Here is a 72,089-nt window from a genome sequence, read left to right as displayed (position 1 = left end):
CTACATGGATACTCTGCAAATCACATTTAAATGCCTGACAGAGGTTTCATCGAACCACCTTCACAATTCTCTATTATTCTAATCTTGTATAGTGCGCGGAACGAACGAACACCTATATCTTTCCGTACGAGTTCTCATTTCCCATATTTTATCGTGGTGATCGTTTCTCCCTATGTAGGTCGGTGTCAACAAAATATTTTCGCATTAGGAGGAGAAAGTTGGTGATTGGAATCTCGTGAGAATATTCCGTCGCAACGAAAAACGCCTTTCTTTTAATCACAACTTCCCAGTCTGTGTCTGCAATTACTTCCATACCAAAATGTAAACGCTTTGAACCACTAGCAGTTAAATTACAGACTGAAGTGAACAGTAGCAGTGCACATCCTCACTTTGTCCGTACTGTATCACTAGGATATTTTACAATGGCGCGTATGATGGGGTCCAGTACCGACTGTGTCATGCTGATTAGGACCCCCGGAGCACTTCAGCGAGTCAAGGGCTGCCTAGGTGTCTTCAACCGACAATAACTGCTGATTCTCCTGCTACATCAAGCTGACCCGGTGTGCGACAGGATCCCAGGATGCTGCCTGCTGCTGCCGCGGGTGCCGACGGGCTGGCACACGTCACTGTTGCAGACCCCGACAGGCTGGATGAGCAAAGAACAAAAACCATTACAAGCTACAATAGCAGCACAAAGGCTTCTCATGCGACAGTAAACACACACATTAAACAAGGCGTACTTACTTGTCCTATTCTGCTGCTGCTGCGACTGGGCAACACTGGACGATCTTGGTTTGCGCTTCATGCTGACTACAACTGAGGCTGCAGAGCTGCGGGGCCCGCCCTACATCAACGATGTGATACGATGGTGCGGTCCTATTGGCTACTGCCAATTTCAGGTGCCACTGGTTGCATAATTTTAAACTAAACCAATTTCTTGGCCCTCTGGGCAGACATCTTTGTGAGGTGGAAAACTGACTGTGAATTTCAAAAATGGCAAGCAGTTATAACAACAGCGTTGGACTGCCTTAGTTGCAGAATGTATCTTGATACCATTCTGCCACCTAGTCAGCATCTGCTGGACAGTATTCCTCTTTTTCTTCAGGCGCTCATCCGAAATAACTTCTTTCCATTCTGCACGTAGGAGGCTATGGGCGCAGTCCTCGGCTGTATGCTTACAGCCGACACAGTTGTTAAGCTCCTCTCATTCAGAGACCAACATCTCTGCGGCAGAACACATTCCACACAGCAGCGAGGATGGGTTGGTGGAGGGGATGCTCGATGAGGATCAGAAGTTTAAGCTCTTCAGTGGTATTTATCACGTATCAGAATTAGTGTCAACTGCCCGCCTCTTCTGTTTTGGAAGAGTGAATGCTTCATGAGGAATATCTCGGCAGTTTTCACATGCGCATGAGCATGTATCGGTTGCGACATGCATCTCGGCTCCATCCTGCTGCGTTGTCACAATCTGCTGAACCGAATTCTTCTGCTTCCTTCTCCTACTCTCTTCCATTACCATAGTCTTCCATCCCCGTATAGTGAACTGTAGCTACAATGCGTCCATCTAATACAGCTTTTGAAAGCTGCTCTATCCTTCACAATCATCTCATTGATCGAACACATCGCCATGCCTCCACAACGACAGGTCAGCATAGACTGAACCTCTCCCACCAGTTCTGATCACGTGAGCAGAGAAATAAAATTCTCACCCAAATTTGAATTTACCGCCAATTTCTGTGGGAGGGAGTGGGTATGGAACGTCGACACAGCCCTGGTACAAAGAAATTACCACTATAATTCGAAATTCCCTCCAAACTTCTAAATTGCGCCAAAATTCGAAATTCCCACCAAAACCCAAAATTCCTGCCAACAGCGTAGGTAGAGGAGACGGAGGGCTGGGGAGGGAGAGGGAGCGGGAGTGGGAAAGCTACGTGCAGGCTGAGAAAAATACATGACGTCGTCTGGGGGTGGGGGTGGGGGGATGAGATTGGGGGTTAATTAATTGATCAGTTTAATTAATTTGTATATCAATTTGATATCAAAATTGCATCCCCAGGTCCCAGAACTACTTCACTACAGTTCGGATTTGAGTTAAAAATTTATGTTAATCTTTAAAATATGTGTGCATAATGGACATACACATTTCAGAGGTGAGACCGACCAAAACTGACACGTTTAAAAGATTTAAGAAAGTCTGTTTTGACGATAGACCCTAATTTAAGATCTTGCACTGACAGAGGTTTTTATCGTAAATTTTTCTGTAAACTCCACAAATGACCAAGATCTTTTTTTTCAGTTTTTCCTGAGTTTCATCTCATACTGTACACTACATGTCATACAGCATTTGACGGGCGGATCCTGACCTGTAGGATATACAGTAATAAAATAATAGATGACATGTTACTTTACCTACACCGACTTCTTGGGAAACGTAAAGTGAAACATCTCTTCCTTGGTGTCTATTCATTTATTACCAACAACAATGCGTGTTTAAGTTCTCAAAGTGTAAAACACAGATTTTGTGCATTGTGCTACGACAAAAATTAAGACTTCTGGTAGTTCTAAATACACTAGCGGACACATGACTTGTAACGTTTTCCGTCTGATAGACAAATAATCTACTGTCAAGCATGACAGCACATGAATATTAACATAATAGTGTTCAAGAGTGTCAAGCGTATCTGTCCGTTGCCACGACCGTGTCTGTAATTGGTCAGCTGTTTTCAATAAGCGCAGTTTGTTCCTTTTCAAACAACGATGCACAGCCGCCTTGACCTGTGTTGGAAGGTGGAAATGTTGGTCGCAAGGCAGAAAGTTGGGTGCTTCTTAGTTGCTGTCATCGTGAAATCGTCTTTTCCTCTTGTCTTTTTCGTCGTCACAACAAATATTGATTTTCTTCTTTATTTATCTTAATTGCAGAAATAATACTTACAATTCACGAGTGATAGATGGTAGCAAATAAAGTTAAAAACTTAACGTATTTACAGTGTAACCTAGAATCAAACTCACTTCGGTTACAGTTGTCATTAAAGCCAGAATTTCGAAGCAAATGTATGTTTTTAACTATATCTGTTACACTTCTCAAGCTCTGGTATTATTCATTTTATGACTTAATAATACCAAATACCCAAAGTTTTTCCATGTACATTTACATATTTTGAACCTACAGGAAGTAAGAAGGGCGTTTAGCAAGTAATGCAACACATTGTTTTCTCAAAGCAGGTTGGATTTTGTTGAGGATTCCAATATGTCATATTATTTCCCCCCCCCCCCCCCCCCTCTTTGTGCCATATAATCATATTATTCCCCCTTCTTTGTGCTACATATCCCTATTTTTCAACATAATCTGCGTTCAATGCGACGTCCTTATGTCACCCTACTGAGCGGGTCCACATGGTACCATTCTAACAGTCGACGTCGGAGCCAAAGTCTTCCTGTATAAATAATCTGCCCATTATTCACGTACAGCTTCGTGCAGAGTGCATTCTTCATTGGATCAAACAGATAGAGGTCACAAGGGCTGTAGGGTGAATGAGGAATAACAGCCTCCTCTAGGGGGGGCAGGCGTGTGTGAGGCCTTGCGTTGTCATGGAGACGGAGTTCGTTTTATTTTTGTGGCGATGAACACGCTAAAGTCGTTTCTTTAATTTCCTGAGAGTAGCAAAATACACTTCCGAGTTGTTCATTGCACTATGAGGGAGGACATCAAACACCATTCAGAGTCCCACAAGACAGTTGCCATGGCTGAGGATGCGGCTCTGAACTTTTTTCTCGGAGGAGAGGTAGTGTCGCGCCACTCCATGGATTGCCGTTTTATTTCCGGTCCGAAGTGATCAGCCCATGTTTTCATCGCCTGTGACAATATTCGACAAAAAATTGTCACGATCGGCCTCGTAAAGCGCAAGCAGTTCCGCACAGACGGTCCTTCCGTGCTCCTTACGTTCTTCTCTTAGGCGACGAGGAACCCGCAGGGCACAAACCTTTGAGTTCTCCAACTGGTGGACAAGTGTGTCAGCACTACCAACAGAGACGTCCAGTTACGCAGAGAAGTGTTTCACTGTGATCCCTCAGTCGCTTCTAATGAGTGTCCACACGTTCCAACATTGCAGGAGTCACACCTGTGTGCGGCCGGCCGGCACGCGGGAGATGGGACAGGTTTCGGTGACTTTGCTGTGATGATGACAAACGCCTCGCCCAATGACTTACTTTTTGTTTTCTGGCAGGTCTCCGAGGACATTCTGCAAGAGCCTATGAATATCTAAGATGCTCTGGTCTTCCACCAAAATAAACTCAGTGACAACTCTCTACTTGTACGCACCTCCGTTGTCGACAACATTTTGAAGGCTACGTATCGGAACTTTATGACGCCATAGGGGTAAAGCTGGAATATTCCACCATGTCCCACAACAAATTCAGCATTTTTTCAACCGAATTTGCCCGAGAGAAAAAAATGTGTTGCATTAGTTATTGAACGCCATTCGTAAATCCATGCATAGGGCATGTTCCAATTTTTTATACTTAATACGAAATATTTTACGCTTTAATATTACATATTTACCACCTTTTTCTGACTTTGGTGCACAAAAAAACAACCGAGCCCAAGTAAGGTCAATAACGAGCAGTAGTTGGTCTCGGCTAAAGTAGGGATGGGTGGTAGCCGATAGTGCCGTCGCTGTATCAGTAGTTTATATCGATCGAAGGCCTCGTTCACTACAGAGAGTGCACATATGTTTTTCTTTAGATGATTTAAAATCAAAATATATTTCAGTTTCGCTACACGGCAACTAGGTCGTGTGTAATTTCATTTAGTGACTGGGGGGTTCGGAACCCCCCCTTCCCCCTCCCGGTCACCGCTTTGACCATGTCTTTCCCTTTAAACAGTGCTTTCAAAGGCTGTAGTACGTCAAAGTCGGTACTTCGTTTCTTCTTTAGAAGCACGTCGGCTTGTCAACAGATTCTTTACCACTGCCAGGTGTCTTCTAGCTTTCCCTCGCTAGAACTGAATCGGCGGTGATCAAAACTTACTTTCGATGGCACTGTTGCTGGTACTGAAAATAGAAGCAGATTGTTGCGTGGAGTCCGACTTTCGTTTAAGATCCATTCGCACATTCCGGAGGCATTCCACTGCCTCGTATGAGAGTTTGATTCCAAGATATGTGGCCTTCAACACTGTTTCCTAGCACCTGTACCATCATGGCTACGGATAGCAGTTTTCATAAAGGCAACTTCTTATCAACGTCAGCAATAACTGAGAACGATATAGTAAACCAGATGAGGAAGCTCAGGACTTACTGGACCTTATTTTCTCAGTTGATAGTGCCATTTTAACAATAACGATGAGACGGACAAGAGCATCCTATACAGCATCGTCAATCCAATTTCGTTTATGTGGACTAAAGGTCAACGTGGAAAAGGCACGCCACAACTTACAAAGGAATAGTCCTGTCCAATATGGAGAAACCTGTCCTAATATTTTTTATACAAGAAGAATACACCGGAAGAAAGACAATGTCAAAATTTTGTCTTCTGACATACACTGCAAATATTTTTAAAAAAATGTTGAAAATTGCGAAATTCATAGTACGTCAGGCGGCTGGTGAAATGTACATGGCTACCGTAGCTGTAGCAGACAGTGCATGCGCAACGTCGCAGGCGATTAGCCTTGGTTGATGGCACATGGTGAACAGATGATGTGGCACAAAGCGATCATAATTTATAGAGCGAATTTCAGTTTCAGTTGATAGTTCCTCTGACACAATTTTTCAGTTACTATTCGCTCGAATTCGCAAGTAATTTAATATCTAAGACAATTAACAATTGCCTTTGCGGTATCGTTAAGTGTTAAAAGTGGAGATAAAACTGATTTAATCCCACACTGCATGGAGTTGCCCTTTAGCAAAACTAATTTTCGTTACGTTTTACGCTGATGCTTATTGTTTCCATATGGAAACACTACGCATCTAGTATACAGTGAAATCTTTCATGAAATTTTATTTGAAAGTTTCCTACACAGGTGGCAATACAGTGATTATTTGAGCAGAAATATAACGAAGGGCGTGCTAGTGGATTTTACTCCCTGTTGAGCATTAAATTTCATATGTACTTACATGTTGACAGTTAAAAAAGTATTATAGTGTTACAGATGTCTAATAGGAACAGAAAACAAAGTAGATATTAATATGAAGTAGATATTAATATGTTCCTTGTAAGTAACTTTCTGTGTACATAAAACTTCTGTTGCCGTTTTGCAACATAATGCATTCACTCATAATATTGTCGTGCACTTGTATAAATAGCTGGCACTCATCACTCATGAATATGGTGCGATTTCAATGACATTATGCTGTTTCTGTAATCAAATAAGGCTACATGAGCACCAAAAACACTTATTTTGCGGATGATGATGGACATTTAAAATAGCTGTAGACTAAATTCGGTTCTCAGTACCGAGCTGAGTGAAAGTGAAGTGAAATTGGCGATGAAGATGAAATTTGTGACAGTGGCAATAACTTCGTGAAAGAACAGAGAGAAAACATTAATCTTATTGTTCCTGAAGTCAATGATTCTCATCTAGGTGCAACTTCAAATTAATCTGATTGTGCCTGGCAGTCAGTGAATGGAGATACTTCGGTAGTTACAGTAAAAACTTCAGTTATAAGTACAAGTGGAGGCTCTCCTGGAATATTTGTGCAACGTAACACATTAAATACAATACAGTCTCACATAAGAAAATTACGCAATGTATTATGGAAAAATTGAGATATGAAGTTATAGTGCAAACCTTTCCTTGGAAGAGCAGTTTTACCAGTTGAGATAAGATTCTATATGACTTCTTTTTACATTTATTTACTAAAGATGTTTTGGAGTTAATTTCACGTGAATCTATATTTTATAGTACTCAGATGAATCTGTGCGAGCTCTGCAATTGTACTGTAGAAGATATTCGAAAGTCTTTAGGTTTCTCTATTCTTTCTTCTATTGTAACGTTGAGGAAAGTGAAAACGTATTGGAATGATGTTGTGGGCACATCAACTGTACCAGGCAGTGCTATTATCAACCAAATTTGAGCAAATCAGGGGCTTTTTGGGCTTTCAAGACGATCTATTAAATGCTAATGCACAAGACAAGCTGAAAAAAATAACATCTATTTTTACGTATCTGAATGAAAGACTTGATTGAATTCCAATGGAGGAGTCATTCATTGTAGATGAACAGATACATACTACATAAGCCACACACCATCTGAATATGTTTATGTCAGATAAACCACATAAGTAGGGCTATAAATTGTTTTTACTGTGTAGTGGGAGTATCTGGGCACGCCTATGTAATAGAAATGTTTACAGGACATGGACATGAATGGGACAAGAATGATGAAGAGACAGAGCTTGGAGCCAGCAGAAATGTGGTTGTTAAATTGTCCTGGAATGTACCTGAGAATGTGAAATACCAAGCTTACTTTGATAATTATTATACATCAGTACCGCTGCTATATTATTTGAGGGGAGCTGTGCTTTAACAAAAACAATAACAGTTGCACTAAATATAATGATGAGTAACTTTAGATCTTCAGGTTTATTTCACTATTTCAAACCATTATGTAGCTTGTCAGTAATACCAAATTCAAATTAAAGACTAAATGTCTCACAAAATATTTCATTCATAAAATGTATTTGTTCAAAGATTTTATTATTTGAATTCATCTTTTAAAAGCGTTGTTTGTCAAGGGGTGAGTTATGTCTTAATGCATGACGTTACCAAACAGCATCAGGAAATAAATAATGAATTTCACACAGTTAAATGAGTGCATATTTTTTAAAAAGTTTTTCTGTTTTATTGGTGAGCTGTTGTACTACATATATTTTTTGGAGGTAAAATTAAAATTCATACAGTGAAGTGTTAATCTTCGTCGTGTATTCTTGCTAATACCTTGTTTTTTTTGCAGGTTCCACAGTATTACAATAACTTGGAACCCAACTAATGCTGTAAATCCTGCAAAGATCAAATAGGAGGATGTGATATGCAATCTAAATCACCTACTATTCCTGATGACTTATATATGTGTTAATCTTTAGCTAATTTCTTGGATGTTCATTCGAATTATGACATTTCTTTAAAAATTGTGAAAACATGAGAATAAACAGAAAATAGCTCTGACAAGTCCATGAATTCTGACTCGATTGACGCTGCATTAAGTTCAGAACAAAAATACAGTACCTTCCTATCCCAAGGGAAACATTTACAGTAATAGCTTTCCGTAACAAAATGCTGTGAATTTGTCGGTTAAATGAAGGATGGAGAAAACACTTGCAGTTAAGCATGGAGAAAACACTTGCAGTTTAGCAGTGTACAGAACTAATTTTGTTTTTGTAAAAGCTGAACGTCATTTGTATAAATAGAAGAAATAGTTACATAAAGTACGAAATATATGCCAACATGAAGCTAGCAAAAGTGTGAAAGAAAAACTATTCGAAAGATTTAGAACTGTTCATGAGAATCAGTGCACCATTACGAACGGAGATCTATGAGACAGGACCGACTCAACTGCAAGTGAGATGAATGTTACTGGTTTACAGGTTTCTTCCACCGGGTTAAACAAATTCACGAAATTATACGGAAGTGGCGAAATTACGAAGTTTGAAGCTACGAAGGAGACGTCATTAATACACTCCTGGAAATTGAAATAAGAACACCGTGAATTCATTGTCCCAGGAAGGGGAAACTTTATTGACACATTCCTGGGGTCAGATACATCACATGATCACACTGACAGAACCACAGGCACATAGACACAGGCAACAGAGCATGCACAATGTCGGCACTAGTACAGTGTATATCCACCTTTCGCAGCAATGCAGGCTGCTATTCTCCCATGGAGACGATCGTAGAGATGCTGGATGTAGTCCTGTGGAACGGCTTCCCATGCCATTTCCACCTGGCGCCTCAGTTGGACCAGCGTTCGTGCTGGACGTGCAGACCGCGTGAGACGACGCTTCATCCAGTCCCAAACATGCTCAATGGGGGACAGATCCGGAGATCTTGCTGGCCAGTGTAGTTGACTTACACCTTCTAGAGCACGTTGGGTGGCACGGGATACATGCGGACGTGCATTGTCCTGTTGGAACAGCAAGTTCCCTTGCCGGTCTAGGAATGGTAGAACGATGGGTTCGATGACGGTTTGGATGTACCGTGCACTATTCAGTGTCCCCTCGACGATCACCAGTGGTGTACGGCCAGTGTAGGAGATCGCTCCCCACACCATGATGCCGGGTGTTGGCCCTGTGTGCCTCGGTCGTATGCAGTCCTGATTGTGGCGCTCACCTGCACGGCGCCAAACACGCATACGACCATCATTGACACCAAGGCAGAAGCGACTCTCATCGCTGAAGACGACACGTCTCCATTCGTCCCTCCATTCACGCCTGTCGCGACACCACTGGAGGCGGGCTGCACGATGTTGGGGCGTGAGCGCAAGACGGCCTAACGGTGTGCGGGACCGTAGTCCAGCTTCATGGAGACGGTTGCGCATGGTCCTCGCCGATACCCCAGGAGCAACAGTGTCCCTAATTTGCAGGGAAGTGGCGGTACGGTCCCCTACGGCACTGCGTAGGATCCTTCGGTCTTGGCGTGCATCCGTGCGTCGCTGCGGTCCGGTCCCAGGTCGACGGGCACGTGCACCTTCCGCCGACCACTGGCGACAACATCGATGTACTGTGGAGACCTCACGCCCCACGTGTTGAGCAATTCGGCGGTACGTCCACCCGGCCTCCCGCATGCCCACTATACGCCCTCTCTCAAAGTCCGTCAACTGCACATACGGTTCACGTCCACGCTGTCGCGGCATGCTACCAGTGTTAAAGACTGCGATGGAGCTCCGTATGCCACGGCAAACTGGCTGACACTGACGGCGGCGGTGCACAAATGCTGCGCAGCTAGCGCCATTCGACGGCCAACACCGCGGTTCCTGGTGTGTCCGCTGTGCCGTGCGTGTGATCATTGCTTGTACAGCCCTCTCGCAGTGTCCGGAGCAAGTATGGTGGGTCTGACACACCGGTGTCAATGTGTTCTTTTTTCCATTTCCAGGAGTGTAGTTAATACTATAGAGCAATTCGTAGCTGATGTGAATACAAAGCTGCCTGTTATCCCTGGAACTACTGTGTGTAAAGTCAACCTGACAGCTTTCGTGTAAGAAAACTGTATGCAAACTGCGCTTCATCATTTCGAGCGAAAAAAAATACATTGGCGTTTGTGCAGCCGATGAATGCGATTGCACATCCGTAAACAACGAATGCAGTGATCTGTATCAGTAAACTACTATTTCAGCAGCTTTATATCTATCTTTAGGATCCTCAAGGTCCTTCCCCGGTAGCTGAGTGGTCAGCGCCACAGAATGTCAAACGTAAGGGCCCGGGTTCCAGTCCCGGCTGGGTCGGAGATTTAATCCGCTCAGAGACCGGGTGTTGTGTTGTCCTAATCACCATCATTTCATCCCCATCGACGCGCAAGTCGCCGAAGTGGCGTCAAATCAAAAGCCTTGCACCCGGCGACCGGTCTACCCGACGGGAGGCCCTAGTCACACGGCATTTACATTAAAAAAACGACTATTTAGTTCCAAATATCTTGTAATACATTTAGCAAAATCTGAAAAAAATGGAGAGAATAATATTCAATATTACATCAGAAACATTACCTTACCATCTCCAGAAAACGATTTATTGCTTTTGTTCCACTCTTGGCCTGGACATAACGACGTCTCTATCTTTAGACGGACGACCAAAAGACAATAATAATTTAGATTCCACCTGGATTTAATAGTGCTATTCAGCCTCTCGATAAAGAAATTTTCGACAGTGTAAAGCATTTCTTAGAAAATTGTTGGACAAAATAATTTCCGATGTCTCTTTGTTATTTCAAGTTTATCAGAGGAACAGTATTGTTAAACTTCATTCAACCGTGGATTATCAGTTTGGATTACCACGTTTTATGAACTTAATTATGCCTGCTACGCAACACAATATACGGAACAACGGCCACGACCGTTTCCTGCTCCATCCTAATTCTGTCTAAACAAAACCACTTAATACTGTGAAGTGTCTGAATGCATTGATTTATATTTTATATGGTGTGCATGGTGAAAGGAAAATGTTCGTTTTCGTCATCCAACGGACACTTCGCAATTTTGTGATGTCTACAGAGAATAAACAGGGAACTGTTTCATCGTTAGTAAAATACACATGATTCAAAAACTACGATGACAGCTGTGCTACAGGAGTTATTATAAAATAACTCATAAAATTAGTCCCGATTGACGGAATTCGTCTGTAATGTAACATCACACACTACCATGATTTATTTTTCTCTGTTAGTCATTTGTGTCGATATTAACTGCAATTTATTCAAAAAATTAATGATTTTACGATTCTGATACAGTTGAAGTGCTTAAAACGCACGTCTGTGCCTTTTGGAATTCGCTCTGCGTGATGCTACGGTGTCTGGTTATGGCTGTCTGCTTATTCACCATTTCGCACGTTAGGCAGGAAGAGCTAACAAACCAATGGTGTAAGCTGTTCTTATTGAGTAAGAGATGAGTAACTTCAACATAAAAAAATAGACAGTATTCTAATTGAACAACATACGAAATCAAATGTTTTTGATACACTGTGCAAAAATAGTCTCAATAGACATCTATTGTACGATTGAGTAACGACCACATGCATCTCGTTAAACTTTGATGAGTCAGGAGGATAACGCATGTGTTAGTAAAATCTAAGTAATGTACATTCTACCCTCCATCCTAGCCTGGAAAACATGGAGGCTGCTTTGGACAGAAAAAATTTGTTTTCCAGATAGAAACTTTCCTCTTCCTGGGAAAGGTGTTGGAAATAGTAAGTACTGTCACATCTTAAACGAAGCCAAATGCAACAGCATCCCATTGCCGAAGACGAGGTACGAAAGTGCCGAAAACAATGATTTGGTAGTGTGTGTACGATGGTCCAGGTCACCAGGATCAGGAAGCAAAGGGAGACTGCCGTGCGAGAAGCCTGTAGTGCAGGCTGAATCCCAACACTTGGTTCAAATGGCTCTGAGCACTATGGGACTTAACATCTGTGGTCATCAGTCCCCTAGAACTTAGAACTACTTAAACCTAACTAACCTAAGGACATCACACACATCCATGCCCGAGGCAGAATTCGAACCTGCGACCGTAGCGCTCACGCAGTTCCACACTGAAGCGCCTAGAACCGCACGGCCACACAGGCCGGCGAAATCCCAACTCTACCGATAAAATTTCGGAGGCTATTCGTGGACATTTCTGAGTGGCTTATGTTAGTGTAAAGGACTCTTGGCACCAGACGGTTCGCTACAGCGTGATTGTATTTCGTTTGATTTCTTACCCCCCCCCCCCCTTACCACCTACGTATATATATTTCCGATGTATATATATATATATATAAAATCATAGGTGTTCTCCGATTATTTTAGTGTAAGTGACCTGAGGCCTACTTCGGCTCTTTGCAGAGTAATTGTTATTTGATTTATTCAGTTTGTCTATGTGAAAATGTGTGTGTGTATGGGGGGGGGGGGGGGGAGACCCAAATGCCACAGCATCCCACTGCCAAAGACGAGGTACCAAAGTGCCCAAAACAATGGTTAGTTAATGTGTGTACGATGGTCAACACACATTACCAAACCATTCTTTTCGGCACTTTGGTACCTCGTCTTCGGCAGTATGATGCTGTTTCATTTGGCTTCGTTTGATTTCTTACCCCTACCACCTGCCCCTTCCCCCTCCCCCCCCTCCCCCCACTCAATGTTATGTGTTGTATGTTTCGGTGATTGCATATTATGTGTAAATTGTTTTACCGTTATTAATACATTTTCACATAAACAAACTGAATAAATCAAGTAACAATTACTCTGTAACGAGCCAAAGTAGGCGTCGGGTCACTTACACTAAAATACTCGGAGAACGCCTTTGAATAACAACCGAAATTATAGTCTGCTTTGATTTTTCTGACAAATTTTGAATTACCCGCCATTTTTATACGCAGGGCACTTGGGCTATGTCAGATGGTGTGGGTGGAGGAGGATCATTTGACAACGCTGCATTGTGAGGTCATTGGAAATCAGGCAATAATACAGACTGCACCGAAACTCTTTCTGTCGTACTACTGGGAGTTGCATGCAGTGCGCATGTGGAGTCCAGTACTCCGCGAAAGGAAATTTCTCACAGGGCACATAAAGCTGCACGTCTTCAAGGAGCAAACAGCACAGAAACTGGACAGAAACTGCTAGCGGCGTATAGCAAGGTCCGCAATTCTCCATTTTGCCTCTTGTCAAGGATTCAGGGCGTCGATGGCAGAAAGAAACCGTTTGCCCTGCAGTGTGTGGATGGTGTAGTTCAGGCCAGAGGTGGTTCATTGACGTTTTGGGAGTCTTTATCGTACTTGGGCCCACTAATTCCATGAGCATGAACCAGGATGTTTATTTCAACACCCTCAGCGAGCAAGTGTTGTATGTGTTTTGACATCTTTATGTTGCGAATGCTGTGAACACTTCGTGTTCCAAAATAACAACAACACTGTTCAAAGGATTTCACACATACGTTCCTGGTTTGACGAACAATCAGGCCCCCTATAACACCTCGACCGGCTCGCCAAATCTCCCGATCTGAATCCCATAGTAACTGTCTGAGACTATTTTAAAGAGTAAGTGAGAAGTAACAATGCACGTTCCCGCAATGTGGTAACGGTAGCTCTAAGGAATCTAATAAACAATTAATGGCTTGAACTGGATATGGCATACATGAAGAAATCTGTGGGCTGTCTTCCTCGCCGAACTTAGGTCATTATTAAGGTTATAGCTGATGTTAGTGTGCTGCCTCCAGTGCGTGATTACTGTTGTGGGCGGTCTGCTTGCTGGCGGGTCCGCAGTGCGCGTGCAGCGTCGCGTGAGGCCAACCCTGAGGCTGATGTCCCGGGGAGTCCCCGCAGCTACTGGTTTGGCGGCGGCGGCGGCGGCACGCGGTGCGCGCCAGCGGGCAGCGCGCGGCCCTCATTTAACGGAACGCGCCGCCGTGGGCCGCCAGTACCTCTCCGGAGCCCGCAGTGCAGCCATGGCCAGGCACCAAGCATCACTCGCCTACTGCGCGTGCGCAATAGCCGCCTTCGCAGCCTTCGCAGCCACAGCAAGTGCCCGTGAGTACATACCGTCGTCTCGTTCCCGGTGGCGTGGTCCTCACATACAGCTCGGTTCTGCCCCGCTTTCGACTGCTTTACAAATGTGTTCAATATTTTATTTGTAAACGGTCTTGAGAAGCTGAAATATGATTTCAGCAGAGCTTAACTTAGCGATGCCTATGCCGTAGGAATGTTCACCAATGCGACTGTTTGTACCTACGATAAGACGTACGCGAGGTTTGAAATTTTCACTCAAGAAAGAAGTGAATTATCATGTTTAACATTTTTCAGTCTTACGTCATCACCTGTGTATATGTGCAAAGGGTCCTTAATTATTACTTTTTACTGATCTCGAAAACTGTACATGCAGAAACAAAACGTTATGTTTCGAGGCATGTTTAATTAGCTCTGATGGACGCCAGAATTATTTGTTGAGGATAGTTCACACAAAATAAAATTTATGTTTCAGTAAGCTTGATTGAAGTTTTTCAAGCTTAAGGTGGCCTGCTTGCGGGAGAAAATTGATCATAGTTACGCAGAACTTATATGAAGGGTCTTCTCGAATTATTTCCCAAATTTGCTTGGCGAGCAAGCATTTGACCTTAACTCGTAACGTTTTACGCTGTCTCCACTATAATGAATACTAATTGCTAGACATACAGCGATTTGAGCCAGATCCTATTTACTGTAACTTGTACTATTTCTTATGCTCGTCAGAGCACATGACCGGCAGATTTGCTGCATCTCCTTAGACTCTTGTCTCTGAATAGTATGCTCTTCTTCCTATTTACGTTGTGAATGATTGTGTATTGTTTCATTATTGCATTATGTATATGTAAAACATGGTGCAAAAAATCATTTCATGTATTCATTTTGTATCGTGCAACTAGTCACGAAACGGCAGGAACAACAGAAAAAATTTCCAGCAAAGAAATTTCTTGTATGAGAAAAAGACTATCTTTAAGTTTAATTAACAATCATCGTCTGAGTTACTGACGTCTTTAACTCGTAAATGATTTCCTCCATGTCGATCAATGTTACTAGATGAATTTTTGTAGCGGATTGGAAATATGGGCAGCTAGAGAGCGATAAAGATTTGTTCTGCACGCTATTCGCAGAAACAGTTGCAGTTCTTCCCTCCCGTCGGCTTGAGTCATGACTGACTGCCAGGTCAACGATCGTACGAACACTGGCGGAATCCTTTACCTTTCACCCTTTAGAAGGCTGCTACTACATCAAAATTGAAAGAAAAGTCGATACAGGCCGTGCAATGTAAGCTGAGAGATCATGAATTTGGCAAATCAACCAACGTGGACAAAGAATTTCAAAACTTTTTCCTAAATAGTGGCGAAACAAAAGAAGCCTCCTGTGGGAAAACTACCAATTCGTAATCTTAAAATTAGTTCGCACCCAGCGCGTGAAGCCTCTGTTAACTTATGCAGCATATCACTAAATGTTGTGTAATGTCTAAAATTATTTTCTACTGATTACCAATAATGCAGAATAATGTCGAAACGATGTCAGTGTTACTGTCGGAATTCTTTATATAAACGGTGCTGCCGTAGATGTATCGGCAATAAGCGTATCGTGAAACATCCAGACGAATGCTTGATGAGTTTTTAGAGTAACATATTCATTCCGTTTGCTATCATCTAGGATTCCACGTGATAGCTCATCAGAGATAAAAAAACACTAGAGACGCTTTAAGTTATACGAAGAAGACTAACTACATTAAACGACTATAGACAATTAGCGCTGCAAGGTTAGACCCCCCATGTGAGCTTCAAAATGCTTCCGTGTTGTTCCTCATCTGCTTTTCAGAACTACATGCGAACCTAATAGACTACATGTAAGAAAGATTGGTTAGTAGTATTTACTTTCTGTTTCAATCTAACGTGCTTATTCTGTGAACAGCGGATTCGCAAATGCCGCAACTCCATTTTCTGCTAAGTATGTCTGTCTCGGCACACTTGCGCTTTCCAATGAAATTAAAGTAACCACTTTTTAGAAACAGATATAATTTCTTTGCGTTAGTGCGTCAGCGACAATAATTAAAAGAGCAGGTACGACTAAAGCGTAGTGCAGTCTGTCAGGACAGAAGACTTCTCCGCACAGCTGGAACAGCAGCGCATGTTAAAGAGCTAACGTTAACACGTTAGTGCATGAGTAACTGTTTTCGCTGCGGGCAGACATGAAGACATCCATTTGGAAAAATGGTTTCCAGTAAACTGTTACGAAACAATGTGGCACAAATAATGTACACTTCTCATAGTTCTGCGGGCAAACCTGTGAATGCTCAGTGTCCATCCAATCTGTATGAATATTTTGATAAATCGATGACAACGTTGTCTACAGATATCGTTACTGTATTTAACTATATTGGCAACACGCAAAGACAAGGAGACATTTCGTGTGAAATTCATGACGGGGTCGTTACTTCTGCCCTTCTCACTATCACGTAAATAATGGGTAAAATCAATTTCTTTTTATTTACGTATCAGGATGACAGATTCAAGCTGATAAATTGGCATGAAAAAAAAAACCGCTAGTGCCACGTTTAAACTACCTAGTGGTCGTAGACTGCCGTGGTACATAATCTTTGTATGTTCCTTCACGTCGTCATAATACCACTGATAAGTTGCACCGTGATTTTAGCGACTCGCTGCAGCTTTACCAACTGGGTATAACAGCTTCCCTGATACAGACGAAAATGTTGGTTTATGGGAGCGTAAATTTCTCTTGTGGTTGACAAGCGGTTCTTTTCCTGCTTTAGCTTCTTACCTACCGTGTTAAGATGCCAACGAGTTATACATTCCTCTCCTAACGTGCTGCATGTTTTCGTATAAACTTAGTGACTGGACACCATGTTAAAAGCATCTGGTTCAGTTCGTACGAGAATGTAGAGTAGCTTAGATTGTTTACCCAATAACGAATTATACACACAGTATCGCAACCAAATTAAAAATAATGCTACTTTTTATAAGAGTATAAATTGTGTACCAGTGGGCCTATGTTGGGCAGTATTAATAAATTCAAAAGATTTTATATTATATTTGTGCTCACTGCTTAAAGTACCCGTCTCAACAGGGTTTTAAGGTTGCTGTTGCGCTGGTAGCCATAATTTTCTGTTACTGGGGCAAATGAGTCACTTTGTCCATCTTACGTTTGCACTGTGTAGAACAGATATGTCCAGAAACTACATGCAGTTTACATTTGTTTCAGATACCGGTATGTCAAATACCGAGAACAAGATCAACTTTTGAATTCTCTGGACATAAAATGATGATTGGTATCGATTGTTTTTCACTTGAGGCTAGTTTACAGATGTAACATATAAAACAGTAGGAAATTGTTTCGTCTGGTGCGACACAGCGAAATTAGCGGAAATATAGTCAAAAGTGCAGCAGAGATCCTTTTCTAACAATTAGCATCTTATGAATGATTTCACAGCGCAGAGAGGAAATAGAAACAAAGAGAATACCAAGATTCTAAACTAAACGAAAACAACACAACAACAAACTATCTTATATGGCATAATTTTCAGGACTTTTTAAAGTCAAAAGTTTAGCGCTTTGAACGTTGCCCCTTAAACTCTGACACTCAACGTGCAGGAGTATAGTATTTTAAACCATGATTCGAATTTAAGGGGTATAAATTAATTATTCTGGGGGGAATCGTACAGATACATGAATTTGTCGCTCAACTCATCACATATAGTAGCGGTACATCGGTGTTTCTCAACAGTGACAGAGGCACTTCAGCAGGCTGCCCGCGTCCTTGCCTGCGCTATTTTGCCTCTCGGTGTCTGTTCAGAGCTGTGACTTGTTTACTGATCGTGTTCATCGCGTGTCTTTTCTTGCCTCACACTTGCGTCCGGGATGTGAATCTCTCACGGAAGCTACCTGACTTGCTACTGCGCGCAGGCAATAACTGTGCGAAGCAAAGGGAACAATGAAAGGATAGCAGAAGATACAGCCTAAGATGATGACCGGGCTAACTACATTTAAAACTGTACTACCTACACGTAGTTTTGACGGCCTAATCACTGTCTGTTAATACAGTCATCCAATGTATTGTATACTTTTTCGCTTGGTGGATCCAGACAAGCAATGACTATGGCACGGAACGTTTTCTGAGTCATAGGAAAATCACTCGTTCCCCATTCTCATGCTACGTATATACTGACAAATATGCGCATTAGAATCATTCGTAGTCTCTCCGTCACAATGAAGCTAAATTACTCCTACAGCTTGTTTAGTGTCACTGAAACGATGTAATACACAGAACAAGTTCAACTAGAGAACGTCTGAATTGGTGCACGAGTGTGCACTTTAAAAGCAAGACACGTGAATATACTGCAAATGAAGGTGGAAATATATACCCCGCTTTGTAATAGTAAAGTAACGGTTGACAAGGAGTTAAATTATTATGCCTCTCAAGTAACAGTAATGTTGTATTAATTTGGAAGTATTTCCCGACAATTTGCAAAGTTGTACTGGAAGAACTAGTAGGACTCTCATTTTAAGGGTTTTCTGCTCATAACTACATTACACGTACAATGGTAGTTGTTTCTTGCCCAAGCTATATGTAACTGATGTGGTGATTTCTGAAGTTACAAGCATTCAGCTGTATTTGACACAGGCATCTAAATTAAAAAACTGTACTAGTTTTGCAATTCTCTTCTTGGCGTTTGCTCCTACAGGGCTCATACAGTTAAGTTGTTATTATACCGTCCAGTATCACTTTTTTCTTGCTCTATGAAACAAATTATAGTATTGATTAAGAAGAGGAACTTGACTCGTCACTGAAACTTAAAGGTCGTCCCAAGACGGCTTTGGTATTTCTTTTTTGTTCCAGTTTTACAGGATATTTCAATAAATAGCTCCAAACATTTGTCATCAAACAGTGATACTCTAATCTGCAGATATGTGCACCTGCGATGTGGCAAGTCTAAGTTTTTAAGTGCAGACGAACTACAAAGCAATCGATAAATAAGCAAATTGCTGCCATGAGGCGACAATTAATACTTTCTTCAATAAGCAGGCTTTCGGTGTGGCGTATGTAGTATCACAGACTGTGGCTAAATCAACCAAAAAATTTTTTCATGAACAACACAATGATAGTTGGTTTAATCCACTCATCAGTATGCCTCTCAAGTCATTGATGGATGCGTTCATGCTTCCTCTCCGCACAGAGAAACGCAATTTAATGTGCGAGGATTTACCGAGACGGAGAAGAGAGAGCACAACATTAACCAAGCAGACAGATACACAGTGCCTGTGTACTGGATAACTGCCGTCACTGCACGTAGCTGTGATGACGAGAAACAATTACGTAGATAGGCAGCTGAAGCGTCTAGAGATCTCTCTCTCTCTCTCTCTCTCTCTCTCTCTCTCTCTCTCTCTCTCTCTCTACACCAACTGGTGCAAGTGAACAAATGAACGATGCGCTTAGCGTACGACAGCTGGTATCCCATTCTGCAAATATCACGTCAGAAGCAACCTGTAAATAATGCCATCGAATTATATCATTGCCCACTCCTCAACTTTGCTAAAATCCGTATTGAAATCACTTGAGAACTTACAACTGCAGAGAAGTCATTCCCATGCTCATCGGTAACACTGCTAAAGAAATACAAATATATTCCTTATGAAAATGTAGAACAACCAAGGGTCAACAGACAAATGATTTATTAATGGTGTCTTTCAACTATATGGAATTCATTGATCGGAGAACCACTAAGAAGTCTGGGGTGATAGGTGCAGTACGTGAGTAGCTACTAGCAGAATAGGAAATGGACAATCGCGGGTGGCATCTGTATTGACTACTCAACCACATATTTTTTTTGTCTAAAAAATAGGAAGCTGCAATTAATTTTTGCAGTGTCTAGAAACTGGCTGGTTCAAATGGCTCTGAGCACTATGGGACTCAACTGCTGAGGTCATTAGTCCCCTAGAACTTAGAACTAGTTAAACCTAACTAACCTAAGGACATCACAAACATCCATGGCCGAGGCAGGATTCGAACCTGCGACCGTAGCGGTCTTGCGATTCCAGACTGCAGCGCCTTTAACCGCACGGCCACTTCGGCCGGCCGTCTAGAAACTATGATAAAACTTGTGCTAACATTAGGTGTTCGATGTTTAAAGCGATTTTGCGTTCGTTCGAATGGCATAGAAGTGTGTGTTGTCTGGCCTCAGAGCGAAATCGATAAGAAGATATAGCTCAAGAAAGGTCATGGACCTTAGGTGCGCGTTTTGCGTGGAGCCGGTTTTTGCCGCCGGCCACGCGAGGAAAAACAGCGCAGTACGGCCTGCTTGAATCAGCCAAGCACTCCTGCTCGCGGATGCGTCTCTCCCGCAGGTGTGTCGGAAGACGGAAGACCACGTCGTTCTACTCCGAGCCCGCACCTACCGCGTCATGACGAAAATTAAAAAAAAATAAATAAAATTAGCCCAGTAGGCAACAAGTGATGGTCTGGCGACACACACTGAGTTCACAGATATTTTGTCATAGTTTTGTACAATTTTCGGGTGATTTTCAACACGTAACGGAGAAGAGATTAGGTAGCGACTTGATCTCAGACGACGGCATTTTGATGAGTGTAATGCAAGATCAAGTAACTAAAAGAGTGCAACTAAAAAGAGTGCAGTTAGTTTAGTCTCAACATGCTGTCCTATTACGGATATACATTTCGTTCAGCGATTTACTTATTTTTAGACCATTTAATAGTATATTTTGTCACACTCTGCAAAGCAGGAATTTATGGAGGCGATCACTTCATCTTTTGATGAAAATTTCTTGCCAACAAGACAAATTGTCAAGTGTGGGAATACTATAATGTGACTTGGTATTAAATGTGAATGGGGGGGGGGGCAGCAAACCAGTTTGGAACCTTACTGATGGTACTCGCCATTGTATGAGCTGTGGACTTGAGCATTGTTCTACTGAAGGAGCACGTTTTTGTGTTCCGATCTTGATCGTTCATAAATTATCTCCAGTTGCAAACGAATAGAAAAAGTGTAGTCAAGTTATGATGAGCAAATAATGTTAAGATATCATAAAGCTGTCTTCAACGCAAATGTTGTTTTAATGCCACAGCGCTTTAGTACGCATTATCTTATTGCAAGTATGCCCCTGCCTTCCCCCCTTCATTTGAACCAATTTATCCAGTCAGTTACAGGTGGTACCACAGTTTAGCGTGGTCTGCGAACCACGCTGTATCTTAGATTTTTTTCCTGCGGATACATCATAGCGAAATGTTAAAGAAGCCGAATTTGGCAGAAACATTCACAGGACTCACTAAATATTGAACTCCAAACGTCTGACATTTTTAATCTGAAGTGTACCCATTTATTCACAGAGTCGTACATAAAGATTAAAATTCCAAAATGTAGTGGTCATCGCCATACGAGCAGAAAAATAGTCTTTGCCTTCATTGGAGCACTCACACCGACTTTGTGTATTTCGAGTTTTACATGGGCGTTTGAGTGTAGTCACCAAAGAAGTAATTCAGCTTTCCCAAATTCATCAGTAACATAATGTTTTAATCATGTCAGGTACCTAAATGATCATTAGTCTCACACAACTTAATTTTGTAGTTGACCATTACTATAACAAAGTTTTCAATGGTTTACTTTCTACTGACCTCAACTGGTCGGCAGTAATTCTTTGTAATTTCTTTCCAAGAAATTAACATGGCTTAACAGTCGTCGCATATAGTGAAAGTAAGACTTAACTGGTTCTTCCTTAAACTAGAGCTGTCTATTTTAGTTAACCAATTTTGTAATTTTTTTATTGTACTAGCTGTATCGGGCTACGCCTTGTTATGACCCAGTCTGGTAAAACAAAGAAAGAGAAAGCACACGTTTCTAATACACATGGGAATTGAATATATGTCCTAATATCCTTCTCTCAGCTGCCTCTACCCATCTCCTCCTGTCCTTCTCTTTGTCAATCTCCTCCTCTTCCTCTCTACTCCTACCCCACTCTTATGTCCTGCCCGCATCTCGTGGTCGTGCGGTAGCGTTCTCGCTTCCCACGCCCGGGTTCCCGGGTTCGATTCCCGGCGGGGTCAGGGATTTTCTCTGCCTCGTGATGGCTGGGTGCTGTGTGCTGTCCTTAGGTTAGTTAGGTTTAAGTAGTTCTAAGTTTTAGGGGACTGATGACCATAGATGTTAAGTCCCATAGTGCTCAGAGCCATTTCTTATGTCCATTTCCTCCCACCCATCTATTCATCTCTTCTTCCCCCCCCACAACCAAATTTCTCTAACCTTGGGGCTTATTTATTGTTGTTACAAATTCAGATTATACAGGGTGAGTCACCTAACGTTACTGCTGGGTATATTTCGTAAACCACACCAATACTGACGAAACGATTCCACAGACAGCGTGAGGAGAGGGGCTAGTGTAATTATTTAATGCAAACCATACAAAAATGCACGGAAGTATGTTTTTTAACACAAACCTACTTTTTTTTAAATGGAACCACGTTAGTTTTGTTAGCACATCTGAACATATGAACAAATACGTAATCAGTGCAGTTTGTTGCATTGTAAAATGTTAATTACATCTGGAGATATTGTAACCTAAAGTTGACGCTTGAAACCTCCGACGTTCAGTTGCGTTTTGTAACAAACACGGACCACGGTCGGCGAGCAGCATCTGCAGGGACATGTTTACGATGACGACCGTGTTTACGAGTGTGGCTGTAGTGCACTGTTGTGGTTTGGTCTAGCTGTCGCAGTGTCCGCATGTAGCGCTTGCTGCTATTGTTGTTCTGCGTTCGTCTCCGCACGCAGACCAACTGTAGTCACAGTGTTACCAGACGTCTGTGGTAGTGTAGTGTTGTAGGAACTGTGACCATGGTGTATTAGAACTCTGAAAAGGCGGAGTTGATACTCATCTATGGCGAGTGTCGACGAAATGCAGCTGAAGCCTGCAGGGTGTATGCAGAACGGTTCCCGGACAGAGCATCCAACGTGCCGCACATTGAAAAACATCTACCGCCAACTGTATGCAACAGGTATGGTCGTAGCACGCAAACGGGTTCGTAACAGGCCCGTCACAGGAGAAGCGGGTGCAGTTGGTGTGTTAGCTGCTGTTGCCATGAACCCACACATGAGTACACGGGACATTGCGAGAGCCGGTGGACTGAGTCAAAGTAGTGTCATGCGCATACTGCATCGTCACCGCTTTCATCCGTTTCATGTGTCGATACATCAGCAATTACATGGTGATGACTGTAATCATCGAGTGCAATTTTGTCAATGGGCATTAACAGAGAATGCATTGCAGTTCTACCTGTTTACCGATGAAGCGGGTTTCACAAACCACGGGGCAGTGAATCTACGCAACATGCATTACTGGTCCGTGGACAATCCTCGCTGGCTCAGACAGGTAGAGCGACAGCGACCGTGGACTGTAAATGTATAGTGCGGAATCATTGGCGACCACCTCATTGGTCCTCACTTCATTGCAGGGGCCCAAACAGCTGCAACATACATCGCGTTTCTACAGAATGATCTGCCAACGTTGCTCGAAAATGTCCCACTGGAAACGCGTCGACGTATGTGGTGTCAGCATGATGGTGCACCTGCACATTCCGCAGTTAACACTAGGCTGACCCTTGACAGGATGTTCGACGGTCGTTTCATAGGACGTGGAGGACGCATAAATTGGCCAGCCCGTTCTCCTGATCTTACACCTCTGGATTTCTTGCTGTGGGGTACGTTAAAGGAGAATGTGTACCGTGATGTGCCTACAACCCCAGAGGATATGAAACAACGTATTGCGGCAGCCTGCGGCGACATTACACCAGATGTACTGCGGCGTGTACGAGATTCATTACGCCAGAGACTGCAGTTGTGTGCAGCAAATGATGGCCACGACATTGACCATCTATTGGCCTGACATGTCGGGACACACTCTATTCCACTCCGTAATTGAAAACGGAAACCACGTGTGTACGTGTACCTCACCCCTCATAGTAATGTACGTGTGCGTCAGTGAAAAAGACCAATAAAAAGATGTTAGCATGTGGAGGTAATGTGCTGTTCCAGTCTCTTCTGTACCTAAGGTCCATCACCGTTCCCTTTGGATCCCTACGTAATTCGGTGCTCTCCGATACACACGATCGAACAGCGGAGGAGTGGTACTCAAGCGTCAACTTTAGGTTACAATATCTCCGGATGTAATTAACATTTTACAATGCAACAAACGGCACTGATTACTTATTTGTTTATATGTTCAGATGTGATAACAAAACTAACGGGGTTCCATTTAAAAAAACGTAGGTTTGTGTTAAAAGACATACTTCCGTGCATTTTTTTATGGTTTGTATTAACCAGTTACACTAGCCCCTTTCCTCAGGTTCGGTCTGTGGAATCGATTCGTCAGTATTTGATGTGGTTTACGAAATACATCCAGCGGTAATGTTAGGTGACTCACCCTGTATAGTAGTATTATAATCATAATCCAATATCCCAGAAGTACAACTTACTCGTCAAAGATTCACCACTCTTTGGTGAGTACGTGCTTGGCTACCATGGGACCCCACCCTTTGCAGCACTGCTTCCTCTTCCTTTGCTGCATATCTGGACTTTAACTATCTCTTATCTCCGCTGACTTTCCGTCAGATAGTCCTTTAGGTACAGACCCTGCCTGGAATTGGTTAGTGTCTGCGCTGCACAGTCCCCATGTATGGCATGGAGTATGTCCCCATCATGACTAGAGCACAGGGGCTCCCGGTAATGGATTTGTGGCCAGAGAACCATTGCTCTGGCTGCTTGGTGCCTATGGGAACAGCCCCATTTGGAGTGGGTAGCACTATAGTGGAAAATTCACGCTTGAAGCGACTTAAACTTTGTGCAACTGGTGATCATATGACTCCAGCAGCCTCTTCACATGGAAAGGTCTCTTATGCTGCAATGAAGTACGACCCAGATGCGTTCCCTTCCTTGGCTACGCCAAGGGAGAAATAGAGGACTTGATGACTAGGAGCAAAATCCTTTCCCCCAAAATCTGCTCTGTACCAGGACCGATGAGAACATCTTTTGACCACAAAGCCTTTATTTAATTTTTTTTTTTTTGGAACACATTGGAGACAAATGTGGGAAAGTTGCAGCTATCTCTAACAAGGGAACCTCCCCATCGTACCCCCAGCAGATTTAGTTATAAGTTGGCACAGTGGATAGGCCTTGAAAAAATGAACACAGATCAATCGAGAAAACAGGAAGAAGTTGTGCGGAACTATGAAAAAATAAGCAAAATATTCAAACTGAATAGTCCATGCGCATGATAGGCAACATCAAGGACAGTGTGAGCAAAGGAGCGCCGTGGTCCCGTGGTTAGCGTGAGCAGCTGCGGAACGCGAGGTCCTTGATGAAGTCTTCCCTCGAGTGAAAAGTTTAATTCTTCATTTTCAGTTTATGTATGAAACTCTTATGTTTTCATCACTTTTTGGGAGTGATTATCACATCCAAAAGAAAACCTAAATCGGGCAACGTAGAACAATCTTTTTACCCATTCGCCAAGTGTACAAGTTAGGTGGGACGACAACATATTCCTGTCATGTGACGCACATGCCGTCACCAGTGTCGTAAAGAATGTATCAGACGTGCTTTCCTATGGAGGAATCGGTTGACATATGACCTTGCGATCAAATGTTTTCGATTCCCATTTGAGGGGCACGTCCTTTCGTCTACTAATCGCACGGTCGCACTCTTTTGCGGTGCGGTCGCAAAGCACAGACACTAAACTTATTACAGTGAACAGAGACGTCAATAAACGAACGGAGAGATCATAACTTTGCGAAAATAAATAAAGTAAAATTTTCACTCGAGGGAAGACTTGAACCAAGGACCTCGCGTTCCGCAGCTGCTCACGCTAACCACGGGACCACGGCGGTCCTAACGTTACATTTTCCTTGATGTTGCCTCTCTTGCACATGGACTACTCAGTTTGTATAATTTGCTTATTTTTTCATAGTTCCACACAACTTCTTCCTGTTTTCTCGATTGATATGTGTTCAGCTTTTCAAGGCCTATCCACTGTGCCAACTTATAACTAAATCTGATGGGGGTGCGATGGGGAGGTTCCCTTGTAAGATGAAAAGCAGTGCCCTCCTGCCTAAAACGTCATATTATCACTCACAGGCGCTGCTCTCTCGTGAAAAATTGGGTGACATTCCCGTGACTCACTCCCACAAGTGTCTCAGTATGGTCCGGTGCATCATCTTTCACAATGATATGCTTTCGCAATCTGACAATGAGCTGCGGGGAAACTAAGAGCAAAGAGGTGTGCACTTCATCTGCCATGTACTTGGGGGACCAAGGGAAAACAGAGCTGCTACTGGGGCGTTCATCTTCGCTTTCGAGGGTGGTACATTGCTTGAGAAGGTCAAGCTGGTGGTCTGCTGGTGTGACATGAAACCCTAGGTTCCTCATCCTTTGAGATGCTTCAGGTGTATGAAACATGGACATAAATCTTTCCATTGCGCTGTTACCCCTGTCTACAGGGATTGTGGACATCTGCTGCACGTGACCATTCCTTGTAACCCTCCCACCATCTGTACAAACTATGGCGAGCTCTCCCTCCTAAGCATATTGCTCCATTTTTAAACGCGAGGACAAAATCTAGGAATATAAGACCATGGACGAGCTCACATAACAAGACGCCAGAAAAAGTATGAGTGTCTTAATCTCATACAAATGACAAAATCTTACACTACGGCTTCAACATCGTCACCACCTCTGTCGATGATGCCTTCCTCTGTTGAGCATCTTATAGCGTGCTCACAGGGCCATCCATTGATATCAGTCCCCCAGGCGGTCAGGGGCCCTTTCATGCTTCCACCACACCCACTTTGGGTGCATTTACTCCCCACCTGCTAGGGACACCCAGCCTCAGGCACATCATCCACCTCTGGTTTCTGTAGCTGGGAAGAGGTCCCTCAGGACTCTTCCTTCGATGCATGACGCTGGTCCACAGCCAGATGCCAGCCAGTGGCTGAAGGAACCAGAGGCTGCTGCCATTGGACTTCTCATTCTTCCTCTGTTCCCAAAGCCAATTCAGGGACACCTTCCCAGACATTGTCTACAGTGGAGGAGGACAAAACTAAATCCTGTAAGACAAAGGAAACTGTGGTAGCCTCCACACCATTGGACTCAGCATGTACTCCATCTGTGCCCAAGGTGGAGATACTCTTGGTCCCTGACACAATTGATCTCTCCAGGCAATATTCCACAGAACCTATGTCACTGGCTCCCCTGTGCCACCCCTGCCATCTCAACCAGTGGCGGTACATGATCCTGTGTCATAAGCTGCCCTGTCCCACCTCCATCCAGTCGCTTCATACCTCTATTCAGTCTGATTCTCCAGTAGAAAAGTAATGGATTTTTGCACTACCTGGCTGAGCTACAGCAGCTTTTAAGCACTTACCCTGCATCCTGTATTGACATCCGTGAAACGTGGTTTCCAGCAACTTGCACTCCTGGCATTCATGGTTCCCAAGGTTATTTAAAGAAGTGAACAAACTATGAAAGGATATCAGGTGGAGTTCTTATGTATGTGCTTGACCCTGTATACAGTGATCTTGTGCCTCCTGATAAACCTTTGGTAGCTGTTGTTGTTTGGGTGGGGGCACATCAGGATTTTACCATATGTAATGCTTATCTCCCTCCTGATGGCGTGTTCCAGGATGCACTGTCTGCATAACTCTCTTAGCTCCCCCAAACTTTCCTAGACTTGGGCGACTTCAACACCCATAACCCTTTGTCGAGCAGTACAATGATAACTGGCCAAGGTCAAGACATCTAAACTTTATTGGCAGGACTTCATCTTTGCCTTTTGAACTCCGGTGCCCCCACACACTTCAGTGTGGCACACTGAACTTATTCAGCCATTGATGTCTCCTTTTTCAACCCTGGTCTTCTACCATCTACCAACTGGATTGTCTATGATGGACTGTACAGTAGTGACCACTTCTCTATCTTCCTGTCCCTCCCTCAGCATTGTTCCTCTGGACGCCCAGCCATAAGGGCAATGCAGCTGTTCAGCATAAAACGGCAGCCATTTTCTTGGTAGCCAACAAAGCCATCCCTCCTTCCTCGAGATCTATCCCCAGTAAAAGAGGATATCCTGGTCGACCTCAGAGATCACTGCAGCCAATAGAGATTGTATGTGGGTTCTCCAATGCCGTAAGCACCACCCTTCACTGGAGCACTTCATTACCTTTAAATGGCTCTAAGCCGTGTCTGCTATCTCATAAAGCGAAAAAGCAAGAATACTGGGAGTGGTGCTTTTCTACCTCCGGGTCACGTACCTCTCCATCACAGATATGGGCAAAGATCAGACACCTTTACAGCTTGCACTCCCTTGCAGGCATACCAAGTATTTCCTTAGGTGGTAAGATTTATGCTCCAGATAATGTTATGAAACATTTTGCTGAACATTGCGCTCAGTCATGCTCATCTGAGAACTACCACCCCGCCTTTGGCTCATTAAACAGCAGGTGGAGTGAATGCACTTATCTTTTGCTACCTGCCACCTGGAGCCATATAATGGTTCCACTCAATGAATGGGAACTCTGCAGTGCCCTAGTCCATTGGTCTGATGCAGCCCCAAGGACAGATCGCATCCACAACCAAATGCTGAAATATCTCTCAGTGGATTGTCAGCATCACATCCTTGCCCTCTTTAATCAGATCTAGACTGAGAGTGGGTTTCCATCTTAATGGCGAGAAAGTGTGGAAGTTCCAGTACTGAAACCAGGTAAGAACCCACTTAGAGATAGACAGTTATCGCCCAATGAACCTTACCAACATTATCAGTAAGTTGCTCAGATGTGTGGTGGGCAAGCAGCTGTTTTGGCTCCTTGAATCTTGGTGCCCTTTGGGTGCATCTCAGGGTGGTTTTCACAAACACCGCTCCACTGTTGATAATTTGGTTCACCTGGGGTCCACCATCTGTTGGCCTCTGCCACCCATCAGCACCTCAGCCTACGAAAGGCTTATGACATGAGATGGTGTCATCACATCCTTACTGTGTTATGTGTGGGCTCTCTAGGGTCCACTCCCGATTTTTGTCAAAAACTTCCTTCCACTGTATGTGCTGTATTCACGTGGGAGCTTCACTCAGTATCCCCCATACCCATACGATGTCCCGCAGAGCTCTGTACTAAGCATCCCCCTCTTTCTAGTGGCCATCAATGGCCTAGCGGCGGATGTGGGGTCTTCACTTCGCCCTCCTTATATGCTGACGATTTTTGATTTTATTATTGCTCCTCTAGTATGGGTATTTGCTGATCATCCTGTACACGTTGCTACACAAAACGCGCAGACATGGGCTCTCACCCATGGCTTTTGGTTTTCAGCTGCCTAGACTCATGTCATCCACTTCTATCACCATCGTACTTGCCACCCACAACCAGAGCTTTACCTGGACGATCAATTCGTTCTTGTAGTTGTGAAGTGTTGCTTTTTGCGACTGGTCTTAGATTCCCAGATAACTTAGCTTCCACACCTTCACCAAGTTAAGTGAAAGTGCTGACAGCACCTCAATACACTTCACTATCAGTCACACTAACTGGCTCACAGATCTCTCTACCCATTTACGACCCTAGAAAGCCCTTATTCTGTCCTATCTTGATTATGAGAGTCTTGCATTTGGTTCAGTATCACCGTCAGCATTGCAGATATTGGACCACATTCATCATTGTGGGGTCTGACGTCTGACAGGAGCCTTCTGCACTAACCCTCTGAACAGCCTAAAAGTCGAGGCCGGAGTCACTCTGTTACCTATCAGGCACGAGCAACAATTGCACAGTTACACAACATGCATTTGTAACTTCCCTGAACGTCCCAACTACTGCGTCCTTCTTGAAAGGAAGCTCCACCTCCCACAACAGTGACCCAGAACTGGGTTTACAATTGCTGCATACCTGCAGTGGGTTTGTTCAGAACTGTTACATCCTCCACTGTCGCCTCTGGTCAGGGAGACATTGGTTCTGCCCCCCTTATTCATGTTCGATCTTACACTTGCAACAGTATCCTAATGAATGGTGACTCCCTTAGCAGCCTTCAGTCTATAGAACAGTGCTACTCTCCTCACCCACCGGTTGCAGTTATCTAGGATATTGTACCTGACCTCCACCAAGCTCGATGGCCAGTAGTTCTCGTTTGGGATTTCCAGTTGACAAGCTGGCCATCAGTATGCCGATTCTGGAAATTGGGGTCACTTTGGTCTTTTATACGCAGTCAATCGCTGGAAGTCTGGAACTCAGAATGGTCTGCCCTGTTCTCCCAAACACTAAGGAGACTATGGTCACATAGCAGTCTTTCCTGCATGCTTCTCACAGGGAATCCACCGTCCTCTGTCTACTCCACATTGGCCACACTTGGCTAAGGCATGGTCACATTGTTCGACATGAGGATCACCCTCATTACCAATGTGGAGCCTGCCTGATGGTGGCCCACTTTCTCATAGACTGCTCTAATTTAGCTGCTTTGAGACATTTTATTCTTCCTGAAATGCCACCTCTGGTGCTAGCAGATGACGCCAAAGTGTCTGAACTGATGTTACATTTTGCCCACGAAGGTGGTTTTTATTCATCCCTGTAAGGTAGGCCTTTTGGCCTCACTACTGATCACCTGAGGTATTGGATGGGCACCCCTCTCCTGCCCTCATACCCCCCTCCCCCCTCCCCCGTCCCCCCTCACCCCTCCCCCGCCCACCATGGGGCTCCCTTGGCGTTTGGGGGCCCTTGCCTGGTGACCTAGCCTGGCCCGTATCCTTCCAACCTTTTTATTCTTTTTCCTTTCTCATTTTTCATTTCTCAATTTCAATGCCTTGTCTGTGCTCATGCTTTAACGACTTTTCTGAGTGGTCTTTTTTTATGGGTTTTTTCTGTTTTTATTGTGTTAATTACACTTAGGTTTTCCAGGATTTGCCTTTCACCTCCTTCCCCTGACTACCACTCCTGGTTTCTCCTAAACAGATGAAGAGACTGAGAACCTTGCAATTTAGTCCTTTTCAGTCCAAAGAAACAAACCAACCAGCCAACCAACTAACTATAACTTTCGTGTTTTCTGTGTAAATTGTCTGTGAGGAAGAAAACAAGACAGAAATGTGTTGTGTATCGGTCTGTGAACGAAAAAAAAGGGAGTCATATCTCGGGTTCTGATGATGACTGAGATAAGCAGTCAAATGGTTTTAGATAGCTCTTTAGCTATTAGAAGAATGGACATATGAGATAAGCAGTCAAATGGTTTAGATAGCTCTTTAGCTATTACAAGAATGGACATACTGAGGTGAGCAATGAGTATGACGGGAGGGTATGCTGCGTAAGTTGGGAATTAGGGTTGGACGGAAATCATGCTCAGATAGCCGAATTTAAGGCGAGTGCTCGCATAGAGCGGGAAATCAGAGTTCGAATCCCGCCCCAGCAGAAGTTTTCACTTGACGTCATTGAATTCATTTCGACGCCCAGTTGTGTCCAGTGTCAAAATTTATTACATTTCAGGTGTATATCTACGTCTGTGGCACGAAGAACGGTATCTGCTAGTTTGGCCCATAGGAGAGACAGCACACACAAATTAAATTGGAATGATCACGTGGATAATGTTATGGGAGACCAGAGACTGCGTTTTATTAGAGAAACACTTCGAAGGTGCGAAGTCAGTAAACAGACTGCCTATATTATGATTGTCCATCCTCAGAAAATGGCAGCTCGTGTTGTATTATAGGATAATAAGCGATAGTGTCGCAGATATTACAAGCGAGTTGGCGTGACAATCATTACAACAAAGGCGTTTCTCATTGTGGAGAGATCTTCAATCGCCAGCTTTCTCTTCCGAACGTGAACATATTTTAATATTTTGTTGGCAACTAAGCATATAGGAGGAAAAGACCATCACGATAAATTCACAGCTGACTTGGAAAGATTTAAGCATTCGTTTTTCCTGCACACTGCTTGAGAGGGGAACGCTATAAGCAGATGACTTGAAGGTGGTTCAATGAACCCTGTGTCAGGCTCTTGTGTGTTGCAGAGAAGTGATGTACAAGTAGGTCCAAAAGTTAAACTGTCGACCTCGTGAATATATGGGACGAAGGTCAGGAAACAGAATAAATGAAGGCTCTTGCTAAATATAAGTTTAGTCCACCTCTTGGTTCTTACTGACGCTGCTGTTTCTAAACATTACGGATGTTTCTTCATGTGCATAATAAATCAGTAGATATACTCACATGGTGGAGGTAGAAATGACAGCCGTTTAAATATTTTTTACTGGGAGCTTGGTTGCTTTGTTTAGGAATTGTTTAATCCTCACAATACCCACGCATCTTCAACAATGTGTGTGACCAAAGAAAGGGGGGCAGGGTACCTCATGTCATCTTAAAAAAAAAAAAAACAACATAACATTTATTAATTGTTGTTGACTGATATAAACATGGTTTTTACAGAAGTACTGATGTGGGAGTAGGATACTGCGTAAAGTCACATCCGGTGCTGTGAATTAAATTCATATGTTAAGTTTAACAGAACAGTTTTAAGTAAACATGAAATCTGGTACGCGACTACGTTAAAAGCAATAAATACTTTTAAAGTATAAAGTAGTACGTGATTAGATCAAAATACTTTCAGAAGGTGGGCACAAAGAATCCTCCCACACCTTTTGTATAGCTGGGGTAATAGCTGTTATCTGTGATTTGAAGACTGTGTCCATATTTCGTCTATGGGGCGCTCAGAAAATGAATCTCTATTTGATGGAATGTGTACAGTACAGGAGTGGTGGTGGTGCTGCAGGGTCCCCTGTGTCCGCAGAGCGGTGCGAGTCGCCGTGCGTGCGGGTGTCGGAGTGCGGCTGGCTGGCGGCGCTGCTGCGTCGCGAGCCGCGGCCGCCGGGCGCCGCCGAGCTGCTGCGGGGCCTCGTCTGCGGCAGGGACGGCCGCTTCGTGCTCGTCTGCTGCGGCCCGCCGCCGGGGCAGCCCAAACCCAAGCCGGAGCCGAAGCCAGAGCCGCAGCCGAAGCCGAAGCCAGATGGGCCCGTCTGGCCGCAGGATCCGCTGCAGCACCCCAACCTGCGGCTCCTGCCCATGTGAGTGGCGCTGTCTCTTTCCCGTGTCTGCTATTCTTTTCCCTTAATAATGACCGCTTATCACTAGATACAAGGTATACGCCAACTCCATAGTCAAAATTTCGGATGTCGTTCAGTCATATTTTGTTTGTGTTTTCGTTTAAGGGGCCCGTAGTCTCGGGCGGCTCATTGCAGAAACGTAATGTACCCTGCGCAACAGAATTAAGGACCACTTTTTTGAAACCTCGTAATTCACACCCATTGAGATGCATAAGTTTCAAATTTGGCTCATACTGGCGTGCAACCTTCCTCTCTAATGGTGCCAAAGCGTGGCGCCCTGCAACATCACCCTCGGACTGGACGACGCCTCTGACAGGAATGTGTCACCACATGCGACAAAAAAGCCCACAGCACAGAAATTCGTGTGACATGTAAGGTGGATTAGTGGTGTCACACTGGCACCAAACTTCACCAAAATTCTGCCCAGCGCCGCCGTGTCAAACCATGGAAGGGTTCTCACACCCCTATTAAACACCTTCTTTTGACACCTTTGCGGTGGAGGTTAGAACCGCTGCACGACAAACCCCTTCGACACCCCTCAGGCAGTGTTTGCCTCCCTTCAGCAGCTAGAACAACGGCAAACCAGAATGTGTGTCGACAGGTAATTTCGTAAGTGCTCAACTAAGGTGCATGGTTGGTACTCAGGATCTTGCCAAACTTTAGGGTCTTAGGGGGATACTTTGTGATGTGGCATGAGCCCTGTATCACATTCTATCTTACTCTGAGTAATTCGATTTTCGTCTCTAATTGCATGAGGTGAAAAGTTGCTATTCGTTCACACGTGGACTTCCCACGCAGCGTCTCTCGTCACCCGGGTGGTCCAGTGACAGAAGGGTTCTGCTGATCTTGAAAGGGTTAAGCCGACGGGTGTGAGGGTGTTGAGTGGATGCTTTCCAGACACCGACATTGTCATAAGAGCAGGGGCGACACGCCCACAGGAGCCTGACGGAGCGGCTGGGCTAGAGATTCCGTTACTTCCCAGAAACTTAGTGAAAACACTTTCTGGCGAGCTACCAGAGTGGCTTGGGAATGACTTGTGTTCCCAGGCAGTCTTGGCAGGCAAATTCCCGCGTTTTCTGAAAAATCATAACTGTGATTGGCTTTCTCAGGGGATAGCTCCGTGACGTAGCAAAGTCGGTGCAGAAATTGGCGCCAAGTATTTCCGTTGGTGGAATAATAGTGCGTCGGCAATAGAGTGGAATTTTCCGGCGGTTTTCGAGTTGCTGATTGGATTTAACCACGACCACTGTCGTGGAGGTGGGAATGTTCTGTGTTCGGCTTGTATGGGTGCTCTTCAGAGAGTCAGCTCTCGCCTTTCGGTCGGAGTAGGTTACAAGACTGAGCTCTCGCTGCTCTGGACTGCCTGCCTTTCGTTGGCTGTCTAATATACTTTCATTTAATTGTAACTGTTTGACGAATGTTGCTGAAGTTTCGACTTCAACGTAACTTTCCGAATATAGTTCGCAATTCAGCGTTCTGCATACAAGCGGCCTATGTTGTCCATCCTGAGCAGTTTTGGCCAAAGTTGACTGTATCATAGTTACTGTGTGACTTCTCTTGTGTGGCGAGCGTTCTTCGTCTTCTTCAGAGGCGCATTTGTATTGACAGGAAGTCTTTAGTCTGGAACAACCAGACCAGGATAATTTGTTTCGGGCTATACTCGTGACATTATCATCACCACGACTGGACGTCGAAGCAACCAGGCATCGCTTCCGGTACGCCAGATCGTGTCCTTGCAGTTAAGAAGACACCTTGGCAGATTAGGGAATTTTGCTCTGTGATAATCAGAGCTCAGCAGAGCGCGCCTGTTCCTGACTTTTCTTACGTGGTTCTGTCTTGGGTATTCATTGTCTGAGTCCTCACTACTATAACAGCAATTAATGTTGGGTTGGCTGGGTGTTTCTCTTAAGATTTGAGTTGCAAGGAATTGGCTTCACATACCACTTGGTCATAAACGTCACAAGCTAGTTTAAAGACAACTTCACCTTCACAGCATTTGAGTATCCAATTTGACGTATTGTAAATGTTTTATGTGTTGTGTTTATTATTTTGAGTTTAGTCATAATAAATAAAATTGTTATTTTGGACAGAACTTTCATACTGTTGATCGGTAGAGCAACCCTTTCATTTCTCACCACGTTAATGAAACTTGTTTGTCAAATTAATTTCCATCAAATTAAATTATTGCAGGTGCCAAACTCTTTTCTACTCCACTTGCAGGGTCGATTAGTCAGTTCGCTTTTCTTCTTAATCCATGTGCAACAGCAAAAGTCGGAGTTCGAAAAGGGGGGGGGGGTTGCGGCTTAGAGCATCATTTCCATATGAAGATTCTAGAAGAATTTAGTGTTAAATGCACTGCTATCCCCGGCACCTCACAACTTTGCTGTTTTATTCACGCACATTTTAGTTCTGTATCCTCCCATCCTCCCCCCACCCCCCCCTTTTCGATGACGTCATGACAGGGCTCGAAAAGTAGCGAAGAAAACGTGTAAGTATATTTCCTTGCCGCAGACCATCTTCAAATTTCACTGAATGGTTTTGAACGGTTCCTAGTAGCTCTAACCTGCACAAGAAAGCAAAAATTGTAGTCCGCCCTCCAAAGAGGTGAAATCACGTTTAGTGGATGTGGGAGCGGCGGGTTAGTAATAAAAACAACAATCAAGTCGTAAGTAATACGAGGAAATATTAGAATATTGTTCGCTGTGTTTTACTACAGCCTGGAAACTATTTTTGTGGTCAGCCAGAAAGCGATGCAGGACATACTGACCATAGTTCCCAGTCTGCAAGTCCACATTCTTGTTCAGCCTACTGAAAGAAATATTTCTATTCTCTATTTGCTCAGCGGGATGAGGACTAAAATTATAAATGAAGACTTTCGGTTGCAATTGATATATTTCGTAAAGATTTCACATGCAGAACATTGTAATATTCATTATGTTAATACTAATAATAATTCTCTCTATCCTAAACAGTTCTGAGCAGTTCAGAGGTGACCTCTAGAGTAAGTTCCTATTAAATTATCTTTCATCGTGACTTCTGATAATCAAAATAATTGCTCGTCACAAAAGTGGAAAATAATTGTCACCACTTGTCACGCGGATCTGTTAACATTACAGGCGGCATAATAATAGCTACTTCCGGGAAATCTAAGCTATCCAGAATAGTTTACAGTCCTCGCGATTCCACTTGCTATTATTACGGAAAATATACGTTTAGTAACAGCCTGCCTCTGACGTCATCCGAGGCAGCGAGTACTCTAGCATTTCGCTGACGCGGATCGTACAGGTGCAAAGTGAAGTTTTGCCTCCCAAGCTGTATTTATATACTGGCGCAGCGGACGGCTTAGAGGACACCTGCTCTCGTCCGTTCTACGCTCACAGTAGCAGCCTCTAAACGGCCGCTTTCACGGACTCTCAATATTTGATGACAATGTCATGAATCAATTTATAATCTTTGTAATTTTTGTATGAATTTAATTAAGCTGGATAAAATCAGAGAAAGTTTTAGCTTGCCTGCATTTAAACTTTTCTATCTAGAATATTTAGAACAGAACTGACAGAACAACATGACCTCTGAACTATAACTTTAAGAGACCTTGTATTTGTTATTATTCATATCCAGGCCTTGAAACGTGCTATAGCTCTAGCTACTACATATAAGGATCTTTTTGTTCCAAATTTAGTTTTCAGCAAATTATTCGAAAATTCTTAGAGGTAGCTGAATGGGGCTACATAATGATTTTATACTAAACTGAAGCTTCATACAAATTTTCATATTTCTAAGTCTAATATTTAGCGCCTTCTATTTTTCTTAAAAAACGTTGATTCAGACCAAAATATTGCTTTAATCCCGTTGAGACTTGTACCAGTTAATTTTGACATACATCTGCACGTTATGGTCAATTTTTGGGTTCCTAGCTTTATTATTAGGGCCACTTTTCTTAAAGCGATGTATTTAGGGAAAAATATTAAGCTTATCAATCTGAGATTTGGCAGCTAAAACATCAATATACTGAAGCACATACTGACAAACTTTGGAAAAGCAAGTTTTAATTCCATTATTAAATTATGGTACAATACTTGTGTGCTACACACAGCCACGTTGTGGTGACGTGGCGCTACTAGCAGTGAGCCTGGGTAAGTCCAGGCTCACTCGCTCCGCTCTGTATCTCTGAAATGATACAGCGCTTGTTTCGCCACATGGAGAGACAATCCCACGATGTCCTTGGAGAAAGATTGGAATGTCAGAGTGTGTCAGCAGTGTCAGACTGTCAAGAATAGTTTCCAGTTACTCACTGGACTGCAAACGTTCGTTTTCGACCGCAAAATGTGTGAGAATCAAGCGGAAGGGGTGGTTTCATTGGCGTCCTTTATGCGAGTCCATGAGAGCTTATCGTGGCGATTCTGAGCGGCGGTGCGTCTGGAATGTTTTCCTCGTCCACTTATAAAAAAAACCGTGTGCTTACAGTGTTGGGCATCACGGTTCTAACATCCATCACAAAGGCATCAAATGAAAGGGTGAAAGTAGGAGAGGGGGAGGGGGTAGCATGTGCCAATAGGACATCACTAACCCACCTTACATTTCACATGAGCGTCTAGACTTTGGCCTTCTTTCGCATGTATCGACATCTTGCTGATTGATGCCACTTAGAGCTCAAGGGTAACGCCGCAGGGCACCATTAGAGAAAAAAGTGGTATGTACGTTTGAACCAAATTTCAAATTTATGCATTTTGATGGCAAACAATTATGGGGTTCCGAAAGAGTGGTCCTACAATTATGTTGTGCAGTGTGATTACGACTTACTCTGTTTCTTACCCCAGTTACCTTTGTTTCTGTAATAATACCGTCCCAACAGTGAATAAACCTCCAATCACCAAAAAGTAAGATACCAAATACCACTCCCCAGGGCACTCACCATTCTTTTGTGAGTTCTTGCATGGCGCATATGAGGCCTCAAACTATTATGGCCCATTCTTCCTTCTCAAGCTGCATTTCCTTCTCTGTGCCCCTCCCTCCCTATTCTCTCTCCTTCCTTCTGCACCCTCATTCCCCCCTCTCGATATTCTTACTTATGTCGATCTGTCTATCTACCTGGTTTTTTTGTATTCCTACCTGTTCCCCTTGCCTTTTCCTTTTCGTTCTTCCTTTTTGTCGTTTTCGTTCCCCCTTTGGGTTTCACCCGCTACTTCTAAGATTTTCTCTCTGTAATGTGAGCCATTTGGGAAGGACTCCCTCCGTAGCATCTATGGCATGGACTCCTCTACCCTCCTCCTTTCCCTCTTCCCTTCTGCTGTAGCTGCCCCTGCCCACACCAGGCTAGGTCACCAACATGTGTAGCCCATCTGTGCATTGGGGCTGTTATATACCCATCTTGCTGAGCCCCCTGACAGGAAAGGTATCACGCTTCTGATACCTGAGCTGTTACCTACCCATGTATGCCTAGGATTTGTCGCTTGTCATTCTGGAACATCAAAAATCCCGACGACAGCTGCCATGCCAGAGCGCCCTTGCTGTGGCTGGGTGTCGCCAATGGGGAGAGTCCCTGACTGGAATGGGTAGTATGAGGGCAGACGTTTTGCATATGAAAGTTATTAAGCTCCAAAAAACTGGCTGTTCTTCTAAGGCCAGCTCTTGAGTTGGTAATATATCATTTAATGCTGCTCCTTATGTCTGTGCAGCCTTTCCTGGTTACATCCTGGGAAGCGAGCCACGCTCGCCAGCTTGGGGTGAACCACTTTCCCCGCTACCTGGTCTGCAATAGGACTGTTGTGGACACTTTCACCGACATCAAGCCAATCTGGAATGATGGGGCATTCATTTCCTTTAGCGTGTTCAGAAAGGTTGTAAGGACAATCTCACTGACGCCTTTACTTTGGCATGTGAGGAAATACTTTCCCAGGGAAGGTCAAAGTTGTGTATTACTGATGTGATTTGAAGCTGTACATCCCACCACCCACGAGGTGGTTTCGGTGCTTGCATTTGGGGCACATCTCCCTGCTGTATGACAGATCCTCTACGTGGTGAGTTTGGAAGAAGAGGGAAAGACTCTGTGTTCTACTACCCTGTATGTTAAATCATGACACTCTTCTCGCTAATCAGATTGCCTGGTTTATTAGAAGAAGAAAAAAAGATGAAGTATAAGTCCCTTGATCAATTATCCTCCACTGAAACTAGTCACAAATATAATTGGCTTCACCCTGTGTTTATGTCTACCTTTACCTCCGTTGTATCCTTTCCCCCTCCTCCTTTCGCCAGTCGTATCCCCCTCTCCTCTCCCCCTCCCCTGTGGTTCCCATACCCTCCCTTCTTTGATTCAAATGGCTCTGAACACTATGGGACTTAAATCTGAGGACATCAGTCCCCTAGAGTTAGAACTACTTAAACGTAACTAACCTAAGGACATCACACATATCCATGCCAGAGGCAGGATTCGAACCTGCGACCGTAGCAGCAGCGTAATTCTGGACTGAAGCGCCTAGAACCGTTCGGCCGCAGCGACCGGCACCTTCTTTGGTACTTGTTGATGAAGGGACTCCTTCATGGGACCGCTACTCCAGTGCCACATAGGTCAGAGGCCTGCTGCCACAATTCAGTCGTAGGACCCACATCCTGTGCGTCCCAATGTCGCCAGCTCTCTCTCTCTCCCTCTCTCTCTCTCTCTCTCTCTCTCTCTCTCTCTCTCTCTCTCTCTAAGTTCCTGATCTTGCGGAAGCCTGCTCTCCCTCCATGTCTTTCCCTCCTCGACCTGAGGAGGAGGAGGAGGAGGAGGAGGAGGAGGAGGAGCAGTCCCAGAATACGGCTCACCAATGCCCCTGGAGGTTCCATTCTCCCTCCCCCCTCAAAACATGAGTTTGTCCTCGTGTGAGTATATTTCACCCTATCCTTGTCCCCCCCTGCGGGTCCGGGGATTAGAATAGGCCCGAGGTATTCCTGCCTGTCGTAAGAGGCGACTAAAAGGAGTCCATCCCCCTCACGGGGGTAGTTAGCGCCTGCGTCCGGAGACGGACGGTTCCTCGACCTATTATTGTGGTCTTTTTGGTTTTTCACTTCTCGTTTCTTCCTTCCTTTTGTTGGTTCCTTTCTTTGCTCTTCTCCACCTCACTGTCTTCCTTACTCTTTCCCTTGACTTCTCCTTGCCTTCTCATTGCCTTCTTCTCCTTGCCTACTCATTGCCTTCTTCTCCTTGCCTTCTCATTGCCTTCTTCTCATTGCCTTCTCATTGCCTTCTCATTGCCTTCTCCTTGCCTTCTCATTGCCTTCTTCTCCTTGCCTTCTCTGGTCTCCGCCTCAGCGTTTGAGACAGTCTGTCCTCTTTCTCCCTCTCTCTCTTCTTTTTCCTCTTCTTCCTTCCTCCCTGTGCGTGCCTGAAGGCCGACCCACGCGTTCGCACGCGTAGCCGGTGACGGGGTAACGCGTAAGTCCCCGCCCTGGGTAGACATGTAAGGCACGTGCGTACCCCCTGGTAAAGGTCAGGCCCGGGGAGGGGTGATTGCCTGAGCTGATACCTTCTGACCATGCCGATTGGTCCCTCCGTCTGTTTCTCGGGAGGTGTGACCTGAGGTGTAAACATTCACCTAAGGCGGGAGTGCCCTCTGAGAGGGTCCCCACAAGGAAGGAGCGCGCTATCGGAGACGCTGGCAATCATGGGGGATTCCTCCGCAATGGATTCCACTCCATCTCTCTCGACTTCGACCCAAAAACGGAAACGTGACCAGCCAACAGTGACAAAAGTACTACCGCCTGCCCCACAGTTCCTCGTAGTTTCTCGATCTGAGGACGGAAAGGATTTTTCCTCGGTCAACCCTTTCGTTATTCAGAAGGGCGTAGATGCCATAGCCGGATCTGTCAAATCTTGTACCAGGTTGCGTAACGGTACCTTATTACTAGAAACTGAGAGTGCCTTTCAGGCACAAAAACTGCTTCGGGCCACACTCCTGTACACGTTCCCTGTCCGGGTGGAGGCCCACCGAACTTTGAATTCGTCTCGTGGTGTAGTCTATATTAGCTCCTTCGACGGATTGACTGACGAGGAGCTTCAATCTTTCCTCGCTGAGCAGGGCGTGACGGCTGTCCATAGGGTCATGAAAAAGGTCAACAATGACCTTGTACCGACCCGGACACTTTTCTTGACCTTCGATAGTGTTAAGCTGCCATCGCGCATCAAGGCGGGCTACGAGGTTATTTCTGTTCGCCCCTATGTCCCGACACCTACGCGCTGCTACCAGTGTCAGCGTTTCAATCACACTCGACAGTCTTGTTCCAATGCGGCTAAATGTGTCACTTGTGGCAGGGATGCCCATGAGGGTGACTGTCCACCTCCGTCTCCTCGTTGTGTGAACTGTGAGGGTGACCATGCCGCATCCTCCCGCGACTGTCCTGTCTATAAGAAAGAACGCTGTATCCAAGAAATTCGGGTCAAAGAGAAAGTGTCCACCTCAGCTGCTCGCAAGCTATTGGCTAGTAGGAAGCCCACGCTGCTCCCAGCGGGGAAATACAGTACTGTCCTCGCCTCTCCTCGGACTACCTGGGAGGTAGCAACCCAGACATGCGATCTGACCTTCAGCACCACGGTCGTCCGTTCGGCCAGTGCTAAGATCGCGCGGTCGACGTCTCCTCTTCCTCCCATCACCCCACAGACACCAGCCCCTTCCTCGGCTTCTGCTAAGACGAAGACCCCGAAGTCAGATGCACGGGCCTTCAAGAAGGAACCATCCCGTGCAGACTTCCTCCGTACCTCGACCTCCCAGCCTTCGACCGGTACTTCCACCAAACGTCCTTCCAAAAAGGCGCATAGGAAGCACAGTTCTCCTTCTCCGCCACGGCGCATTTCTTCTCCTGCGCCACCCAGCGGTTGCCGCCCCAGGCCGTCATCCGTTTCGCCTGGCCGCACCGCTGGTAACCGTACATCTGGCCGTTCACCGGCGGAGGAAGCTCCCCCTCCCGGCCATCCTCCCGAGATGGCCGATGACCCTATAGACCCAATGGACGATGACTGTCCGCCTACTGATAGCGGCGGCAGTGCTCGCTCGAAGCCAGGCCCTAAGCGGCCTTCGAGGTGACCCCTTCTATCATCTTCCTTTTCTTACGATGGCACTTATTCACTGGAATATTCGCGGCATTCGCTCCAACCGAGAGGACTTGAAGTTGCTGCTCCGCTTGCACCGTCCGCTCGTCGTAGCCCTCCAGGAAACGAAGCTACGCCCATGCGATCAAATTGCCTTGGCACACTACACCTCTGTGCGTTTTGACCTACCCCCTGTGGTAGGTATCCCAGCTCATGGAGGGGTTATGTTGCTGGTCCGGGATGATATTTACTACGATCCCATCACGTTGCACACCGGCCTGCAGGCAGTTGCCATCCGCATTACTCTCCCCACTTTTACGTTTTCCTTTTGTACCGTTTACACTCCATCGTCATCTGCCGTTACCAGGGCAGACATGATGCAACTTATTGCTCAGCTACCTGCACCATTTTTGTTAACTGGAGACTTCAATGCCCACCATCACCTTTGGGGCTCTCCAGCATCCTGCCCGAGGGGCTCCTTGTTAGCAGACCTTTTCAACCAGCTCAATCTTGTCTGCCTCAATACTGGCGCCCCTACTTTTCTTTCGGACACATCTCACACCTATTCCCATTTAGACCTCTCTATATGTACTCCCCAACTTGCACGCCGGTTTGAGTGGTATGCACTTTCTGATACATATTCGAGCGACCACTTCCCGTGTGTTATCCATCTCCTGCAGCATACCCCCTCTCCGTGCTTCTCTAATTGGACCATCTCCAAGGCAGACTGGGGGCTCTTCTCTTCCAGGGCGACCTTTCAGGATCAAACCTTCACAAGCTGCGATCGTCAGGTCGCACACCTCACGGAAGTCATTCTCGCTGCTGCTGAATATTCCATCCCTCACCCTCCTTCTTCTCCACGTCGCGTACCGGTCCCCTGGTGGACCGCAGCATGTAGAGACGCTTTACGTGCTCGTCGACGTGCTTTACGCACATTTAAACGCCACCCTACAGTGGCGAATTGTATCAATTATAAACGATTACGTGCTCAGTGTCGTCGTATTATCAAAGAAAGCAAGAAAGCCAGCTGGGCTGCTTTCACAAGCACCTTCAACAGTTTTACTCCTTCTTCTGTTGTCGGGGGTAGCCTGCGCCGGCTATCTGGCACTAAGGTCCACTCACCAGTTTCTGGCTTGAAGGTCGCGAATGACGTCCTTGTGGCCCCTGAGGCTGTCTCCAATGCCTTCGGCCGCTTTTTCGCAGAGGTTTCGAGCTCCGCTCATTACCACCCTGCCTTCCTCCCCCGCAAACAGGCAGAGGAGGCTAGGCCACCTAACTTCCGCTCCTCGAATTGTGAAAGTTATAATGCCCCATTCACCATGCGGGAACTCGAAAACGCACTTGGCCGATCACGGTCCTCCGCTCCAGGGCCAGATTCTATTCATATTCAGATGCTGAAGAACCTTTCTCCTGCGGGTAAAGGTTTTCTTCTTCGTACATACAATCGCATCTGGATTGAGGGACATGTTCCCGCATGCTGGCGCGAGTCTATTGTTGTCCCGATTCCTAAGCCGGGGAAGGACAAGCACTTGCCTTCCAGTTATCGACCTATCTCGCTTACCAGCTGTGTCTGTAAAGTGATGGAGCGAATGGTTAACTCTCGATTGGTTTGGCTGCTCGAGTCTCGACGCCTATTTACCAATGTATAATGTGGATTTCGTAGGCGCCGCTCTGCTGTTGACCATCTGGTTACCTTGTCGACCTTCATTATGAATAACTTCTTGCGGAAGCGCCCGACCGCGGCTGTGTTCTTTGATTTGGAGAAGGCTTACGACACCTGTTGGAGGGCGGGCATTCTCCGCACCATGCATACATGGGGCCTTCGCGGTCGCCTCCCTCTTTTTATTCGTTCCTTTTTAATGGATCGACAGTTCAGGGTACGTGTGGGTTCTGTCCTGTCAGACACCTTTCGCCAGGAGAATGGGGTGCCACAGGGCTCAGTTTTGAGCGTCGCTCTCTTCGCCATCGTGATCAATCCAATAATGGATTGCCTCCCAGCTGATGTATCAGGCTCCCTTTTCGTGGACGATTTTACCATCTATTGCAGCGCGCAGTGTACACGTGTCCTGGAGCGCTGTCTTCAGCGTTCTCTTGACCGTCTTTACTCCTGGAGTGTCGCCAATGGCTTCCGTTTTTCTGCCGAGAAGACGGTCTGTATTAACTTCTGGCGCTACAAAGAGTTTCTCCCACCGTCCTTACGACTCGGTCCCGTTGCTCTCCCAATCGTGGAGACAACCAAATTTTTAGGCCTTACCTTTGACAGGAAACTTAGCTGGTCTCCACATGTGTCATATTTGGCCGCCCGTTGTACCCGTTCTTTAAATGTCCTCCGTGTTCTCAGTGGTATGTCGTGGGGAGCGGGTCGAACCGTCCTACTTCGTCTATATCGGTCGATCGTCCGCTCCAAGCTGGATTATGGGAGCTTCGTATACTCCTCTGCACGGCCATCCATCTTACGCCGCCTCAACTCCATACAACATCGGGGTTTACGACTTGCGATTGGAGCATTTTATACCAGTCCCGTAGAGAGTCTTCATGCTGACGCTGGCGAATTGCCACTCACCTACCGGCGCGATATACTGCTTTGTCGGTATGCCTGTCGGCTACTGTCAATGCCCGACCATCCGTCTTATCGTTCCTTTTTTGACGACTCTCTTGACCGTCAATACGGGTTGTATGTCTCTGCCCTGCTACCCCCTGGAGTTCGCTTTCGTCGCCTCCTTCAACACCTTAATTTTTCACTCCCTGCAACCTTTCGAGTGGGCGAGAGCCGCACGCCACCTTGGCTCCAGGCTCAGGTCCGCGTTCACCTTGACCTCAGCTCGCTCCCAAAAGAGGTCACCTCCGGTTCGGTCTACCACTCCCGTTTTTTGGAACTTCGTTCGAAGTTCATCAACATGACTTTCATTTATACAGATGGCTCTAAGACCAATGACGGGGTCGGGTGTTCCTTTATTGTTGGGGCACACAGTTTCAAATACCGGCTCCATGGCCATTGTTCGGTCTTAACAGCTGAGCTCTTTGCCCTCTACCAGGCTGTTCTTTACATCTGCCGCCACCGACATTCTGCTTATGTCATCTGCTCAGATTCCCTGAGCGCCATCCAGAGCCTCAGTGATCCGTACCCGGTTCACCCTTTCGTACACCGGATCCAACGCTCTCTTCAGCAGCTGGTGGACGTCGGTTCTCCGGTCAGCTTTATGTGGGTTCCTGGCCATGTCGGTATCCCTGGGAACGAAGCTGCAGATGCCGCGGCCAAGGCTGCGGTCCTCCAGCCTCGGACAGCTTCTTGTTGTGTCCCTTCGTCCGATTTTAGCAGGGTCATTTGTCGGCGCATTTTATCGCTGTGGCATGCCGATTGGGCTGCACTTACCGACAACAAGCTTCGGGCCTTAAAACCTCTTCCCGTGGCTTGGACGTCCTCCTCACGCCCTTCTCGGCGGGAGGAGGTCGTTTTAGCCCGGTTAAGAATTGGACACTGCCGGTTCAGCCATCGCCATCTGCTGACGGCTGCGCCGGCGCCGTTCTGCCCATGTGGGCACTTGCTGACGGTTAGACACATTTTAATGTCCTGTCCAGATCTTAACACACGGCGCCTCGATCTTAACCTGCCAAATACTTTCGATGCCATTTTAGCGGATGACCCACGAGCAGCTGCTCGTGTTCTTCGTTTTATCAATTTGACAAACCTCGCTAAGGACATTTGATGATGCTGTTTTTTAATCCTATGCCTGTCAGTCTGTCTTTTATCGTGTTTTCCCTTTTAGTTGTTGTTGTCAACTTGTGCCTCGCGGTGCATTCTTAGAGTAGTCAGGGCGCTAATGACCATTGAAGTTGTGCGCCCTAAAACCACAAAAAAAAAGAAAAAAAAACCCTATCCTTGTTGATGGTGGATTGTAACCTGACACTATGATTGTCTCCAGCCCATGTGCCCCCCAAATTTAGATCCCCATTCTGGGATTATTCAATGGAACTGTAATGGATGCTACTTTTACCTCCCAGAGATGCTATCCCTTTTTCCCGTTTACTTGGCAGCTTTTGTCGTTCTACAGGAATCTCATTTCCGTGATTCTCACTCACTGACTCTTCATAGGTTCTATGTTTTGGGTTGGTACAGGGTCATCTCTTTGAGGGCTTCCAGTGGCATTTGCATGCTGATGCATACAGATGTTGTTAGTACATGTATCCCCCTTCATGTTAAATTGTAAGCAGTTGCTGTCTGCGTCCACTTGGACTCGGTAGTCATGGTTTGCAATCTCTATCTCCCTGCTGACAGGCCACCTACACTCACTGCCCTAACTGCCCTGTCAGCAACTCCCTGCTCCCTTCCTCCTGCTTGGGGATTTTAATGTCCATCATCCTCTGTGGGGCAGTGCTTTTTCGACTAGTAAGAGGCTCCTCTTTGACCAATTTCTTGCAGACCAGGGTCTGTGCCTTCTTAAAGATGGTTCCCCTACCAATGACATTTTCTCCGCTATTGATCTTTCGCTCACTTCCTCTCCCCTTCTCTCGCCTTGCACAGGTCCCCACATGACGACGTCTGCGATAGTGACCACTTTCTGTCAATTTCTTTCCCTTCCTGTCTCTCAATGGCCAGGTTATCCTACTAGGCTTTCCATCATGCTGATTTCCCTCTGTATATAACTCCCTAGTTGTGTTTACACCTCCTTTATCAGGTTGTACTGCTGATGTCGTTCTTGATCTGCCTGATTCATACTGCCAGCATTTCCATTCCCAACTCGACAGGCTCCATTTGCTGCTGGTCAGACTCACGGCAGAGGGTGGCCATTGCCACCACCACTACACATGATTGTCATCACACACTGCAACATCTTAAGTAGCATCCATACTCTGGTGTTCTTACTACCCTTAAATGTCTTCGCACCAGAGGCTGTTAATTTACTTAATCAAACAACAATGAAGTTTTTGCTGGATGGGGACGTCTTTGGGCCCTCTCTTCTTTCTGCAATTCACCCCTAACCCTGATTCCATCCATAACCAATTACTTCAACAGCTAAATCCTCCGCAATGACCATATCTCCTCCAGGTGTCTAACAGTATTTGGCTCCAAAGTACTTTCTCCTTTCATTGGAGAGACAGTATTATAGTTCTTGCCCTTAACCCTGCAAGTATCCATCGTCCATTAATAGTTACCAGCCAGTTAGTATGATCAACGTCTCTTGCAATTTACCTGAACAGAAGATGGTTCATCAGTTCAGCTGATTGCTTGAATCTTAGGACCTTACCAGGGCAGCTTTTGGGAGGGACAGTCTCCGATCGACCATCTGCTTCGATTATAAACCACAGTTCTGGAGGCATTTTCCCAGTGACACCATCTTGTCGAAGCTTTCGACGATCCTAGTAAGGCCTATGACACAGCTTGGTGCCATGGCATCTTCTTTATACTCCAGATCCGTCTTCAGATTTTTATTCACCAGTTCCTGTCCGACCAGTTACTCAAAGTTTGGGTTGGCACAATTCGCAGCTCTATGCAGACCCAGGGCACATACCATTGGTCACACCTGCTCTGTATGTGGATTATTTTTGTATTTTGGCTAGCTCCCACACAGTGGCCTCTGTGAAGTGACAGCTCCAGGTTGCCATCCGGTGCCCTTCCATGTGGACACACTTATACAGTTTTCTATTCTGTCCTCCTAATTCGAAGGTGGTGCATTTCTGCCTGTATAATTGCTTGAGTGGTGTTACATTCTTTGACCTGCCCATTCTCACAGGCGTTTCAAGATGCCATTGCCGTTTACATCAATGGGTGTAAATCCGCTAATCATGTGAGATATGCCTTAATATCTTCTGTTGACATGTAAAACCGTCTCTTGTTTATCACATACAGGGTGTTTACTGTGGATTTGATGGCCATCTATTGGGTCCTATGCTTTATGAACTCGAGTTTTGTTACGTATGGACTCAATAAGTGGCCTTCAGTATATCCCTCGGTATTTATCCAGCACACCTTGGTCTCTGCCATCAACAACCTTCTCACTGATCTTAGTGCTGCTGCTAATTTCGATGATTTCCTTTGGATTCTCCACCACATCTGGGAAATTAACTTACTGATTGTCTTGCTGGTAGGTGGCCACTTACCTCCATTCTCTCTATGCCTCCATGGGTAAATTTGAGGCTTTACATTAAATGACTTTTCGTTCAATCGTGGGCCAACACTTAAGGGGCTACCTCCCTGCACCAATAAACTCTGTACAATCAAGGAGACTCCCACCACATGGCATTCTTTCCTTCATCTCCCCCACCAGGAAGCTACCATCTTCTGCCATTTTCAATTTTCGTATTGTAGCTGTAGGGCCCACCCCTCGATGTTATCCAAATTATGCTGGGCTACCCTGCCTTTTGGCACTTTATACTAAATTCACCCTTCCACATTCCTTGTCCCAGGGGTTATTGGATGATCCTCAGATGATTATATCTGGTCTCAGGTTTCTTCGCAAAAGTGGTTTGTCCTCCCAAGTTTAAGTCCTTGAATTAGCCTCTGAAATTAATCCCTTATTAGCGTTAGTGTTGGCCATGAGGGCCTTGACCTTGCTTCCATACCTGCCAGTTTCTCCCTCTCATTTTCCCTATGTTTTGTCCGGTCTTTTTTTCCATATTGTTTCCCTGTTTCTTGAGTCTTCTTCACTCATTGTTGCCCCCGATGTGTCTTGATCGTGGTGTGGTGTGCGGACCGGGAAATGTCGGTGGTGTTGCTGGTGCCGCAGCACACACAGCGTTTCTGGGGTGGTTATTTGCTCTTCTGTTGCCCCAATCTTCCTTTTACCTATTTGTTCGCCTGTTTTCTCTTGCTCTTGATTGAACTGTGCTCTTCGTGTTGTTGCTCCCTTTGTTTCTGCCACCTTAGATCATGGGTCCAATGACTTCGCTGGTTGGTGACCTCCTCCAATCAACCAACCAACCATTAAATACAAAGTAGTAAACATGCTTCAGATGCGGAAGTACTATGATTATTATTTATTTATCAGACTGTGGGACCATGCGAGCCAGACCTACTTGGTCATAGAACGAGTCAGTACACAATTTCCAGAACTCTGACAAGAAAATTTACAAATTAAAGAATTAATGCAACACAAAAATATTATGAGCGCTTAGTAATTAATAACGTATTACAGAGAGAAGTTCAGTTACTGCAAGGAATTCCTTTATGCATCAGGAGTAGTGTGCCATAAGGAAACCCGTAAACTTGGATTTGAATTCTTGGGATTTATTACTCGTGTTTTTAGTTCTGCTGAAAGTCTGTTGAAAACGAAACCTGCAGAACAGTGCACACATGTCTGTAAAATGCTAAAGCGAATACTATGCAGGTGCATACCTTTTTTCCCGCGTAGTGAACGAATTGCAGTTTCTTCTGAGTGACAAATTATTTGACGGAATAGGAATTGGATAGAATTTCATGACAATTGAACAATGGCCTACATCAACTTCGTGAACTGATACACAAGAAGCGTCGGATTGCCATTTCCTGCTCTAAGAATTTTGTTGATGAATGCAGAATTGCCAGTTCCCATAGTTGATGGAGCAGTTCAGCATAGCGTCCTTCAATTGGTTCACTGAATGCAATACACTACGTGCGTATTCGCAAACTCATCATTTAAGTACCGATAATGATCTGCATCACTGTTAATCTAAAACTGACACTGTCAGAGAAACAAGCCCGAGGCGTTACTGAATACAAGTTGTAGGGCAGAGTAATTTTAGCATTACTGTTGTCAGCAAAATGTACAATGAGTGAATGGAAAAGTTTGTTTGCAAATGAGATACATAGCACATATTTCCCACATCTGCACTCTTTTTTGTGGAACATATGTTCAAACATGAATGTGCGTATTTGGGAGGGGGGAGGGGAATAGGGGCGGTAGGTAATGTAAGAAAATGCATTTACTCTGAAATAATTCACCAGAAACTACGAATCTCTTCTATCAACTTATAAAATATCCCTAAACAGTCTCCAAAATTTTGTCAGCCGAGTCCCTCGTACCCTATACAGAACTCAGAGCATTTATCGCCACCACCATGACTTCCAAAGCGGTTTTTTTTTTTCATCGTAAACCTCTTTCACATGTTTAAATGTGTGTGAATTCCTAAGGGACCAAATTGCTTAGGTCACCGGTCCCTAGATTTAAGCACTACTTAAACTAATTTATACTAAGAACAACAGACACACCCATGCCCGAGGGAGGACTCAAACCTCCGGCGGGAGGGGACGCGCAGTCCGTTACATGACGCCTCAAATCGCGTGGCCACTGCGCGCGGCGTAAACCTCTTTCTCATCACGATTTTCACCCTAGTAAGTTGATGTTTGTCCCCATTTCTGTGATAGAGGTTAAAATAAACCTGCATAACCAGTGCACTTTAGCAGACAACAATATTACTCCCATCGGAAGCGGGATATGTACACTTTTAAACGAGTACCTGGTCTTCTGGACATGTCATATTCACAACCATCATGTCGTCAAAATCTGTTCACTTAGAAAGAACCAGTAATCCCCTTTACAGTATCGAACTCACATGTATAAAACGGGTCCAAACTTATGCTTACTTTACGACTGAGTCAATGTGTTAAATATTGGATGTTAAAAATGTAAGCGAGAACAAGTTTAGAAAAGGTTCGAAATTATTTGTGGAGTTTGTGCAAATCACTTAGTGCTCTCATTCTCAAATACTTCTGTATTAGCACTCCGGGAGTTACGCTGCCACAAGGCACATACACAGAACTGTTATACTCGCCTTACTGTGTTCAACCTTTTGACGTAAGGTTATACCTCTTGATGGGTAGATTATAGCAGCATTTTAAATTTCTGGATACTCAGTAATTCCATGAAGTATTGAAAATGAAATAATTGTTGCCCCTAGAAGCTTTTAGACAAGCTACATGCAGCTAGTGTCGTGCACCATGAACCAGATTAGCTATTTAGCAATGCAGGCGATTCATTCGACAAATACAAAAAAAGTTCTTTCTCCAGTTATTCTTTAGTTCTAAAAACACTGAAAGAGTTTTAGAAAACGTCTAATGCAATTTGTAAGAGGGCACACTGAAAGTAATACCTTCGAATTTTTTATTCTGTTCTCAATACCTGCTGAGGTAGTACATGCCATACGTACTGCTAGGTCGACTTTCCTGCTTTGCTGACGCAAGTTGCAACCCTCTGCCACTAGAGGGCTCCGAATTGTAGCGTGTAACAGTGGCGGTGTGTAACGTAAACATGTAGAAGAATGAAAGCTTTGTACAGTGATGATTGTATGGACACTAATAATGTGCGACGTTGGGTTGTTCGTGTTCGTAATGAAAGAAACGGTGTCTAACGTCAATATGTGTGACTGATTTCGGAAAGAAAGACCACGTACAGCAACCAACGAGACTAATCGAAATCAGGTTGTAGGGAAGCAGCCTACTCACGCTGTAGTAAATTCACATCAGTTTCCATTGTGTGCCAGCCAGTCTGCTGTAACTAGCTCTGACGTCATAGATGTTGCGCAATACCTTAAAAATCAAGCAAATGACCTAAAACTTTTCTAGCATGTCAGGAATAATACTAAATTAATGTGTGTTAAATATCAGTTCGATAACTTCAGCCATTTTTGAAATATGGACGTTTTTCTAGAAAAATCATTGGCGCAACAGAAAAGAGCTAGAGACTTCAAAATTTATATTTAGATTCATCTTTCATAATGATTAAATAAAAACAGTACTTTGGATTTCACAAATTAAGATTTTAGTGGAAATTCATGATTTTCTGGTTTTCGTCTCAAAACTGAAGGAAGCAAGATAGATTAAGTAGGCTAATAAATAAGGCTAGGATGTTTAGATTTAAATAGGTTGGAGGTCCGCTATGACTGTGAAGATGTGAAAAGTTTCTTTTGAATACCTATAAAATTATAGCGATAGCGGATCTCAAAAGGGCCAGTTCAGAGCTCATCTACTGCGTGCAGTGTAATTTAATTAATTCTCTCGCCCAAAATATTTAACTTAGCCACGTCAAAATTTTATTATCAATACTTACCTGCGTGCTGAATGCACGTTTAAATTAAGAGCTTCATCGGCCATCAGCAAAAGAAGCTATAAATTATTATGTAACTTGAAGTGGTGCGTTACTAGCCCAGCGGCTAGTCGGGAGAGCCGATTTGATCAGGCGTTCCCTTAGCCGTCCGCACCGCGGCTATATATATAAGAACGCTGTGCGAGGAAGGAAGGCCCCAGTTCTCTCCAGACGCTGAATAACATGCCATCTGTGTCGGGAGTCGCGTCACCTCGGTATCACTGCTACAAACAGCCTCGGGTGCCGTATTAAGTTACTAGAGGTACGCGGAACCGTGAAATCATTTCAAGTGAAGGGTTAATTCTGGGATGATTTTCATTATCTAGCTTCAGTTTGCGTATTGTCGTATTTTCACGTGCCGTCGCGGGACAGACATTCTACCAATTATTTAGCGTGGCGTTTGATGAAATATTCTCATCAAATTATGGCGAGCATTCTTTTTAACATTTAATTCGGACATTTATAGTTGCATCAGCGCATTAGACTCTGAACTGCTCTGTTAGTTAGGTTGTAGGGATACTTGTGTTTATCAGTGAATTTCAGAATATACTCAACTATTTTGGAAAATCGTTTTTGATTAGAAATCCCGGACAATCTCCTAATTCCTCAGAGCTATAAGCTGCAGCTATAATGGTATTCTCAGATGAAGTGGGCACTAGGAACTCTAATTACAAGCTTCACGTTTTGTTAAATCACTTTCTGGGTGCTAAAAAGTAAATAGAGAGCCAGTGTTGAGAACGGCGAAAGACAGCATTAACAACATTCTAAAAGCCAGAAACTGATTCAACATTCAAACATTTGTAATGCAAGCATTTATACAGCAATTATTTTTAATTTTCACAAGTTACTCGCCGCCCCACAAGGTTAATGATCTCATCAGAGACGCATAACACGGACACAGTTTTCAGGTAAGTGCGCATTTGGAATTCATGCTTAAAGGTGCTGCGAGACCCTCAGAAAACTGAAAGCACGAATTCGAAGGGTTCGCCAGCACACGGAACACCTCCTTCAGCAGGACAATGCCAGACGACACACGAGCGCTGAGAAACCAGCAACACTCCGACGCCTCACATTCACTGTCATCGATCATTGTCAAACGTTCCACAGTGACGTCATCAACAAACTAGGCTTTCGTTGAGAGAAATCTGTTCGTCGTCCTAGTTACTTATCAGTTTCTAAATCTATGAAGGTACATAACATGATGATGCTATTCAAAAAAGGAAGAATGTCTGTTGCTACTACAAGCTTCGTTTTTTGCCTCTCACAGGAAGACACATTTCTGTTCCTTACGCAGTGTGCTCATGTGTTGCAGGAATACGTGCGGACAGGACGACTCTGACCGTGTCTTTGGCGGCAACGTGACCGCCGTCAACCAGTACCCCTGGATGGCGCTGCTCGGCTACTCGTCACGTAAGTTGCATGCCACACTCTTATTCGCCTCATCTTCCTTGTTGCTGACAGTGGCTATTACTTTTTTCTTAGATATGACAAAGTGTTCTGGAGAAGTAGTTTATTTCGAAGACACAATTGGATAAAAGTCTCTCTAATTTTAACCGAAGCTTCTGGCGCCTTCCTCCTTTCTCATCAGGAGCTAACTAACACTGCAGATATGTAAGTTTTTTACCTTCTGCTTGAGGTCATTAAGATGAATTCCGCCAACTGTTACGCACTCAGTACCACAATATCACTTGAAATAGCCAGCTTCGCGATGACGACGGGGAAAGTTGCCGGAAGCTTCAGTTATCATTCAGGCCTAGCGCGTCAATAAAGTGAGATTTCCAACTCTCTCTCTCTCTTATTCAAAACTTGTGGATTGTACACGGAATCGATCAGCTATAGGCAGTTACTTGCTTTGGCATTTTAATTAAAATATTGATTACACTGTAAATAAGACCTTCCCCGTATGGAACTATGGCAAGTTGTAAGTATAGTACATTTTTAAAAAAATGTTTTAACTATAATAGTTGTTCGATAACATAAGCCAAAATACTATCAATCTTACTACAAACAAGAAATTCAGCTTAAGTTGATGAGGACGAATTGTAGCTTCAAATCGCAACGGGCATTAATTCACACTAATAAGGGAAGATTTATATTGCCTAACCGTAAGAGATTAAAGTCTGATTACCACTTCAGGTATTGTTTCCTATTTATTGTGAAGACTAATGTAAGTTCATAATTTTCAGATCAGTCACTGTCATCGAATATTGCTTTCAGATCGTTGAGGGTTGGTAGAACTAAATCAGAATTCAGCGGAAATTCTCTTTTTAATGGTTCGTTCTCTCAACTCAGGTTACAAGTTCAGAGTTTGAGAGGAGTAATAAGACAGCCACGGCGGCAGAATCTCTCTCTTCATTAGGCACGTCGACAGAACTTCTCTTCGTTGTGTACAACCACGTTATTGAGGTCTCTGTGACTGTTGTCACTCACACCCTGGTGTCTCCTCCGCTTTTCCTCCCATTAGATTAATCAGCTGCGTCAGTATTGATAATAAAACACAGTGGTGCCTATCCTTAAAACGAAAGAGATGGTTTAAAGGCCACTGATTCCCTTTGATTGCTGTTGATGATAATAGATGATTTAATGATATTACGCACGGCTGTTATCGAGCGAGGTTAACACACTGGACTCGCATGCGGCAGGACGACGGTTCCAACCGCGTCCGGCCATCCTGGTTTAGGGTTTCTGTGATTTCTCTAAATGTCACGATGGTTCCTTTGAAACGGCACGGATGCTTTCCTTCTCCATCCTCCCCTGATCAGAGCTTGTGTTCCGTCCCTAATGACCTCGTTGTCGACGGGACGTTAAACACTAATCTCCTCCACCTTGCACGGCTATTTGTCTTAGACGTTGTGACAGCGAAGGTTTTCCCGGCGCAATAATTGATAATATTCTTCTCGGGTGTGCAGCCGGATCATAACGTCATCTTGACAATATATCAGCGGTCCAACTGGCCGCGATCTTCAGGTGAGAGTGCAGAATGGCTATACAGATAAACAGATCCGTCGTGCTTTCCAGTTTGGACCTTCGCATGAACCACCAGAAGGTACCCGCAAATCGGTGGCTTTTCTACCTTTTGCTGGGAGCATTTCCTCGAAAATAGGAAGAATTCTAAAAAGATATCATATCAAAACTATTTTTCGTCCGCCAGCCGAGATTAGAGCGCTTCTAGGCTCAGGTAAGGGTGACTTGGGTCTGAGGAAGCCCGGTCTGTAAAAGATCCCTTGCAACTGTGGGGAGACTTATATTGGTCAGACAATCTTCACCATTCAGGACCGATGTGTTGAGCACCAGCGGCACACACGGTTGTTTCAGCCTGAGAAATCTGCAGTGGCTGAGCACTGTCTCACCAAGGGGCATGGAATGCTGTATGACGAGACACAAATGGTTGTCCCTGCATCTCGCTATTGGAACTGTGTTTTAAAAGAATCTATAGAGATTAGATTATCTGATAATCTTATTAATAGAGACAAGGGTTACCTTTTAAGTAAGACTTGGAACCCGGTGTTATCAGACATTAAAAAACAACGGACTGTGTTTCGATCGTCGGAATAATGTTTTATTTTTGATAGCGATATCTCGACTGGAGCGCTGTATGTTTACTTGAGCTAGGGGGCAGTTACGGTAACTTCTCGCGCACGCGTTGTGGGCCTTCTGCGGCCTATATAGGGGCCGCCGCTTGTGCTGAGAAGTCAGTTCCGGCGAGATCGTGTACCAGCACTCTCACCTGAAGATCGCGGCCAGTTGTACCGCTGAAATATTGTCAAGATGACGTTATGATCCGGCTGCACACCCGAGAAGAATACTCTCTTACATGTTCATTGTTAGTCATATGTGCGGTCGGGTGACTTTGACCTAAGCCCATGGACTTCATTTACAACTTACTAATGGCTGTATAGCTGAAAACAACCACTAGTGTACCAAAAAATATTGTTCAGTGTCATGCAGAACGTTGTTACCATTTCTTAAAAATAGTTTTTGTGATCTGTTTTGCACATACTAATGAACCCGCGTGCGGCCAACTGACTTTAAAGAGAATATGTGAAATGTAAGATGTGGTACGTGATTCCAAGCTATGGATGTGTAATCCTGAAAATACTAACCCTAATCGTGCAAGAAACGAAATATGATTAAAGTAAAAAGTAAAGCTGTCGTTAAAGTGTAGGTTACTGTGAACACTTCAATGTCCTTACGTTCCTCAGAGCTTCGAGCAAACTTAACAGGCTAGTTGTAGGGAGCCTACAGTTTAACCTGGACTCATAACGCTGCAGATAGACATATTTCACATTAAGAAACATCGTTAGAGGTTAAAGGAGGGATAAGTGACAAATAAATCTCCTAGCACTGACTATACATCCATGTACGTTAATTCGACGATTAAGTCTATTGCAGACCTCGATGACAGTTGTAGTTTTAACTACCATCTAATGTCATGATTTAAGCATTAGAACGAAATCATTTGTAGATGTTTTGTTTGCTTAGTACTGAGATGCTCAACATTTGCAGGCGGCAGTCCGCGGGAGTTCCTGTGCGGCGGCTCGCTCATCAACAGCCGCTACGTGCTGACCGCCTCGCACTGCGTCAACGGCAGGAAGCTCGGCTCCTACAGGGTGTGAGTACAACCTCTCCATACTGGCTCCCAGCGGCGTGTCGTCATCGGTAGTGCGTAAGGTCGGCAACTATAGCAATTTTTGAAGTCTTCTGGGGGGCTGCACTGTTAGTGGTGTTGACGCAGGCGTAGAATCGTTTGTCTCATGCGATCATTGATTGACTCGCTGTTATGTGGAAGATCTACTTTGAGGCGACGCGTCGACTGAGTGCCGTACGGATGCTCCGACTGCTTGAAGCCCTGAGTAGTTATCTAGTGGGGGAGGAGGGTCTGAACATCAGGTCGGTACAGAATAGAGAATTCCAGTTAAAATGGTTGGCAATTTATCACTACGCTATTCCATATACGACAAATACAAATGCAGCAGTATTCACCAACCAATAAGACGGATGCTCACCTACAGATTGAGATACAGGTATCCGTCACAATTCATAGCAAGTGCGATGAAAGCAATTCCTCATAAATATCAAAGCTGCATAACCTCCTACATGCTGCTGGAAAGAATGGATCCAAAAATCTATTAATGGTAGCATCCTATTTTGGATTCTTTCAATGTTCTGTCGTGCTGAACACATCCTGTAAGATGACTGAACTTGCAATTGTTAATAAAGTTGTGCAGCATGCTTACTAAGTACCCATAACGCAAAACATCCGTGAAAATTTTCTTATCATCTGTGAGAGGTTCTTCTTGGAACCTCGGCACCATTGTCAACTGCTGGTGGTTGCTCTAGGAGCCCACTTCACGAAGTGTCTGGACAAGCCTTGTCAAAAAAGAAAAGAAATCCTTGTTCACTGTGCGCATTTCTTGTGCATTTGACACGTTCCACATCATAACGGTTTTCCGTGCTATTGATCAATGGAACACGTAACTAACTAGTCCGTATGTAATTCTGCCAATACGAGACCTAGACCTGTTTTAGTCGACAGTCAGATGTCAGTCTTGTGGCGGCTCTGGGTGTCTCCCTAGTAACGGACTGCAAACCATTTTGTCTTGCCATTTCACAATCTTGGCGTCGTGCAAGCCAAACTTGAGCGTTATACGATCTAAAACACGGCGCTAGAAAACGTTACATGCGGAAAGACTTCACTGATATTTCATTCTGTTTCAAAATTTTTTATAGTTGCTTTTCATGTTTTATTGAACTGATTCATTAAGAGCATCTACTCTAGTTTACATAAAATTTGCTAATATATCAATCAGACATTTGAGAGTATCACACGATCAAGACACTAAGTAAATCAGTACAGAAAGCAAGTTGTGCACTGCCAATGTCACGGGCAGCTATCAATACTCTTGGGAAAAAATTTCGAGAGCATACGTAACGTCGACGAATTTTATAAATATTATTATAGAGTATATAGATTTTACAAGTAACTGACAATACTCAAATATCTTGTTCAGCGATGCCACTAATACATCGACGTGTGGATGGGACCGAAATTTAGCAAATTCCTTGTCATGTGAGAACTGTTTTAAGGAATTCTGATGTTTTCGTGTTACAAATATTTAAAGGCATTTTATTAGCAGGTAGATCATTCCGTTTGTGAAGAGCTGCGTTGTCGTCTACCAGTCAACATAGAAAACAAAAGCGTTGCACTGTGCATTTCTCATTCAGTATTTTGTTTAAAAATATCATAAGGAACGGAGACTAATATATATAATTTTGTGAACAGGTTTGCTGATCATGCTTTTGTAATAGCGGGTGACTTCGACTTGCTAGTTATAGATTGGGAGAATCATGCTATCAAACTGGTGCCCGACCAGGAATTCATGTGACACTATTCTGAATGTCTTGTCCATAAAAATTTCTTGGAGCAGATAGTTACAGAACCAAGTCGTGAAGGTGACGTTTTAGACCTCCTAGCAACAAACAGACCTGAACTTCTCGAATCATGAGTGACCATAAGGCAGTGATAGCATCTATGACTGCAGGTATTAAAAGGAATGTTAAGAAACGCTGGAAAATATTTTTGAAGAGCAAGAGGGAAGATACGGATCGCTGATTATCTGAGCAGTCTATATTAAACACTCAGTATGAGAACGAAAATGTGGAGCACAAATGGAAAGAAATTCCGAAGCAGCCTTCAATATGCCATAGACAAGTATGTTCGGACAAGGTCTTAAGTGATGGGAAAGACCAACCATGGTTTTTATAGCCATTTTAGAAAACCAATTCGTATAGAAAAAGAAAACAGCACAGATTTAAAAGAAACCAAAATCCAGCTTGCGAATAGACGCTCCCCTTCTTGACTCGTTTTGACACTGTCTGTGGCTTGGGAGAAAGCCACTACGCTTTTTATCTTAGTAGCAGCACCCGCTGTTAATAGCTATGTTTTACAGTCAAGCACCCACCACATATAAATGAAGTCAGGCAATGATGCAAATAAATAATTTATAAATCACGTTACATAAAACTGAGGAAATTAATGGGATAATGGAATAATGTAGTCAACACAATGACGCATTCGATCTAAAATGGAATACAGTTTTGTCAGCAAAACGTAATCAAATACGACAATAGTTTACAAAAGGTTATTACAAGCGTGTCTGTTCTGCCTGAAGTTGAAAAATAAAAGTTGTAGCGGGTACAGCGAAGTTGCATAAAATAGCGAACTACTTGGCAGAGTCAGCTACACTTTCAGCTAAACGATTTATAAAATCAAATCCAAGACCTGACGAAACAGTGCGCCGAAATTTACTCAGTTATGCTGCACTCCTATTCGTAGTTCATCACGAAATACTCACTCGCGTCAAGCTAATGTCCTTCACTTACGAGGAAAAACAAACACTCGAGAGGAAGCGAATCTAAAGCAAATGTAACTGATCCACGAAAGAAGGGGACTTACAAGGCGCCTTTTCGACCGATTTCAAATATTCATCATTCTGGAACCCTTATCAGGTAGGACCAATACACACACACACACACACACACACACACACACACACACACAGACAGACAGACAGACAGACAGAGAGAGAGAGAGAGAGAGAGAGAGAGAAGATCCAACAAAGAGCGGCGTATTTCGTCATGGGATCGTTTGGTCAGAGCGAGAGCATCATGGGGATGCTCGACAGACCCCAATGGCAGACACTAAAAGAAAGGCGTAGCGCATCACAGAGATACTGAAATACTGAGAGAGTGTCTTCCGAAGAGTGTCAGATAACGAACTACTTCCTCCCCATATATCTGGTTAGATCTAATTAAGAGATTTGCCGGCTGTTATTCTTCCCAAGTGCCATTCGCAAATGGAACAGGGATGGGGGGGATCAGTTAGTGGTAACAGAAGTACACTCCATGGCACGCTCTGAGGTAGCTCGCAGAGTATTAATGTAGACAACAAAATGGTTCAAATGGTTCTAAGCACTGTGGGACTTAACATCTAAGGTCATCAGTCCCCTAAACTTAGAACTACTTAAACCTAACTAACCTAAGGACAACACACACATCCATGCCCGAGGCAGGGTTCGAACTTGCGACCGTAGCAGCAGCACGGTTCCAAAGTGAAGCGCCTAGAACGATTCGGCCACAGCGGCCGGCCAATACAGATAATCTACCATCTATTACCACACAAATCGGACTTATATGTTGCTAAAGAAATAGGTTTCATAAAAATTGTCATGTGAGCAGTTCAGATTCTCATGTCTAATAAATTTTTAGTTGTTACAATAGTTTACATAGGGAAAGAAAACAATGAAAAGCATTGCATAACAATGTTTCCTTTCAGAAAAAGTAAAGATATGATCACCAGCAGTAAGAGTGAGCGGTTTTGATATCTAACACAGATACTTCGCTTTGAATGGTGGCAGTGTCTAACGTATGCTTTTTTTTTTCCTGTGCAGGGTGGGCGTGCGGCTGGGCGAGTGGGACCAGCGCACAGACGTAGACTGTTCCGTCGACTTCTGCGCTCCGCCGGCCGAGGACTACGGCATCGAGGAGGCCATCCCCCACCCGGACTACAACCCGCAGTCCACCAGCAACGCCGACAACGACATCGCGCTGCTCAGACTCGACCGCGACGCGCCCGATAACTGTGAGTGTCGCGCTGCCGGTCACCACGCCTCGGTAGCCGCACTGGCAGCTAGAAGTTATGTTATAATGTGTCGTTATCTAACTGGTACAGTTTGTCAAAGATAAGTGTCCCTCCACCCCTTTCCAGTATTTTCTGGAAAAAGTGAATCACACAAAAGCTCCACTTGAGGCCTCTCAATCGACTGCGACAGTAAATGTATGTCTCAAACGACACATTTTTTACAGTGGGAACCAAACACTTGCTTTTGTTGTAAGATAACAGTGCTGGTTAAGTTAAACGAAACACGCTCGGCCTGGAAACGAAGATGGTGTTCATACGAAAAAAATTTCATATTTATCACGTCGTTGCATAATGTAACTAAAGTGTCGATTATATCAGCGGAACAGATACTTCGGTGCAATTTTTACAGTAGGTGTATTTGTGTTTCCATCAAATGAACTGGGACGCCATATCACAATAAAACTCTTTGCGACTGTTTACCGCCAATCCAAATCAACCACTGAGGGTGAAGGACTGTGAAGAGCTTTTATTTTCATTTAAAACAATAAAAATAAGAGCAGGCAATTCAAACTATATTTCCGTTAAAGGTAACTAGCCTGAAGGATGACCCAAAACTTGTTAATTGGGAGCGGTTTTTCTGTGTTCCCCTGTGTACAAGGCTGCCTACGCTTTTAATTTTGTTTATTTATAGTATGGAATAATTTGGACACTCATAATTCACTACACCTCAGCAGCTCTCTGTTTAACTTTTGTGAAGATATAGACAGTTTTTTTAGTGTGTGTTTACGTATACTTATTTGATAACAATTTATTCCCAATTTTATTATCTTAGGTCTTAAAAGAGATACCTTTTTTTTAAATTCCAGCTTTCATCAGACCAGTCTGCTTGCCAGTTACTCCTGAGATCAGGCAGGCAAATTTCGTCGGGAAGAATCTTGTTGTGGCTGGCTGGGGTACAACGGAATATGGTAAGCCTCTCCATGTCTCAACAACTTTGGAAATGTATCATCAATAATGAAACCATATAATTGTGAACCTTGACACTCTTATTTTGGGGTAGCTAAGATAGTCATCACTCTCATGTGTCATTCCTTCACTGAAACAATAAAGGCAGAGCATCTACTGTATGTCGTCGATTTTAAGACTGGCAAATTTTAAAACGATTGTCAGCGTCACAGAACATCTTATTTCTTTCTTTTTTTCGTGTTCCATTGATACCACCATTAAGAGTAAAATGGGCTTCGTAATTCATCGCTAAATTATCGTTTTCGAAATTCGGCAGGGAACTGGTTATCTTTTACTTTTCATTTTTTCAGAGAATTACAGCTTTATCGTCGAAATTCGTGATGAGACATTTAACTGTGGTGATGGTAGTATTTATAAAGCCTCCGGTTATTCACACACTCTTCATTCATTGTTGTTCCTGATTGATTTTATTGACCCTGGTTTGAAAAATCCAAGTGCCAGTCACCTTGAAGAGATTTCTTATATAATGATGATAATGTGTTTACGACGGTAATACACTTCTGGATTGCGAGTCAGGCGCAGCTACTATGCAATCATTCTTGTTAGCTAAGTGTTCCATAGATGATAAGAATAAAAGTTATAATCTGGAAGGTGTCATTCGTTCAAAAGTTTCATAAATTCTTTGAAAGCAGTTGATGATTACATTCTAGCCCTTTATAGGAAGGATACCTTTTCCCCACAAATAATATATCTATTCAAGCATTTGTATGCTGTACATCAGTTACCGAGATGATTTAAAATATCTTCAAAAATATTTGTGTTTTCAGATGTTTTCAGGGGTTCAGAAACGGATGTATTCTGAACCAAAACTATATTACGTAAAACCAGTAAATATTTCGTCAGCTCCTGTTACATTTTTTTTCTTTCTTCCAGAACATGAAAGGTACTACTTCAAGCGAGAGGTTTGGTTTGTTCGCGTTCTATACATATGATCTGTTTTAGTGCTGTTTAGATGCTATTATTTCGATATGAATAGTTCTCACCTGCACTGTTATAAAGGGAGTCCTCAAACTCTATGAAGCCAATTAGAAACTTCGAAACTAAATTGTGAAGATATTTTGGACATTGCAGTATAAGAATTTTATTACCTAACTTGCAGGTCGACTGACTGCGCAAATGAAGAAATTTAAAACGTACTTACGTGGTGCTGACAGAATACTGTATTTTCTCTGTATCTACGGCGTTACTTGGACGTTATTAAGGAAATTCTTGTGAGCAACATGTCTTTCTCATGGTGGTTTTTCTGAACCAGGACCACTACATTTTATTAAGGTAGCTCCTCAGCTGTCTTTCAAAGGCTATAGACACTCTTTTCTAGTCCTATTATCAGGAAGAATCCTTGGCCGTAGTGGGAATCAAACCTCTAACTACTCTGTCTCATGTATATCCTTCGCAAATTTTCATACTCAAATAATTCATTTATTTCAGCTTACATTAATCCATTTTCATTTTATAGTGCTTGGCCGACAGTGTGATTAGATGTTTGCACTGCATAGAAAAAGACTTTGATAGTAAAACAAAAGCCTGGGAGAACGTTTCTCATAACAAAGCAGTTTCATAAACTGAATAGCCTATTTGCGCCCAAAGGTTTCCTGTATCTCTCTTTAAACTTAGTTGCTTGCATTTACTCCCTTGTCGTGTTTACACTTAGGTAACTACTTTTCATGTGACTCATAGATTCTGGGTCCAAAGCAGTAGTTATATGTACATATTATTACCTGGAATTTCTTCATATAAGTCGGGCAATGCCACTGAAATATCTGGGGTATGGTAAAACCTATCATGTCACGTTTTGTGCATACTTTGTCAGAAACAAAAATGCAGTGGTTCGATTGCATTTATTTAATGCTGTAAAACTTCCACTCTAAGACATAGTTGTACTGCACAAATTAGCCTGTCTATCCAAGGTTGTATTTGACAAAACTGAAGTAACACGTGCAATGTTTTTATTACTCTCATTACTTTGTGGCTTAAGGCTTTTGCTAAATGCCTACACATATGTTTTATGCAATCACAGTTCATGAGAAGAGGTGTTCTTAATGCATCCAAACGGACAAGATAATGTGTGTTTAGTTCAGGATTCCAAACAAATCAATATGCTAAACACTTTACATTTTAATGTATCACCAACTGATGTTTCTTTCCTCTCCATTCGCTTTTGGGACACAGAAAGCATGACTGCTTACATCCTTTTACGCACATTGTAATTAATGTAAGCGTGTCTTTGCCATGCCTGCAGGATTGATAGGTAGGAGGCTGAAGCAGATTTACGGATTCCTCACTTAATACTGGTTCTTGAAACTACGTTAGTGTACTTTGTTGGGATAGTTTCTTATCCAGTTCAAGATTTTCAGCATTTCCAACACATACTTTCGTAGGCCAAACAGACCTGTCACATTTCATGCCGACCTCCTTTGTGTGCGTTCAACATCCCCCGTTCATTTGCTGTGGGTCTCACATACTTCAGCAAATGTTCTAGGTTTGGGTGCACGAAATATTGATACCTAATCTCTTTTCTAGACTGACTGACTACTTTCCCATCACCCTGCCAACGAACCAAAGTACGCCACTCACCCGCTGACGTTCTTTCAAAAAGATATTAACTTTTGCACTTCCTCTGTTACACAGTTTTGTATTTCTGCACATTTAAAACAAGGTGCTAATATTTACACTACACTGAAATCTTATCCAGAATATGCAAGGGTGCTTGACTTGTTCTCGGGCATTGCATCGGATGATTTAGTGGATTTTTTCAAGCCAACAGCTCCTCTTCGTCAGGAATCGCCTCGTATAAATATTGTGCAGTTTGTACAACACTATCCGAATCAACCCCTGATAACCTTTCAGACAACTACTTCGTTAGAAAAGCCTTGTGTGTGCTAATCTTTACCTAGAAATATTTCATTGGAAACCCAAAAGTCGTAGGTTACTATTAACACTGTCTCCAGATCATTAGTTTAATATAACAACAGTCCCAGCTCACTTACCTGGGCACGTCTGAAGTTATATCTACATGTCTAGATGACAGCGTCCTCTCCACCAAGAAAACTTCAGTCTTGTCACAGATTTAGTTTGGTAAATCACACATACATCGACACCTGCAAACATACTCCACAAGCCACCATACGGTGCATGGCTGAGGATATCTTGTACCACTCATATTCATTCCCTTTTGTGCAACACTCGTAAACGGAGCGATGAAAAAGACCTCTGTGTGAGCACTGATTTCTCTTAACTTCTGTTCACGGTCGTTACACGAAAATTAAATTGATGACAGTAGAATCGCACGGAAGTCTGCCACAAACGGCAGTTCTCTTATTACTATTCCGTAGAATTGTTTCAGCAAACTGCTGACCATTTGCTTTCCTTACCTACCGTCCTTATGGGCTCATTCCGTTTCATATTCATTCCGGACGACGACGACTCCAACCCGCGTCTAGCTATTCTGATTTAGGTTTTCCGTGGTTTCGCTAAATCGCTTCAGGCAAATGCCAGGATGGTTCCTTTGAAAGGACACGGCCGATTTCCTTCCCCATCCTTCCCTAATCCGAACTTGTGCTCCGTGTCTAATGACCTCGTTGTCGACGGGACATTATAGGCTAATCTTCTTCTCCTCCTCCTCCGTTTTTTATTCCATTGCGACATTACGCCTATGTATTTAAGCGAGATGATTGCATCAAAAAGCACATCATTAATACTGCATTCAAAAATAACAGGACTTTCCTTCCCACTCTTCTGCGTTACTTCACATTTTTAACATTTCGAGCAAGTTCCCACGCATGACACCAATTACAGATGTCTAAATCATCCTGTATCATCCTACAGTCATTCGATGACGACACTTTCCCTTACGCTAGAGCATCATCAGCGAACAGTTGCAGTTTGCTGCTCACATAGGTCGGTCGTGTCGCATTTCCCTGGGGCACTCCTGACGGTAACCTTGTCTTTAACGAACAGCTTTGTCCACGACAACGTACTGGGTTCCATTACTTACGTCTTTGAGCCACTCTCATATCTCATAACATATTCTGTATACTCTGACGTTTGTCATTACTCTGCAGTGTGGCACTGTGTCAAACGCTTCTCAGGCATCTAGAAATATGGATCTGGCTGTTGCTCTTCATCAATGGTTCCTTTGCACGAGCCTTACTTTCTAGATTCGAGCTGATTTGTCAAGAGACGTTTTTTGTCGCACAGGAATTTATTGTAAGCCCCTGCTTTGGTTAACAAGAGCGTGTTTTGTGTGTACAGGTGACGTCAGCCCAGTGAAGCTGTACGTCGGGGTGCCGGTGGTGGACGAGCAGACGTGTCAACAGCGGTACTCGCGCTGGAACCGGCGCATCGTGGCGTCGCAGATGTGCGCCGGCGGCAGGGAGGGCAAGGACTCCTGCACCGGCGACAGCGGCGGCCCGCTCATGGCTCTAGAGGGCCGGCCGCCCAGGGGGGTCCTCGTCGGCGTCGTCTCGTTCGGCCCCCGCGAGTGCGGCATGAAGGGCTACCCTGGCGTGTACACCCGCGTCTCCTCCTTCCTCACCTGGATACTCGACACCATTCGGCCTTAATGTCACGCACACAGCGTACACCAAACCACACCGTCTAGACCTCTCATCACGTGCGACATTCGTCTGGATGCATCCAGAGGAAGTACATCGACACTCACACATTAATGTTCACATTAGGATAGCGAATATCAGCGATATTACACCTTAAGAGGTGTTAGCTGTTAGCGGTATCTTTTCACGTGCCATTACTCACCATCGTCTTCAAAATACTCATAATTTCACTATACATTTTTCTTCTTTTGTTATCTTTAAATGTCTAGTACACACAACATTCACAAAACGATCCTTAAAGGAGAAAAATGAAACACATTACTGTCATGTGATATTCATATGTGAAACAGGTTAAGAACCTGATTATTAAGGGAAGAAGCTCCGGTAATTAGTAATAAAATCCATCCTGAGAACAACAACAAAATTTCGTAAAGTTTCGATAGCTGCACAACATGTATATCGATGACAACTGAAAACACCGAAATTGAACTGCTTAATCTTGACGAGCAAGTGATTCGTTGTAAATTCTGTGACAATGTGGCTGTAAATAATGTGACAATGTGGTACTGTTACCAGCTGCTGCATCAGCTGACAGTGTTTTATGCAGTAACAACGAGCGCTGCCTTCTCATACCCGTTTTCACTCTAGTTTAAGGAACTGAATTTCCTCCAATTATTCTCACTTAGATCCTACATTAACCAAAACCAGGACTTCTTTGGCCACAATCTTGTTGCTCGTTATCTCAGAAAATAATTTCGTTTGCAACATTTAATATATTTATGCGTTCTTTGTACATTGCCAGTACCTACATTCCGTTCTGGTTTCCTGTGACACTGTTTCGTGATTACATGTATAGACGTGCTTTCAAGCAGAGAAAGTGATTTTGAACATTGAAACCATACTGTGTATTGAAGAATTTTTACAGACTTAATTTATTTTGTTATCCTTGCACATCATGGGAGTGAGCTGTACCATGATGTATAGACTTACTTTTTTTACACATAATTTATAAATAAACGTTTTAACGTATAACTTCTTTCATTTCTGTTTCATATAAAACGTAATCATAGTTACGTCTCATCTTGAGGGTGTCGCGTCAGGAAAGCACTCACCCAAAAAGCAGTGTTGCCCAGACAGACAATACAGGCTTTGGTGCCTAGCATGTCTGCATTGTGAGCATAGTCCGTTACACTTTTGTCACAGTTGCAAATTGCTACTGACCCATAGGTCTGTTGCTGGAGAAATTATCAGTATATACTTGAAGCAATAGCTAAATTCTCTGAATGTTGAAAGTAATTTGTCAGAAAACTGACATTTTGAAATATAACTACGATATAATATTTAAATACCTAGCAACCTATAACTCTTTGTATAGTTTTGTTCACACCAGTTTAGAGTGTTCTGTTCTCATATTCATAGCTCTGGCTCCTGGTGGCATCTATTTTGGGAGGCACTGGAACATTATCCTTTACTTGAATAAATAATCGAAGACATGGAAACAGTATCCAAGTGGCGCCACCTCGAAAGGCATCCTCCAGGTTTCAAACCATATGGAATTATCATTATTATACTTACGTACTTCACCATCACATCTGCACTGTTCTTTCTTCAAGTGCATGGAGATCATTGTTGTTACAGAAAACACCAAAGTGTTCCACAGTAAGCGAAAAGATACACCCTATTAAACACTGTACGTAAAATTAGGAACAAATCACCACTTGACTGTACACACACTTCCTGTCACACTGGAAACATACGCTGTTGCTACACAGTGAAAATACTTCATTGTATCAAACTGCTAACTGACATGAGCACGAAACCATCCAAGTGAACGACAAAGATAATCTTAATTATTATTCATAAACTAGCTGTACCTGCCCACACACTGCTGAGGCTCAGTCTGGTTAAATGGAAAAGAGAGAAAAAGGAGAGCACAGGTTTCTAATTGATATATACTTAAGCGCCAAAGAAACTGGTATAGGTATGCGTATTGAAATAGAGATATGTAAACAAACAGAATACGGCGCTTCGGGCGCCAACGCCTATATAAGATAAAGTGTCTGGGGCAGTGTTTAGATAGGCTACTGCTGCTACAATGGCAGGTTATCAAGATTTAAGTGAGTTTGAACGTGGCGTTATAGCCGGTGCACGAGCGATGGAACACAGCATCTCCGAGGTAGTGTTGGAGGTATTTTCCCTTACGAGCATTTCATGTGTGTGCTGTAAATACCAGGAATCCGGTAAAACATCGAATCTCCCACATCGCTGCGGCGGGTAAAAGATCCCGCAAGAACGGGACCAACGACGACTGAAGAGTATCGTTCAACGTGACAGGAGTGCAACCCTTTTGCTGACTGCCGCAGATTTCAACGCTTGGCCAAAAACAAGTGTCAGCGTGGGAACCATTCAACGAAACATCATCGATATGGGCTTTCGAAGCCGAAGGCCCACTGTGTACTATTGATGACTGCACGACACAAAGCTTTAGCCTCGCCTGGGCCTGTCAACACCGACATTGGACTGTTGATGACTAGAAACATGTTGCCTCCGCGGACGAGTCTCGTTTAAAATTGTATCCATCGAATGGACGTGTACGGGTATCATGAATTCATGGCCACTGCATGTCAGCGGAGGACTGTTAAAGTTGGTGGAGGCTCTATAATGGTGTGGGGCGTCTGCAGTTGGAGTGATATGGGACCCTTGATACGACCAGATAAGACTCTGACAGGTAACACGTACGTAAGCATAATGTCTAATCACCTGCATCCATTCATGTCCATTGTGCATTCCGACAGACTTGGGCAATTCCAGCGGACAGTGCGACACACGTCCAGAATTGCTACAGAGTGGCTGCAGGAACACTCTTCTGAGTTTAAACACATCCGCTGGCCACCAAATTCCCAAGACGTGAACATTACTGAGCGCATCTGGGATGCCTTGCATTGTGCTCTTCAGTCCGACGCTCGTGGTCTCGCGGTGGCGTTCTCGCTTCCCGAGCACGGGGTCCCGGGTTCGATTCCCGGCGGGGTCAGGGATTTTCACCTGCCTCGAGATGACTGGGTGTTTGTGTTGTCCTCATCATTTCATCATCATCCAGGAAAGTGGCGAAACTGGACTGAGCAAAGACTGGGTAATTGTCCGGGCGCTGATAAACACGTAGTTGAGCGCCCCACAAACCAAACATCATCATCATTGTGCTCTTCAGAAGAGATCTCCACCTTCTCGTACTCTTACGGATTTATGGACAGCCCTGCAAGATACATGGTGTCATTCAGTCCAGTACTACTTCAGACATTAGTCGAGTCAATGCCAAATTGCGGCAGTTCTGTGTGCTCGCGGAGCCCGTACACGATATTAGGTGTACCTGTTTTTTGGCTCTTCAGTGTGTGGTGTACCGGTTTCTTTGGCTCCTCAGAGTGTGTGTGTGTGTGTGTGTGTGAACTGGATATATATCCTAGTCTTCCTCCCCCTGCTCTGTTCACCTTTCCCCCTCCCTCTCTCCAGCCATCATCTTTTTCCCTCCTCTCTCACCATCTCCTCCTGCCCCCTCTCTGTCCATCTCCTTTCGGTTCCCTGTTAATTTACTCCAAAATCCTCCGTCCATCTTCTCTTCCGCCTTCTCTCTGACCTTGAGCAATGTTTATTCTTACTACTAATTCATTTTCCGTGGTAGTATTCTGATCATAGTCCGTTAAGTCAGAAATAAAACTATCTGCGAAAAACAAAGCAAATCCGCATATTTTACGGCAGAATATATTCTCTTTTCAAGGCCATTTTACTAGAAACCTGTACGCTGAATTTTGGAAAACATATATATTCCATACAAGGTGAGCCACTAACTATTACCACCAAAAATATTTCCGAAAGTATGATAGGAGCTGAAAAGTTTGTGGACCAAAAGTTGCATGGACGACGTGGGACATAATACGACGTTGGTTTTTTGTTGCTAAGGTGGAGTCGCTTCAGAGATATGAAGGTCAACCTTTTTTTAAATGGGATGCTATAGTTTGGTTCCTTGGTCCTGAAGGTATATCTTCCAACAACAGACCTAATGTTTCTTGCAGGAATGTGGTGTTCTGCCTACCATTAAGATCTCCTTCGATGAAATAGGGGCTTATGATTCTGTCCTTCAGAATCCCACACCATACATTTACCGACCACGGTTTTTGGTGTGCAACAAGCCGCAGTCAGCATGACTTTTCAGTTGCCCAATAATGCATGTTACGCAAATTAACATTTCCGTAGTTCGTGAATGCAGCCATGTCAGTAAATAAAATCAAATTAATAAATGTGTCATCCCTCTGAATCTGAAGTGGAGCCCATCGGCAGAATTCAGTGTGATGCATACAATCCGTACCAATTAATTCTTAGTGGAGACTGATCGAATTTGTTTCCTCGTTAGTATCTTTCCTTTGCCGGATATGTTTCCGATGCGTTAAAGATCCAGTTGTTCTCAATTTATCGTACACATATTTAAATGTACGACGTATAGAGTGAGTACGGTGAAGATATCTTTCAGCGTATAAGTCTCTAGCTCTCACTGAATTTAGTTGGCATTCTCCATCAATGAGGAGGATATCGACTTGTTCTTCGAAGGAATAAGTCATTCACATTCGCTTGATTCGACGGTACTGCTCTTACCACTCCTATTAGTGTTGTACTGCGAAAACGTCGAATGGTGTTTACATGTCAATTGTACGTTAGATGGATACGCCGTATTCGGCAAATATTTACTATTTGCACGATATACAAGAGAGAATTGTCACAGCATGTGCTTCGATAAGTGCCGAAGCGATAAGGACTACCATTCATTCCATAAGAATAATGCAGTACTGCATTGATGCCAATGGTCATCACTTCGAACACCTTCTGTAAATAGACATTCATGCCACCTTTTTGACCTTCAAAGACCTTACTGTTACACATCATTGAATTCGTCTCGATAGCCGCTATCAGAAAATAATTATCAAACTATATCATCCCATTTCAAAAAAAAAAAATTGACCATCATCTCTCTGACGCGACCCCACGCAGCAACAAAAAACTAACATCATATTATGACCCCCGTTGTCCCATGCAGCTTTTGTCCCACAAACTTCTCAGCTACTACCATACTTCCGCAATTATTCTAGGTGGCAATAGTTACTCACCCTGTATATGTCTAAATGTTCACTACAGTATTGCTGGAAAATTAAAATTGTATAGCCTGTATTCGTTCAAACCTTCATTACACTGGAGTACAAGAATTTGAAGCAGATTGATAAAGTGCATTTTGAGATTTTTGGTAACAATGTTTCTCCGTTATGTATTACATACCTATGTATAAATTAGAAATAAGTTACACACAAACACGCGCATATTCAAATGTAATCTTGTGTCAAAATTTCAAGTCGATCGACGCAATACTTTAAGTTTAGCGAGCACAAACATACGCA

General features: G+C 44.0%; 1 protein-coding gene across 1 annotated transcript; it reads left to right on the top strand.

Annotated features, from left to right (window-relative positions):
• Nucleotides 1-14,074: 14,074 nt before the first annotated feature.
• Nucleotides 14,075-67,674, top strand: LOC126177468 (serine protease easter-like). The gene is made up of 7 exons (XM_049924458.1): nt 14,075-14,198; nt 33,000-33,273; nt 53,747-53,844; nt 56,941-57,046; nt 60,885-61,075; nt 61,942-62,043; nt 66,353-67,674. Exons 1-7 carry the CDS (start codon nt 14,117-14,119, stop codon nt 66,661-66,663), a joined length of 1,164 nt encoding a protein of 387 aa, XP_049780415.1. The 5' UTR covers nt 14,075-14,116; the 3' UTR covers nt 66,664-67,674.
• Nucleotides 67,675-72,089: the final 4,415 nt, after the last annotated feature.

This window comes from Schistocerca cancellata, chromosome 1 (assembly GCF_023864275.1).
Source record: "Schistocerca cancellata isolate TAMUIC-IGC-003103 chromosome 1, iqSchCanc2.1, whole genome shotgun sequence".
NCBI classification, from domain to species: domain Eukaryota; kingdom Metazoa; phylum Arthropoda; class Insecta; order Orthoptera; family Acrididae; genus Schistocerca; species Schistocerca cancellata.
This window is presented reverse-complemented; position numbering and strand designations above follow the sequence as displayed.

Coding starts and splice junctions, on each gene's coding strand:
- LOC126177468 (XM_049924458.1), top strand. CDS start 14,117: ATGGCCAGGCACCAAGCATCACTCGCCTACTGCGCGTGCGCAATAGCC. Junction 33,274..53,746: donor AACCTGCGGCTCCTGCCCAT/GTGAGTGGCGCT, acceptor CATGTGTTGCAG/GAATACGTGCGGACAGGACG. Junction 57,047..60,884: donor AAGCTCGGCTCCTACAGGGT/GTGAGTACAACC, acceptor TTTCCTGTGCAG/GGTGGGCGTGCGGCTGGGCG.